The 58,289-nt window shown below is 48.3% G+C and overlaps 2 protein-coding genes and 1 non-coding gene across 5 annotated transcripts; 2 read left to right on the top strand and 1 right to left on the bottom strand.

The window, feature by feature from the left end:
• The first annotated feature begins 12,939 nt into the window (after nucleotides 1-12,939).
• LOC123809052 lies at nucleotides 12,940-13,075 on the top strand. Its single transcript, XR_006783927.1, has one exon. It is a non-coding gene; the product is annotated as a small nucleolar RNA SNORA48 (small nucleolar RNA).
• A 7,570-nt stretch (nucleotides 13,076-20,645) lies between these two features.
• Nucleotides 20,646-48,180, bottom strand: CPSF2 (cleavage and polyadenylation specific factor 2). Its single transcript, XM_045822922.1, has 16 exons — nucleotides 48,106-48,180; nucleotides 45,739-45,820; nucleotides 40,449-40,627; nucleotides 39,188-39,347; nucleotides 39,001-39,106; nucleotides 37,862-37,991; nucleotides 37,089-37,204; nucleotides 36,401-36,588; nucleotides 35,463-35,753; nucleotides 29,402-29,502; nucleotides 28,862-29,062; nucleotides 28,148-28,300; nucleotides 26,459-26,684; nucleotides 24,993-25,292; nucleotides 23,675-23,809; nucleotides 20,646-23,306 (listed from the first exon to the last, which is right to left on the bottom strand). The coding sequence occupies exons 3-16, from the start codon at nucleotides 40,595-40,597 to the stop codon at nucleotides 23,214-23,216; spliced, it is 2,349 nt and encodes a 782-aa protein (XP_045678878.1). The 5' UTR covers nucleotides 40,598-40,627; nucleotides 45,739-45,820; nucleotides 48,106-48,180; the 3' UTR covers nucleotides 20,646-23,213.
• A 1,592-nt stretch (nucleotides 48,181-49,772) lies between these two features.
• Nucleotides 49,773-57,032, top strand: NDUFB1 (NADH:ubiquinone oxidoreductase subunit B1). 3 transcript variants are annotated; one of them, XM_045823967.1, is made up of 3 exons: nucleotides 49,773-49,925; nucleotides 55,764-55,969; nucleotides 56,923-57,032. In XM_045823967.1, exons 1-3 carry the CDS (start codon nucleotides 49,788-49,790, stop codon nucleotides 56,957-56,959), a joined length of 381 nt encoding a protein of 126 aa, XP_045679923.1. In that variant the 5' UTR covers nucleotides 49,773-49,787; the 3' UTR covers nucleotides 56,960-57,032. The 3 variants fall into 3 exon arrangements, with proteins under 3 accessions (XP_045679923.1, XP_045679924.1, XP_045679925.1); XM_045823968.1 differs by having other exon boundaries at nucleotides 49,817-49,925; nucleotides 55,825-55,969; XM_045823969.1 differs by lacking the exon at nucleotides 49,773-49,925 and adding an exon at nucleotides 51,971-52,126 and having other exon boundaries at nucleotides 55,825-55,969.
• The last annotated feature ends 1,257 nt before the right edge of the window (nucleotides 57,033-58,289 follow it).

The following is a 58,289-nucleotide window of genomic DNA, read 5'->3' as shown; positions in this document are numbered from 1 at the left end:
GACTCGGCTGTCTTAGTTCAGGTTGCTCCAGGAGCAGACCTCGACAAGAGGATTCTGGGAAAGTAATTCAATTGGAGGCACCCCACAAACACTGCGGGGTGAGAAAGCAAGACAAAGAAGAAGGAAGTCAGTAAAGGGGTCACTATCAAGCAAGTTACCACCATGGGCAACAGACCTCCATCCCGCTGGGGAGCTTGGAGACGGAGTCACCCAACGGCCAGCTAAGGAATGTGTTTCTCCCACTGGATCTGCTCGTCACGGTCAGGACTGCCTCTGGGATATTCGACTTGGGCACTGCTGGCTTGCCTTGTGCGTGGGCCAAGCAAGCCCCCAATGCCAGACCAAAGTCCTCCGATGGAGAGCATGGGTGTACTCAGTTGCTGTCGTGAGTGTGCAGAGGTGAGGGTGGAGGAGACACACCTAGGGCACTGCCAACAACTCCTACAAGCACCCACCCAAGTTGAGGAATCTATGCCTCTTAGTACAAATTCTCAAGGGAGAGCACCTGATTGGTCACTGTCCAGCCAATAAGCTGGCTGGCCCAAGGTCAGGTGGTAACCCTCCCTCCAGTCATCTGAGGTTGGGTGTTCAGAGTCCAGGACAGTGTCGTGACCTTCTCCTTCAGCAGAAGCATTGGCTGGGTAGGTAGTTATCACAGAAACGGGCAAAGGGTGGGGAAGGCCCTCAACGCCCATCCACATGTTCCGAAAGGTTTGTGTTTACATGCTTGTGTTTGCATCGGAAGCTAAAATCTGTCTCTTGACTCTGCCCCCTCTGGGTCCAGGCACCCCCAGACCAGGCCCAGTCAATCCCCAATGGGACCCCTTTCCCGCAGCTGAGGCTGCCTTCACGGGCCCTTGTGTCTCCTCCCTCCCAGGCTAGCCCAGAACCCCTGTGTCTTCGTGTCTCTCTGGGGCATGCGTGTATCTTCATCTGAGCAGAAGAACCCTCAGTCCCAAAAAGCAGGTGTACGTGAGGGAGGCAGGGGTGGGATGGGATGCTGGACCCTCATGCTTGGACTCGGTCCGCGAGTGCGTGGGCCGGCTGGCGAGGCCGGCTGGCGGGGAGCCGTGGGGCAGAAGGCCCAGCCTTGGTCTGGAATGTCCATCTCGTTCCAAATGTCCCAGAAGCCAGATGGTGCTGCTCCCTTCTGTCCCCAGGAGTAGCCCTCGGCGGGGAGGAGAGGGGCCTGCTCTGGGCCACCCACGCCCAGCCAGCTGTCCAGGAAACTGAAGTTAATCATCCTGCTGGTGGCTGAAAGGGACCACGCCACTGCCGACAGGACCCCTGAAGGCAGAGGAACTGTGTGAAGGGAACATGCCCCAACATGGACCTTCCTGTCAATGGGGACCTCTTCACTTAAAGAGGGGCAGTGCTCATCAGGGAGGCTGACTGGTACTGGACAAATGACAGAGTAGGATAAAGAGACCAAAGGACCTCTGGCTGGTGTAGCTCAGTGGACTGAGCACCGGCCTGTGAACCAAAAGGTCACTGGTTTGATTCCCAGTCAGGTCACGTGCCTGGGTTGTGGGCCAGGTCCCCAGTAAGGGGTGTGCGAGAGGCAACCAATTGATGTTTCTCTCCCTGTCTGTCTCTCTCCCTTCCCCTCTCTCTAAAAATAAAATAAATAAATAAAATCTTTAAAAAGAAAGAGAGCCCTCCCTGGCTGGTGTGGCTCAGTGGATTGAGTACCAGCCTGCAAATGAAAGGGTCACCAGTTTGATTCCCAGTCAGGGCACATGCCTGGGTTACAGGCCAGGTCAGGTCCCCAGTAGGGGGCGTCCAAGAGGCAACCACACCTTGATGTCTCCCTGTCTTTCTCCCTCCCTTCCCCTCCATCTAAAATAAATAAATAAAATCTTAAAAAAAAAAAGAAAAGAAAAAGGAAGAGAGATCAAAGGCACACAAACAGCCAGGCTTGGCTAGTAACACTTTCTGTCTGAGTTCCCTTTTGGGGTTCAGGAGCTCTAACTCTCCCTGGCCCTTCTCAGACCTGAGCCCTCCTGAGTTCAGCCAATGACTCGATGCTCTCAATGACTCAATGACCCAGAAGCTTTCTTTAGTCGCTAGTGGCTTCTGTCACCATCAGGACTGACTTTTCCTTTAGTGGAAGCTACCGACTCTGTTGGGTTTCCTGAGGCTGCCGTGACCAATTACCTGCTTAAAACAACAGGAGCTCATTCCCTCCCAGTGCGGGAGGCCAGCAGCCCAAAACCAAGGGGCTGGCAGGGCCACGGTCCCTCCAGCAGCTCCAGGGAGCATCTGTCCCTTGCTCCTCTAGTCTTGGGTGATGTCAGCATTCCTTGGCGTCACTGGCTCGTGGCCACATCTTTCTGATCGCTGCCACCACCTCCACGTCACCTTCTCTCCCCTGTGTTTATTGCTTCTCCCCTCCTGTCTCTCACGAGGACACTTGACATTGGATGGAGAGGCCACTCGCTGAGTCCAGGATGATGTCACGTCAAGATCCTTAACGTAACTACATCTACCAAGACCCTCTTCCCACATAAGGTCACAGTCACAGCCTCCCAGGATTCATATGGGGACAGATTTTTTCAGAAGCCACCATTCAACCCACTATGGCAACTAATTGAAAAGTTCGCTTGGGAAGTGTATATTGGCTACCAACTCTATGCCCAGCTTGGTGGGGCCGGGTCTCCTTGGCAACGGCCCTTGCCTGAGGCCTAGTGGGGGGTTCAGGGAATTGCTACCCTGTGTTCATCTCGGTCAGTACCCGGCCGGCCAGCCACTGACCGTGGCTGTCCCCAGCAAGCCAGGGAGGGCCAGGGCTTGCCAAGCAGGGACTCACTTTTTCCTGGTCCGTCTGGGTATGAAATTGTCATGGGCACCCAGGAAAAGGACCTCCATCAGGAGGCCAGCACAACGTAGCCTGCCCAGCCCAGCAGCCTGGAGATGCCAACTTGGGCATCTGGCCTGGGAGGGCGATGGCATTCGTCTGCCAGGGCTGCTGTCCCCACGTGCCACAAACTGGACGACTCAGCAGATACGTTCCCTCACAGCTCCAGACTCTGGACGTCTGAAATTCAAGGTGCTCAGTAAGGCCCCGCTCTCGCTGAGATCCTGGGTAGAAGCCTTCCTTGTCTCTCCCTGGTTTCTGGGGGTGGCTGCCGGTCCCGGGCGCCCCTTGGCTCGCAGAAGCATCGCTCCAGGCTCTGCCTCTGTTATCTCGAGGCCTCCCCGTGCGTCTGTCTTCACATCATCTTCCTCTTCGTGCAAGGATGACAGTCAGACTCGGGGAAGGGCCACCCTACTCCGCCTTCCCTTGATCGCATCTTGCACAGTCTTACTCCAAACGAGGTTACTTTCTGAGGTGCCAGCGGTGGGGACTTCAGCGTGTATTCTGGATGGACTCATCCGTTAACAGTAAGCAAAGGGCGACACACAGTCCAACATGTTTATTTGGTGTGTTTCTTGTGTTCCCCTTGCCTCTGGAATGGACTCCACAGGGAATGTGTGAGTGTTGTCTGTTCGTGGATGTACCCCCAGTGCCCGGAACAACTCCTAGAACATGATTAGACCTTCATGCACTCATGCACTCATTCATTCATGCACTCATTCATTCATTCATTCAGTCATTCAGTCGGCCAGTTACTCAAGAAATATTTATTGCACGTCTGCGAGTGGCAGGCACACAAGCATTGTCTTCACCCTCATTCCTTGCCTTTATGTTCTTTCCCGTGCCTGGCCTCTGTCTCACTGCTGCCCACACCCTCTGTGGGCCCTGCAGGACCCGCCTCTGGATGGGATGTTGGGCCCTCGGGCTGCTGCTCCCCACGGCCGGGCTGGCAGGGGGAGCAGGCTGCCCCGGCAGCAGGCGGGTCCTGCTGCGTGGCAGGATCACGAATGAGGCTCTTCTGACTGCTTCCTGCCCCTGTTTGAGGCTGCACTGCCTGCCCGAGGCCAGAGTCCCCGGGTGGGCTCACTTTTAAACAGTGACACCGTTCATACATCCAGCACTTCTGCCCGGGGCCCTCAGAGAGCCAGCCTCCTCCCGCTCGGACGCGTCTGCGTCTCTGCCAGCCTCTCTCAGCTCAGCGGGCGCTGGGCAGAGTCCGACCTCGGACGCCGCTTCACCGAACAGGACGAGACCGAGTCTGCGGAGCTGCTGCGAGGGGGCGCCTCTGCGTTCTCTCCCAGGACCAGAGATGATCCGGTTCACCAGACGTCCTCTGGCAACGCTCCCTCGGCGCTCTGGAAGTGCAGCGAGATGGACGCCAAAAGGGAAACCCACGCGTGCACGACGACCTGGCTTCAGCAGGCGTGTGGCGTGTGGCGTGTGCCGCCCTGTGAAGGCGAGGGGGCTGCTGATGGAGACTGGCATTTGCACTCGCTGAGGCCCTGGAGCAGCCAAAGCTCCCAAAGGGGACTGGAGGGTGAGTCCTTGGACTCGTCTCCAGCGTCACCACAGTGATCGGGGGACCGACACAGCACAGGTGTCCATCAGGGTGGGGGGTGAGTGTTTCCGGTGCTTTCCACGGGTGGGGCGGGACCTCCAAGACCGGATTTCCTCAGGCTCCCCTGGTTCTGAGAGGCAGAGGGGAGAAGGCTAGCACAGAGGATTCTGGGGTTCCCGTTGGGCCCACTGCTAACAGACGGTGCTTCAGTTACCGCATGGAGTGTCTGTGTTCTCTCTGGTTGAGGTAAGAAGTCAAAAGAAAGGGAAAGATGGTGGAGGTGACGCCCCTGGGGGCACCCCTCGGCCAATGACTAGGACTCGGAGGATGAACAGCCCAGCCTTTTGCCCGCAGCGGGGGACAATTCCGATGCAGCTCTGCACTCTGCCCTAGAGGCCGCCAGCAGGATGGACCCCAGTGGGCCACGAGGGTGTCTGTCCATTAGTCTGTCCTGCCTCCTCCCCTTTCTCCTCACACATCCCCACCACCCCTTCCAGTGCTTCCCGAGGTCGCCTCCCAGTCCAGCCGCGTGCACTCCCGTCTCCTCTGGGCGCCCGCGTCCTGGGAAGCCCCACCTGCGACACTGCGCTGGGCAACTGAACCGCCCCAGCGGTCAGATCACGGAGCCTGCGCTGCGACAGCTCTTGGGAGGCCGGACAAAAAATGCTCTCCTAGAGCTTCTGCTGTCCCTGGAGTCCTTTCCTGCCTCCCACCGCCGCCTCCGCTGTCCCCGCTCAGATTTGCCCGAGGGCAGGAGCAGCTGCAGGCGGACGGTTCCTGTTTTACTGACTCGAGGGAGGCAGTGGGGCAGAGGCAAAGAGAACACCGGCTCCAGACTCCAGAGAGGACTCCTGATTTCCCCTCAAATCCCTTCCTCTCTCGTGACGCGTGACCATCTGCCCCGCTGCCCAAGCCCCGACCCCAGGGGTCAACCTGTATTCCTCCTGCTTCCCTTCCCTGCACACCCACCCCCCACCCGGCAAGTCCTGCTGCTGGAGCCTTGGGGACCTGCTTGCAGGATCCTCTTCCGGACATCCCCAATTCCAAGCCACTATTGCCTCCTCCCTAGGGCCACACCAACAGCATCCCACGGACTTGCTGTCCCCCTATTACTCCCTGCAACCCAATTTCCACACAGCATCTGGAGAGACCCCCACAGAACATGCAGCAGATGCCTCCCCGCTGCTTAGAACCTTTCAGTGACTCCTCACCTCAGAATACACCCAGACCCTTTCCCACGGCCTGCACGGCCCCAGGATCCGCGCCTGCCTTCCTCCAACCTCGCCCTCTCAGCGATCCCAACTGCCTACTGAGCGCCAGCCACCACGGGCTCCTCCCCCTCAGCTCCTCAAGTGTCCCTGCTCTCCCCCACCGCCTCCACCTGCAAGGCCCTTCCCTGGGTCTTCTTGTGGCGGCGGCGGCTCCTTCATGTCCATCAAGGCTTCGTTCCGATGTGACTCAGCCACCCCAGAGCCTCACCCAGTCGCCCCGTCTAAGATGTTCCCTCCCCTCTCCAGCACATCCCAGAAACCACAGCTGCCTCGCACCGGGCCGCCCCATGTGTTACCATGGTAGTGATGATCATGGACCGACAATGACCCCGCCTCGTGGGCTCCTAGCGCACTGCTGGCCTCCTCCCCTAGAGTGGGACCTCCACCAAGGCTGGGTTTGTCTGTCCCTTGGGCCTCGTCCCCCTGGCCCCTGAAGAGCGCCTAACCTGGAGTGAGCGCTCAGTAGCTTTTCTGACGTCACCCCAGCTTAGAATCTTACCCCGGCACTTCATAGGTGACCCTGTGCCATGGGCCTTGGTTTCCCCCTATGTAAAATGGGGATAACGTAGTCATTGCCCAGTAGCACTCCCAGCGCCGTCGCTCGTGCTGGGAAATTCGGCGAACGCCAGTCTGCCTGGATGCGGTCCGCTGCGAGGACCCAAACACCCACTGCCAGGGGCTTACACAACCAGGGGCGTCACTGTGTCACGTAGTTAGAGCACCTGCCCGGGGGTGGGTCTCGGCACTGTCATCGGGGACCCAGGCTCTTCCGTCTCTCTGCTCAGCTCTCCTCAGCATAAAAGCCTAGTCCTAGGCGTGTCCCTGTGGTCACGAGATGGCTGCCACCTCCCAAGCAGAGGTGACAACATCTGGCTGGAGAAGAAGGACATTTCTGCCCACGCATCTGCTGTTAGTAGGGAAGCATTGCTTACCCGGAAGACACCTCCTCCCGTCGGTCCCATGGCCAGGACCGGGGCACGCGCCCCTACTCCTGCCGAGGAGTTTGACGAGCTGCGTGCCTGGCCACGTTGGCCTCGGTGGGAGGAGAGGACTCGGGTGGAGCACGGTGGGCGGGTGTGTACGAGAGGTTCCCTGCACCTTCCTTCCCTTTCCCCTCTCTCTCCCGGCGCGGTTCCTGTTCCCAAGGTGCCCTCCCAGGCTCTGCTGGTTTTGAGTGAGGGAATCCGGGCCTTTCTCTCAGCCGTGACATTCCCTGTTTGCACGGGAGGCCCGCAGGTGTTGCGGGGCGGCTGTGTGGGTGTTTCCAGGCCGGGTTGCAGGGGCTTAGTAAGAATGAGATGGAAAAAGATGCAGATGTTGCTGGAGGTGGGTGGAACCCCGAGTGGGGAGGCTCAGCGGAGGCCTAGGCAGAAGCAGGGGAGTGCCTGCGCTGCCTGGGGCCGGACCTGCCCCGGGGACAGGGACGGGACCAGTGGGCCACGGGGAGGAAAGGGCTTTCCTTTCAGCACCGCAGCTGGACCTCTGCTCTTCCTGCTCAGCCCACCGTCACGCCCCTCCTCCTGCCTGTCGCCTCTAGACCCCGATGCTGCTCAAAGCTCCAGCCTCCCGGGGCCCGGGGTCGGGGGAGCCCCTCCTGCTCCTCCTCCTCCTGCTGTTCTCCGGGCACGTGCTGCTGCTCCCTAGCCAGACAGGGACATTCCCGACTGCAGACACACTCGGCGCCCGAGGGCCCAGATGGGATCTCGGCGTGGGCAGGGCAGGAGGAGCGTCTGAGGCCCCGGGGAGGCCCGGAGCTCGCCACTCTCTCGGTGGAGATCACGCGTGTGCATGTGGAGATGGCTGTGGTTGTGGGAGTGGCCGTGGGGGGGGCGGGGGGGGCCACAGTCCCTAACCCACTCCAGCCTGAGTGGTTCTGGATCCTGCGAGCAGCGTCCGGGCACCGCCTCCAGGCCTGCTGTGGAGTGGTCCAAGGGCTGAACCCTGGTTTCGAAGGGTCGGAAACCCAGCTTTCGTATTTCAACAGCTAGAATGGACCTTTGCCTTTTTTCAGCTTCTGGCACTGAACCCCTTTATTTTGGGGTGAGCCTGCCTCTGACCATAGAAGTTGAAAATGCCAGGAGTTCCCAGTCCCTGCCTCCCTTGCTGCTGCTGCGGAAGGCCCAGGCCCCACACAGCCGTCCGTTCAGCCCGTGGGCTGACTCCGCTCTGCCTGAAACTCTGGGGTGCTCTCTCTTTTCCACACTCATGGACACTCGCCGACGCAGGCCGCATCCAGGGTCCAGCACGACTCTGACCGTTTTTCACAGCCACGCGTCTGTAAACCAGGTTCTAGGGTCCCCCTACCAGCGCCCCTCCCCTTCTTCAGGGGTATTTGGGTGTTTCCTCCAGCTTTATTGAGGTGTGATGGACACAAATCGTGGTGTAAGGTTAAGGGATACGATGCAATGGTTTGATACGTGTCTATTTGGGGAAATGTTTACCTCAATAAGGTTCATTAACACATCCCTCACTGCACATAATTACCATTTGGTTGTTGTTATGGTGACAACGTTGAAGCTCTGGCCTGATTGCCTCTTTCGAGTACACAACACGGTATCGGTGACTATGGCCACCACGCTGGACCTTGTGCATCCGGTAACTGCAAGCTCGGAGCCCGGGACAAAATCCCCCCATGTCCTCCACCGCCCAGGCCCCTGGAAACCACCCTTCTCCTTCCTGCTTCTACGAGTTCGATATTTTTAAGATTCCAAATATAAGTGAGGTCACGTGGTGCCGTCTTTCTCTGTCTGACTTATGTCACTCAGCACAAGGCTCTCAAGCCCCAGCCGTGCTGTCACAGATGACAGGCTCTCAATTTTTTATGGCTGAATGATACGCCCGCGGGTATGTGCGTGGGGGCGGGGGGTGTCTCTGCGGGTGGGATTTTCCGCATCCACATTCATCGGTGGGCATTCAGGTGGTTTCTGTGTCTTGGCTACTGTGATGTGATGCTACGGTGAATGGGGGCGGCGGAGAACCTTCCAGCTCAGCATTTTTAAAACCCTTTTAAAACCCAACCCTTTTTCAAAATTGCCCAGGCCGAGTTAGGACCTTTGTTTCCTCCTATAAATATTAGAACCGGCTTGTCAGTTTCTCCACGGAGCCTGCCGGGATTTCCCCGGGGATTGTATTGCATCTGGAGATCAATTTTGGGACAATCGTTATCTTCACAATGCTCAGTCTTTTGACCCGGGAACACTGTATATCTCATTTATTTAAGTCTGTATTTTTGCAGTTTTTTAGCTTACAAACCTTACATATTATTTATCCCTAAGTATTTTATGTTTTTGGTGCTACTGTAGATGGTATCTTTTTTAAAAATTTTTCTGTTTCTGCATTGTTAGCATATAAAGATTTAAATAGGTAAATAAATAAAATGTAGTATATTGACCTTTTATCCTGCATTCTAGGTAAACTCATTGGCTAGATCCGGTAGCATCTTGGTTTTGGATGTTTCTAAGAAGGCAATCCTATTGCCCACAGTTTTTTTTTTCTTCCTGATCCTTACACCTTGCATTTCTCTCTCCGGCCTCATGACACTGACCAGGATGTCGAGCAGAAGCGGTGAGAGCCGACGTCCTTGCCTTCTCCACAGTCTTTGGGGGGAAGTGGCTGGTCTCTCGCCAAGAAATGTAAGGTGAGCTGCAGATCTGTGTAGCTGCGCTTTGTTAAGGTGAGAAAGTTCGCACTTATTTCTGGTTCGCTGAGGGTTGTTTTTTTTTTATCATGAATAGATACCCAATGACCTTGTAATACATTTCTTTTCTGCTCCAACCAGCCAGAGTTGGGTTCTGTTGCAAACAGGAGCCCCGATGGATACACTAGCTGTACAATGTTGGGCAAATTCTTTAACAGACTAGAACAGCCCGAGTGTTGGGTTGAAGTCTGTTGGTGAAAACGTAAGTCCTTTGAATTCTTCCACCTCACGAAACTAGCCATGATAACCTTCAAGGCTATCGCCTGTGCGTGGGAAAACCTTGTGCTCAATTTACTATTTCTCTCCCGCTCCCCCCTCCAATACCCTCGCTTGTCAATGTGTGTAATTGTATAGATAATGCATACTCGCGGTAAAGACCCTGAGCAGAGGCGAGAAGACCAAGGTCTTGCTCCGATTGGAACTTACTTTCCAGCTCGAGTACACGGACAACAGACAAGCAAATAAGTAAAGCTAAACAGAAGAAAAAAGGAATTAATTCAATACATTAAATGCGAGCCCTCTTCCTCCAAGGTCCTGGGAGCTGTAGCAGAACTCGGTGTCTGTCACTGTCACCTCTGAGCCCCACACTCCGGGGGCGATGTCCCAGCTGGCACCCTCCGGGGGAGAAGCCGCACTCGTCCCTAAGGGCTGCCTGTGGAGCGACGTTCAGCAGCGACCGTGCAGAACACGAGAGCCGTGGCACCAGCCGGTGTGTGTTGCTGTGAGGACTAACATGGGTGAGCCTCTTGCAGCAGTGGCTGGCACACAGTAGGTGCTTTGCCAGTGTCTGTTGAATGGACGGCCATCTCCTCAAGCCTCTGACGAACGGAGTCAGCCCTTCTGCTGCACGTGACCCAGCCACCCCGTGGAGACTTCTGGCCGCCACCCACCGTCCCCAGGCGAGACTGTGCGTGTGCATGCTCACTTGGGCCCCCGTTGTGCTTGTTCACAAATAGTCCTTCAGTGACGGTGACGAGCAAGCCTGCTCCAACTGTCCTATAGGGAAAACCGCCTAGACGTCCCCCTCAGGGGCTGCAGCCCGGAGGGCGGTCACTCGCTCGCTAGCACAGCCCTAGCAAGGCGACGAGCTGGCCTCACCCCGGAGGCCTAATAGCCCCACCGTCCGGCTTCCCGGTGCAGCGTCAGAATCCCAACCCCACGGCTGTGTGGCCCGGGACTTCTGACCTGGGAGAGGACCAGCAGCCGCCCTCGCAGCTGGCTGCGCTGGTGCCACGCTGTGGCTCTGGAGCCGGGCCACTCTGTTAAGCCAGCTGGCTTACCTCATGTGCCTTCCAGCCCCGGGTAAGTAGGCTAAGGCCGGCCTGGGAAGATTATTTGCAGGGAATTAGAGCAGGGGAGAGCAGGATTAGGGCAACTCCCAACCAGTGGCTCTTCTGTAGCTGCCATCTGCAAGGAACGGGGGTGCCCCCTTTCACTGGGGGGGCAGGGTGCTGGCAGGAGGGAGTCGGTCATAAGCTGGAGGACCCTCTCTGGGGAGGCACCTATTCCCGCCACCCCCTCCTGGCACCTCTGATGGCTGCACCGGCTTTGTAGAGGACAGGTGGGTGGCGGGGGGAAATGAGGGGGTCTGAGTGGGTCCCGGCCCTGTGTGACCTGGGCCAGTCACCTTCCCTGTCTAGGCCTCCGTCCCCTTACCTGGAAGATGGGAGTGCTGGGCCACCTAGCTGTTGAGACACCACTCAAAGTGGAAGGGAGGAGGCTGAGAAGGGCTGGGGATCCCTAGTGGGTTTGAAGGCGACAACAGCAGAGACAGAGATCGCATCGTCACCCACATAGAGACGGAAGGTGACGCACAAATAAGCGAGGAGTGACAGAACGAACAAATGGAAGGGCCAGTAGGTGTGGGTGGTACGTGGGGCAAGTAAAGGGCCGCAGGGTTTCCTCCCGAGGATGGGGAGTCGGTATCGCTAAGTACACTCGTGAGGGTAAATTACGTGATCCACATAAAATCGGTTATTCGGGAAATTTAAATAACACGGACAGTAGCATTGATGGAGTACTAATCACCAGACATTGTTCTTTGTGTGTTACAACTGCGACCTCCTTTAATCCTCACAATAATACAACGTAGATACTGGTACGATCCAAATGTACGCACGGGGAAACTGAGGCACAGAACTATTCAGGAGAACCTCTAGTTTCGCTTCCGAGGTCCCGGACCAACATTTCCTGCAGTAGCCCGAGTGGCCCTGAGGCCAGAGCAGGCCTTGGCCACAATGGCACCGAGGTGGGGACCGCTGACCCTGTCCAAGGGTAAGCGCCCTTGACACCGAGTGGGGCAGGAGAAGGTCTGAGCTTCAGACTCCCTGGCTCGTCCAGTTAGAAACCCTTGGGGCCCCGTGTCCTGTGCTGGCTCGTCCAAGCGCCAGGCTCACGACTCAACTGCTCGCTGCTGGGACCCCAGCCGGCCAGAGCGCTCCCTCCCCAGGCCCCAGCGGCCGGGGGTGTGGGGCAGGAGCGCCCGCCTCAGCCCTTCCTGCGCCCAGGCCACACCCCAGCGGTGCCTCTCTCCAGGGTGGGCGAACACAGGGGCTGGGGGCTGGGCCCCCTACAGGGGGACAGCAGGGGCCGAAAGAGCCCCCATCCTGCACAGTGGCACAGGGGCTTAGATGTTTGGGGACCAGCATGCGGTGAGCACGGGTCCTCACGCTGGTGCCAAGGCTTAAAACATTAAGATGTTTATAAACACGAAAACGTTTTCTCTAAAGACACAATGAGAAATTGTGTACCTATCAATTTTACACAATCATTTCACTGAAAAAAGATGGAAATAGGACAAAGTGATAAAAGTACTACATTTAGTACAGGGCTCTTTCCTATTTGTTTTTCTATACCCTCTATGTTTCCTAGAACGTGTATTACTGATGAAAGTTTATTTTATTTTTTAAAAGATTTTTATTTATTTATTTTAGAGAGGGGAAGGGAGAGAAATATCAATGTGTGGTTGCCTCTAGGGCGCCCCCTACCAGGGACCTGGCCCATAACCCAGGCATGCATCCTGACTGGGAATCCAACCTGTGACCCTTTGATTCGCAGGCCGGCACTCAGTCCACTGAGCCGCACCAGCCAGGGCAGTATTAAACAGTTTTTATAAAACATGTGGCAGGTGCTGAGGGGGCGTGTTTACTGAATGAAGGGCTCTAGGTGCGGTTTACCAGAAGAATGAGAACAGGACCGTCACCATCTTTATTAGAAGCGGTCCATTCGTAATTAGAGTCCATTAGTCTATTAGCAATGTGGCCTGCAGTCGCTGCCTTTTTTGGCAGTCGTCTTTATAGTCCCGTAAAATGCTTTTATTGTAAACCTAGAATTCCAGGATTTTCCTCTCCGCTAGATGTTTGGGTCACTGGGTTACAAAGACAGGTGACATTTCATTTTCTTCAGTTTTGCCCATGGTCCCAACTTGTCATGATCCCCGCAGGCTCTGACTCTGTCTTCCTGTACAGGAGCTACTTCTAGTGGCAGGTCATTTGCACATTTTCTTAACCTGCCACCAATACCCTCAACCAGGAAATTTATTAAAATGTCAAGCAGGTGTCCCTGGTCTGGGCAGAGTTGCACCTGGCGTGGTGGTGCTTGTCTCAGATCAGCCAGGGACAAAGCAACTCCTCGTTTATCCCAGGTTGGCTTTCGGCCTGTGCCCATGCCTGGTTCATGCCTTGGACACACGGGGGGGGGGGGGGGTGGGTAGTGAAGTAAGCAAAATGAGGACAGGGCCTGCCGATTCTTCATAACACAGGGCCACTAGGGGGCGCCCTTTGGGAAACAGCTTTGGAGGGGTTAGAAACCCGCTCGACCGAATCCTAACCTAACCTGCATCTCTGCTTCTTACCCTTAAAGACCTCAGGGGAAAGGGCTGGATGGCTTTTTGGGATCAGTGTATAAGCATTCTTGGGTGAGTATGGTCCAAGATTCTCATGCAGCCTGTGGATTTTCTCGTTTCCCACCATGGGATGCCTGTTGTCTGTAATTCTGTGAGAAGAGCGTAAAATCAGCTGTGTAAAGACAAGAAAAGATTCAGTATCTCTAGATGAACGATATCGCTTTGACCAGACCGGAAAGTTTCCTGCATTTAAACTGTCCTAGGAAATGTCTTAGGATAAAAGATGTCTTAGGTCTACTTTCAGGTCATGTGGTGTAAGCCCCGCCATTCGAAGAAATCACGAGTAACACGTCGGAAATGACCGTGAAGGGTTCTCATCCGGAGGCCGAAAGGGCAGGTATCAAAGCCCCCGAGTGTGGATCAAGTGGCCGTGGCGAGTGCCCCGGCTGCGTTACTGACCAGCTGCGGGACTTGGAATGCGCCACTCAGGCCTCCCGGGGCCGGTTCCTCTGTTTGCAGAAGCAGAGGCGGCGCCGAGCCCTGAGGACTGTAATCGAGAGTGCGTGGGACGACGAGCGTGCAGGTGCTCGCTCTGTGCCCGCCGACACCCCGAGCCTTTTGCATGGCTCACGTCATTTAAAGCTCCCGGGACCCTTGTACGTGTACACGCGTGTGTGTGCAAAGTGCTGATGTGAGTGGTCCAACCCACAGAGCGGTGGCCGTGGCGTGGGGAGCCCTGGACTCCAGAGCCTGCGCTCCTCACTGCAAGCCCCATCGAGCAGGGTTTTGCTGCCTCTGCCTCCCAGCGCCCATCCTCCTGCCTTGCGGCGAGAGCCCCTCAGATTTCTTGCCAGTGGGCACTGACGGCCACGGTGCCCGTCTCTCTGGCCAGGCTCAGCCTGGAACCAACGCCGGGCCAGCGCCGGGCTCCCCTCGAGACCATGTACGGCGAGGGGCCCGAACGGCAGGGGGCTCATCCCCTCGGTGCTGCCTGGGATGGACCGCTGGGCCTGCCGCCCGGATCCCCTGGGGTCAGCATCTCAGCCCACTCCCCTTCTCCCTAAGGCAGCCAGAGGTGGTTTCTTTCATTCAAAACTAAAGAACTCGGACAACACAGCCAGACCAGTGTACCCTGCAGTGCCCAGTGCGAGCGAGAACTGGGGGGCGGACAGGCCGGAAGCTCCTGCTTCCTCCTCAGTCAAACGGGGTGACCTCGGGGCCCACCGCCCACGGTCATCGCGATTCAAGGAGACGGGGCATGTCGAGTGCTTGGCACGGGATCTCACGCACAGAACATACTCCGTGCCAGCTGCTCTTGCTAGCACTCAGATACTTTTCAGTAAAAAAATAAAATCAAATAAAAAAGCACTGGAGCAATTATTCCCCTGAGGTGAACCAAATCTCTAAAACGCAAGTAATTACGGCCGTGCACTCCACGTCCCCACGGGCGGGAGCGAGTTCTAGGAACGACACGGTCCCCGCATCTGTTCCATAACGGCGCCCCACGCGGAGCGCCCCCGGGAGCCATTTGTCCAGGGGCAGAGGGCGCTGTTCCGCCCACTGCAGGCCGCGGGGACGGAAGGACGCCCGACTGTTCGATGAAAGAACGCCTCAGCACTCCGTGCCGTGAACTTGGTCCTGACCCTCCTGCAGCAGCAGGCTGCCGGGGGTGGACGAGCCTGATGACGATGCATCGAGAGGCCAAGTTTCCTCAAGGACAGTTATACAAGAACACTCGCAGAGCCTGAGGGTTTTTAGCTGCGAATGTGTTTCCGCTTCGAGGTGATCGCCACCTGTGTGGCGTCCACCCCCCGTCCGCCCCCACTCCCCCTCCTTCCTCTGTACACTCCTCTCCGCGAGCCCCCCCCCCCCCGCCCACGGCCATCACTGCTTTGTCTGGCTTACCCGCAGAGCAGAAAGTACCGAGGAAAACATGGTAACGAGATAACCGAGACAAATACCCGAAGACGATGCAGTCCCATTCGAAGCAGATGCCTTCGGGTCCGTGGTGGCTCCACTACTGCCAGCCACCACGGACACTGGGACCAACACCCACCAAGGCACTGCCATCGGAGCCACGGCGCCTCCTCTCAGACACCCGCTCCGGGGTTCGGCTGGCAGGTGCTGCCATGGATGGAGGAATGGGGGCGGGGAGTCAGTCCTTGCGGCAGCCACGGGCGGGGGCTGGGAGCAAAGCAGCCAGCCCCACGGTCGGGGATCGGTTAGCCACAGGGAGGGAACGAGTAAGTGAACGTACTGAGGACTATGGGAGCCCCGTTTTTCACGATAAAGGAAGCGCAAATGAGGAAAGGGGTGAGACTAGAATAGAATAGCCTTGTGGGGTAGAAGCAGAATTGAAGATTAGTGTGAACTGTGGCTTTTAATGTGTACAGATGGGTGGATGAGGAGACAGGCTCAGATATAGGTATTTCCTAACTGTCCTACCAGCAATGACAGCTCAGCGGCAGCCAGCACAACCCAGCGCCCAGAGCTGGGTTCCAAAGACTGCTCTCACTAACGTGATCCAGGACTCTTTGGCAAGATGGCTGACCCCAGGGCTAGTGGGGAAAAACAAGGTGCCTGGAACATTCTGGGGTACCTAAAAGTAAGAAAGCGCTCTAGGAACCATGGGGATGTGAAGTCGTTACGGAAACCAGCTGGACGTTCTTTGAAAATTAAAAACAGAACTGCCACAGGACTCAGAGGTCCCGCTGGTATGTATCCAAAAGAACTGAAAGCAGGATCTCAAAGAGGAGTTTGCACACCCATGCTCATGGCAGCACGATTCACAACGGCCAAGGGGTGGGAGCAACCCAAATGCACACCAGTAAATGAATGGTCAAGAAAATGTGCTATCTATCCCCACAATGGAATATTATGCAGCCTTGAAAAAGGAAATCCTGACACTTGCTATAACGTGGATGGACCTCGAGGATATACACTACGCCAGTGGAAATGAGCCGGTTGCAAAAGGACCAGTACTGCGTAATTTCACTCGTGAAGTAACCAAAACTGTCAAAACCCTAGAAACAGGAAGTAGAAAGGCGATCACCAAGGGCTGGGGGAGACGGGAAGGGAAATTCACGTTCAGTGGGTACAGAGTTTCAGTTTTGCAAGATGAAAAGTTTTGCAAGCTCTGTTGCACAACAACGTAAATACACTTAGCACTAGTGGGCTGGATACACTTAAAGATCATTATGATGGTAAATTTAACGTGTGGTTTTTACCACAAGTAAAAACAAAAACAAAAAGCAACCTCAGAACAGGTCAAAAGAACACAGAAGCCAGCTTGCAGTGCCCCCACTAGCCAAATCCAGGCCAAGCGGAGCATCAACATAAATCACAATCGTCTGTAAATTATAAAACAGAATCCATGTTCCACACTAAAATAAACAATGAATAAATAAGCAGCGAAAAGAGAGAGTGCCTACACTCAAATGCCAATTAGATGTAGAAGCAACAGCGTGATCAGAGACTCACCCTTTGGCAATGACCATTTCAGGTAAGAATCGTGAACAGATGCTAAATCTAAAGGGTAACGATGTACAAGGCACAGGATGTTGATACAGTCTCAGTGCAGCTCCCCACAAAGTACTCATTCCTCATCAATTAGCAAGCGCAGTACACTGACTTCGCGGTGGAGAACCCTTGCAGACGGAACCTGCTGTTACGAAGGGCCTTGCCAGAACCGGGAAGAACGGGTCCGTGTGCCTCCTGAGACATTGGAGCGGACACAGCGTCACTCCCCTGGGGCTTGTCAAAGACTCATGGCCTGAATCTACGAATGAGAACACATCGGACAAACCCACAGTAAGGGTCGCTCTGCAAAGGGACTGGCCAGCACTCTTGGAAAATGTCGATCATAAAAGATACAAACACAATAAATGCCCGAGGAAGCGCTCCGGGGCCAAGGAGGACTGACGGGAAAACGTTACCTGAACGCACAGACACCGTCCTGGGCTGGGTCTCGGGACAAAAAGAAGAGACGGTAAGTACATTTTTCTGAGGACTGGTAACATTCGAATGTTGTTTGTGGATTAAATGGCAGAATTTTGTCTGTTGGTTTCCTGATTTTGATGGATGAACTAGGTATACAGGAGAGGCCATTTAAAAAAATACACACCAATGTGTTTAGGGTTGATGGGACATCTTAACTGCAACTTAGTATCAAATAGTTAAAAAATATGTATATGTATAGTTTATCATTCTATCTAGAATGATAAAGTAAACAGGGCAAAATGTTAACAACAGAACTGGGAAAAAGGATATACAGGCTCTTATTAAAGGTAAGATACATATAAGTGGTCTTCCAGCTATCAGGAATGTATTACACCAGTTTTTATACTACTAGAGAAATCTGCTTAATCGTTTCATCATCTCAGGCTAAACTATTCAAAAGAATAGTTGAGATAAAATATGAAAACTTTTCTTAGTGGGCAATAATGTAGATGTAAAAATAAGTTAAAAATGCACAAAGTTCTTAATTTTCATTGAAGATACTTCTTCCTGCAATAATTTGTCTCCTCAAAAAAATCACTACATAAGATAGTGAAAAACCTTACAAATTTGAATCCTGTTAATTTAGGGTAAGTACATTTTTTTTCTTATAAACTGAGAAAGGATTTATACAATTTCATTAGAGACTGATATATCCTTTGATATTTAAATATGAAATGTTAACCTGAACCTATGGGTGATGTTGGAAACTAGAGTAAATATTTCAAATCCTCACCCAAGGGCATGTTTACTGATTTTAGAGAGGGAGGAAGGGAGAAACATCGGGACATCGCCCAGCTGCCTCCCGCCCACACCCGGCCAGGGGCGAACCTCGACCCTTTGGTGTGTGGGACAACGCTCCAGCCAGCTGAGCCACCGGCCAGGGCCGAAACCCTTCTTAATGCTATAAATCTCCTATGGTGGAAAGTGTCTGTAGAAAAGGGGGTTTTGACCATTTTTTTTTTGTCATTTAGAGTCAACTGGTCCTGTCCTGTTGGACCAGGACCACACAGTCTTTCGGAAGAATCACTGCTGTCCCTCCTACGCTTGGTAAGCGGATGTGAAAGGGAGCGCAACAAGGCCCAGGGCCGGCAGCGGCGCCCAAGGAATACAGACGGCTTCCCGCAGGGCTCGTGCGCAGGACTTCACTAGCTTCGCACGCCCAGTTTAGCAGTACCTTTCTCAAAAGGGTGATGATGGTGTCAGGGGGAGAAAGGAAATGCGCACAAGAAATGGGGTATTGAACATGAAAATCAACACTCCTCAGGAAGTGCTGTAAGAAGTCCTTGTGGGTCCTTGGTGCATTCTCCCCGAGAGATGCTGACTCGGAGTGTGAGCGGGGTCCACGGAATACACTAACAATGGCACAAAAGAAACACACTTTCGGTTCTCTTCAACTGCGATGGAGAGAGACGTAAAACTCCACACACTTCTGTTTTATGCCTTGAAATCACATTCTGACTTCGAGAACTAAAGCGTGGAGCGCTGGGTGCGTGTACAATGGTGGGGAGGAGGAGAACAGGAGAGAAGCAAGGATACCCCTGCTTCCAGGAAAGTTCTGGGTTTTTAACTTACTTTAGTAATTGTTGGTGCTTTCTCCCAAACACGACTGAAGTGGTAAAGGCGAGAGAAAACCCCCCAAAGGGGAGAGAAGCCCTTCCCTTGATTCCTGCCCAGGAAGGCGGATGCCCGAGTTCCTTCTCTCGTCACTGACGGTTGGATGAAAAGGAGCTTTGGGGGTGCACGGGAACCACCCCAACCCCAACAACAAGCCAACAAATCACCAACCTCTCAATCACTGACTTACTAACTAACCACCATTACACCCTTTGATGTAAGTGGTGATCAGTTCGGTCTTTAGATAACCTTATGAGATAGCATCTACCCTTTCTCCCTCCCCTCACTTACTGACCGTCACGTATATTAACAGAATGGACATCAATCTCTCTCTCTCAGCATGCTCTTGTCCCAAGTACTGGTGAACTGGGTAGACTTATTCCTGAGCAAAGTGAACGCAAAAAAAGCAGTGCAGAAAAACGTAGTTGGAATTCACAGCTTAAACTCTCCGAAAGTGAATGGCTCAGCGGCGCTGCGGAACTCATCTAGTCCAGCACACGGACTTCAGTACTGAGTGACTGGACTGTGTAGGGATTCTAGATTCATTCCCCTAGTACCGAACGAATGGACTCTGTAAGGCTGGGCTCCAATTCCAGCTCCGTCTCTAACCAGCTCCGTCTCTAACCAGCTCTCTGGCAAATCCTTCCTTCCATAGGCCCATTAATGCAATACTAAAACAAGGGTGCCAAACTACAAGACTTCCATAGTCCCTCTCAGCCGTTAACACTCTTAAGATGTGGAGCTCTAAATTTCAACCACCTTCCCCCCCATGGCTGTTATTGCTAAGGTTCATAAGCTGATCTAAAATTCATACGGAAATGCAAGAGACAAGAATAGCCAAAACAATCTTGAAAGAGAACAAAGTCGTAGGACTCACACTTGCCAATTTCAACACTTAATAGAAAGCTACAGTAATCAAGACATTGTGATAGTGGTGTAAGGACAGATGTATAAAATGGAACTGAGAGCTCAGGAACAAATGCGTACATTTACGGGCAACTGATTTGCAAGGAGGGTGGCAAGAAAACTGGATGAAGAAACTGTCTCCTCAGCGACAGCACTGGGACAACCCAGTGTTGTCCCAGTGAGGGGGCGGGGCACCCTCACGCGCGGGCCCCACCTCACACCTAACACACAAGTACACTCACAACGGGTCCGAGACTCAAACACGAGAGCTGAAACCGGAAAACTTTCAGGAAAAAAAAACTGTAATAAATCTTTGGACTTTGGATGAAGTAATGGCTTGTGAGATACGACACCGATAGCGGATGGAACCAAGGGGGGGAAAAAAGACGAATCAGACAATCCGAATCGAAGACGTTTATGCTTCAGGCGACACCAGGAAAGGGAACACACAGGGCGTGGGGGCAAACATTTGCCAATCGTACGTCTGACACAGGGTTAGTGCCCAGACTACACAAACAACTCTTATAATCCAACAGTAAAGAGATAAAAACCCAATTTAAAAAAAAAAAAAACAGGCAAAGGATCTGAACAGACATTTCTCCAAAAAAGATACACAAATGGCCAGTAAGTACAAAAAACATGCTCAACATCATTAGTCGTTAGGGAGACGCAAATCAAAACCGTAACGAGACACCTGCGTGCACACAGGACCGCAAGGATAAAAAAGACGGTGGGCGACCAGCGCGGCGGAGGCCTGCGGGGACTGGAGCTCCCATCCACTGCCGGCGGGAGTGCCGAACGGCGCAGCCGCTCCGGGACCCAGTCCGGCGGTGCCTCCAGAGGTGCGGCCACAGGACCCAGCCCCTCGACTCTTAGACAGAGGGATCGGCAGAAGTAGGTTTTGAGTTGTGAGGATGCGAAACACACTTTATTCTTGTATTATCATTTACTAGTCATTGTATTATTTTCCATATGAGCAACTGCGAACCTACTTTTGCCCCATCCTGTGTATACATACCCAAGAAAACTTAACACACATACCCACACAAAAACTTGTACATTGAGTGTTCACAGAAGCATTATTGGTCACAGCCACAAAGTAGAAACAGCCCCAATGTCCATCAGCTGACAGAGAAACAAAACTCGGTCTGTCCACATCACAGAAGATTGTTCAGCCATAAAAAGTAACTGATACATCAATGAATCTTGAGAATATTACACCAAGTGAAAGCAGACAGACACAAAAGGCCACACATTTTATGATTCCATTTTTCTGAACCATCCAGAACAGGCAAACCCAAAGGAGACAGAGAACAAATTAATGGTTGCCTGAGGCTGGGGAAAAGGGAGCCTGGGAACCGACAGCTGATGGGGACGAGGTTCCTTCTGGGGGATGATGAGAATGTTCTGGAATGAGAGAGTGGTAATGGTCGCACAAGGCTGTAAATACACTACAAATCCATGAACTGTACGCTTTAAAGAGAGAATTTTATGGTATGTGAATCACAGCTCAATTTTTTTAAAAAAGGCAAATGGCTCTTAGAAAACTGGTCCCTCCTTCTGCTGGAGAGCACCCGCTGGCTCACCGAAACGCTCAATAGTCAGCACTGGCATCCGACATGGATAATCCCACCGCCGCAAATGCAACGAAAAATCTTTTTAAGCTATTTCTAGATACCAGCTGATGGTCTGGTTGTGTTTGTTCTGCTTCTGACGAGTAAAGATCTAAAAATTCCTGAGTTCACGATTTATCTCAGAGTCCTTTTTACAATTCGTATTTTTCTTCAGTAACTGAAGCTAAACAAATGTCTTCATTTTTGAAATGTTGGTAACAGTGTCATCCAGAAACAGGTGAAAAGATTGCTCCTACAATGACATTAGTTAGCACAGCCATCTTCAGGCAGGACTTTAAAATTTAATTCTTGTTCACAGGTCAGGCAAAAATCAAATTTTCAATATCAGGATTTCAATGTAATATGTATAACCAAATCCTTTAATCCATGAAACAAATGCAGACTTTGCTTCATCTGGAAAATAAATAGAATTTTAGGCTTACTCTAGTCAGTAATAAGAGTTTAAGTGAATTTTTTCCAAAGCTCTGCAAAGAAAACATACTCTTTATCTTCATCTTCGGTAACATTGTTTTGTGTATCTGGTTGTCAGTATCAAGAAGCCTGTAAACTCTGCATTAGCACTATAATCCACAAGAAAAGCTTTGTAAGCATTTGAAATAGAATGAAATTAACTGCAGTCTGATAGCACTGGGTTGTACTGTACAGAGTTCCATGCAAGCGAAAGAAGGCTGATCCTTCTAAAAGTGCTAATTGTCAAGAGGAGGGCTTAGCTACTCAGGAAATAAGCCTCGAGGCCGTGATTAAGCCATAAGCTAAAAAAGCACTGAGAGTACAACAGGGCGAAATGATTTCATTGTGAAGTTCAATGGAAATTGCATATACTCAGTTTTTATTCTTAAATACAAGCGGTGGGCACCGTGTCAGCACTGCCAGCCCCAAGCAAGGTGCAGATGCGGAAAAGCCGGCCGTGCCCACCTTCAGCGCTGCTTCTGCGGTGATGTGTATAAAATCCAGCCACTGCGTGGGCACCCTTGGGAGAAAGCAAGCCTAGGAGAGGGAAACATTTACACCTTGTGATTCAATTACACTGCTACCTCATAAAAACAGGAGGTTCAAACTTGTTTCTTGAAAACAGAGCACAAAACAGTTTCTAATGGTAACCTAGATGACAGCTGAGATGCGCCTGAAGTGTATGCAGAACCCTTAAGACTGGAACACACCGAGGAGCTCTTTTGAATTATGTGTGTTCAAATGACGGCATTACAATTCATACGGAACAACAACAGAATCCTGGTAAAACAAGAAACGGGAGAAATGAAAATTGATCACTTCCAGCTTCGCCCTAGAGTGAGCCTGGGAGATACGGGCGTGGAACAGACACGCTGCACGGGAGGACAACTGTGGATCACAACTCAGAAGCGTGGCAGCCCGTGCTCTTTGCTTTTTGGTTTTTAACTAAGGAGGACTCAAAAAACTGTTGTCAGTTTTCTTTTTTCTAATAGCTCATCTTTTCTAAATAATTCTCACTTTGCATTCCAGAAAATGTAAGAAACAGTTTGCAAGAGTTCATGCAAATACGTTTCTCTAAGGCCATGAACTGGTTTGCTAAGTTGCATTGTTTTATTCAAGTAAAAAGCCCTTCTAGAATAAGGGGTCGGCAAAGGAAAGCCGTCAGCTTCACCTCTCAGGCCTGCACACGGGTTGGGGTCTCTCCCGCTCACACTAAAGGGGAGAATGCTCAGTTGAGCATTAGCAAAAAATCTAATGCATGTTAAGTTTTTCTGGCAGATTCTTCTTGTACATTACCAAAAAAAAAAAAAAGCGCAAAAGCTTAGAATAAGAATCCCTTTTTTCTTATAAAGGTCAAACAGATACTTCTTGACATGATGTCCTTTACACAATGGCATACTGTTCATATAAAAGGTCTCTTATCCTATAAAAATCTTGACAAAGGCAGCCTTCTAGTCCAATGCGTCCAGTTTCCGTCTAGAAACCAATTAAAAAAAAAAAAAGCTCTTTAGTACGTTTTTCTACCATTAACATGCAGACATAACAACCAAAGTTACTTTATGACTAGTGAGGAAATGGGTGGCTCTGAGTCACAGAACGTGGCTGTATCACTCAAATCATGAGTTTCACAGACATGTAAATGTCAGAGAATACAAATAAAAGTTTACAATGAAATGAAATTATCCAGTCTTTGAGAGTCACTTTTTAAGGCCTTCAAGGTCATCATTATGAATATAAATTACTGGTGTCCAATTTTGTGAAACCACCAATTAAAAATTCCAGAATTCTAAGTGACAATGCATCAGAAGCATTCGTCCAGTTCAACCCCTTTCAAACACACTTACTCTGCGGACAGCTACTTGATTGTTGCAAACGAGGACACCGCCTACAAATTCAGCTTGAATCCCCTCCCGTAGAAGAACTTGTTTGAAGTCTGACAGCCTTGGTTCGTTCATAAAAACCGACTGATGTCCAGGAACCTCGGATAAGGTTAAAGGGGAAAGAGAAACTTCAACTAGAATACCAGACACGTAGCTGTGCTGAAGAAAGTAAAATAACCTATGATCTTTTAAGACATTTTCTATTATTCCCTCAAGTCCTTTGACAGATCATTTCAAGACTGTAAATCACATTCCAAGTTGTTATTCTGAATCGTACCTCATTATTTAACATTACAAAGCCTTTCGCACTTTCTGAACGTTTCACGATCAATGTTATTAGTCATGCCTCACAATACCAGAGACACATTTGGTAACGTTATGCTTTCTCTCACCCACTCGCCTAACGGGGTCACCGAGAGTGCCAGCAGGCTCGCTGAGCCACAGATCCTTTCTGACTCGGGCCCTCGTCCCGAGGGCTTGGTTCAGGAGATAATTTCCTCCTGACCGGGGTCCCACCTCCCCTCCTCCCTCAGGGCAGATGCAGTGGATGCTACAGGTGTTAGAATCGGAAAGGCAAGTGGTTCGACCTGATGCTGCTACTCTGAAACTGCTACGACGAGTGCTAGCGCTAGCACGGAGAGACAAACAACTCCGACTTCTCCCAATGTCAAGAGCAGTGCCGGGGAGGAGTCCAGCGACAGAGGCTGTCTCTCTATCCTCACCGCCTGGAAGGGCTAAACATGTCACCTCACACGCACGTACGCGTCACCGTTTTTGGTGCTGTTGTCAGCTAATTCCATGACACCTTTGCTAATGAGGCAGGTATCTCTTGCGGACATGTCAATACCAGACTAGAATTCTACCTATGCTAAGTAAAAGCTTTCGAACTATATCAAAACCAAAAGTGATGTGAGTTGAATTGACAGCAAAACTGGAGTGCGGGCGTATGGCATTCTTAGAAAACCACACATCTCCCGATGAGAAGCAGGCAGATGACTCGCACAGTCATCGGCCTTCGTACTTTAAAACCCTTACTGAAAAACTACAGCAAATCATGAAACAATTATGTGTCTCATAAGAAGACCTGCTGCAGGTTTCCTTTAAGTTATTATTACTCCTGAGCCATACAGGGGACACACACACACAAACATACCGTGAGGAATCTTCTCTGAAAACTCCAAAATCAGTCTACATATGGCCCATTTGAAATGGCTAGAAGCCTAAAGGAAAATTCAAAGGATGACCAATCAAGGAAAAGAGAGAAGCAGCACCGCCCACTCACCTCATTAGGTGGCAGGGGCTCCAAAGTCGGGATAATCTCACTTTCTTCGCCTGTTTCTTTCTCGTCGTCTCCGAACAGACTTTTCATGGCCTTCTGCTGTGCGATGACGCTGGCATCTGAGGGCGCGTCCACTTGCATTTCCGAGTCCTCCCCGTCATCCTTCAGTTCCCCTTCTTCTAAGATCACTCCCGTGTCCACTTTGGAGACCCGCATGTCTAAGACACCGTCTATCCAGGCTAGCTCGGCATCTTTCGCCTTACAAAACTGCAGGGAGCTAACGAGCGAGTCTTTCAATCTCACCTAGATGTGCAAAGGGGAGGAAGAGAAATAAAACCCACAGAGTATAAATGAACAGCTAAATATAACCTATTATTTACTATTACCATGTCCTAAGTCTCGTAATGTGCATTAAAATTTCAAAGCCTCTCACTCACCTGACCTTCACCATGACTGGTGATGACCTAATGGCCTGTGAGGTCTCTGGGCCCCTGTCCACTTTCCAAACAAAGGCTCTCGACCCTGGCTGCACACTGAAGCCACACGGCAATTTTCTAAGTTTATCAGTGCTGGGCCCCACCCGCAGCGATTCTAACGGAACTAGTGCGGCTAAGACCAGAGCATTGAGACCCTCGATCACCCCAAAGCTCCCCAGAGGACCTTCCTGGACAGCCGAGGGTGCAGGCCACTAACACCTGTCACTCCCTAACACCTGACGGTACTGGAGGAGTACGGATTTGCTAATAGTGTTCCAAACCACCACGCGGTTTCACACCTCCGCGTTCTTGGGATGCTGCTTCCTCTGGCGTTGCCCACAGTGACGGTTTTGCCTCCTGAATTCCGATCCATTTTTTCCCAACAAATACATATCACTTCTGCCTTACCTGACACCATCTCCCACTCCCAAGTACGAGTTAATCCACCTCTCCTCTACTCCTATTTTCTGTGCCTGTCTCCATTTCTTTCTATTAATAGAACCCTGACATCCATGAATTTTTATAAAACTTTTGAATTCTTGAACCCTCACCATTCCCTTCATCTGCATATTTTTGCTAATGCTGTTCCCTCTGGAACACTCTCTCCTCCCTCTCTTTCCCATTCTACATACACCCCCACTGAGGACCCGTCCATAGGGATCGGCTCAGTTATCCCTTTCTCCGGGAAATCTTTTCTAATCTCTAAACTTGGGCCAGGGTCTCCTTCTGTACATTCTCATAACATCCTCTGCTCTCTCTATCAAAGGTGCAACTGTCTCCTTCTGTACGTTCTCATAACATCCTCTGTGCTCTCTATCAAAGGTGCAACTGCATAACCAATCCTGTTTCCTTGGTAAAAGCCCCCGAGACTAGGACCTGCTGGGGTGGGGGACAGTCTCCCTCTGTCCTACTCCGCGCTGCGCCCTGGCGTGTCCGTCCGCCCCAGTCGGCAGCACAGTGTCCTCTGGCGCGGCTCACGCGCAGCTCATTCACCTGGTAGATGTGAGTCTCGCTGGTGGCGTCGACCGTCTCGTGCAGCTTGGGCATGTACACTTTAATGTCCTTCCCGCCGAAGGCCCGGCAGCACTCTGCGAGATCCTGGCTGGCCTCTGGGGGGCCGTGGACGATGATCAGCTGGCGCGGCTTCATCTGGTTAATGATCTTTTTAATGGAATCCCCGTCAGAGCGCCCTTCATAGTCTATGTAGGTGACCCTGGCTCTGCAATTACACGGGGTTATTCAAACATGCTCTTCTGGCAAGTTCACTCAAATACTAGGTGTTTAATGGCTTTTGTTATCAGGAAAGAAACATGTACAGTACATAAGTTTTTTAAAAAACTAAAAAAAGAAAAGTGTCTACAGTATTAAAATGAGGATTTGAGGAAAACACACATATCCTATTCTTACGCATTTTGGGGGATTGTGGATTCTTTAATAAGTGTTGTTAGAAAAAAAGGCCCACTATATAAAGAAAAATAAAGCTGGATCCTGCCCTAATCCCACATAAAATCGCAGGTGAGTTGAAGCCATTACAAAAAAGAAAAGGTGAAGCTTTAGATTACAGAATAAAATGTAAGAATTATCTTTATGACCAAGGACAGGGAAGGGCTTTTTAAAAAATACAATGGGAAATACTTTACTATTTCCTTACATCAAGATTAGAAATGTTTTTAAACAAAGTGGACCATGGAAAACTCTCGAAAGCAAGTGAACAGAATGGCAGATGGTTTTTATTGGTATTGTCTAAAACCAACCACCAACGACATCCAGGATACACAATGAACTCCTGCAAATCAACTACAAAAAGACAGCAACCTCTAGAGAAAAATGCACAACGGGAATAAATATGGACTTTATAGAAACAGAAACAGCAGCAAGCATCTGAAGAGATCATCAAACTTAACAATAATCATGGTAAAATGAATTTTAACAGTACTGACGCACTCCTTCCCATCAGGCCAGAAAGCATGACGGAGTCAGACGAGGCCCGGTGCTGGCAGTGGGCAGCCCCTCGCTGAAGGAAGCCCCCGCTCTGCTGTGAACACACTCACACACACACACACACACACACACACACACACACACACGGGTGCGGCCGCCGTGGGGGGGCGTCCTGCGGCCCCGTTCGCACGTGTTACCAAGCCCTCGGGACACCCAAGGGTGTACGCTAAATGGTGTCACTGCACGGATAAGCCACTTGGCTCTCTCAGGAGCTTTTCCGAATTCCAAAACGACAATTTTCTAGTGTTATTAACTATACCAAAAGGAAAAAAATATCTTAACTACTTCAGGTCACTGTAGTCTCTTTAAGACATTAGGGCACTGGAGATGTTTAAGTCAAGGAGTATATTTAACGAAATAAGCACTTGGGGAAGTCAAACCTATGAATTGTATCCCTCACCTGCTGCTGAACATAATAAAAATGCTGAAAGACTGCTTCTTTATGTAAGTGTACAATTTAATGTTTACCCCCCCACCCCAATTCAATTACTTTGGCGTTCAGATATAATTAACAAAGAGAAAATATCTCCATACTTCACAAGTCTCTACATGAAAAAAGAAATTAAATTTTAAAAGTGTAAACTTACTATAGGACATTCAGAAATTTCACCTTGGAAGCAATGCAAATTATAATTCAAGTGTTTAAAATTTGTATTTCCAAAACGCAACGAAAGCACTTACTTTATTTCAATAGACTCTGTCATGGAAATGCACTTGGTAGGAACATCAGATAAATCCTGATCCATGGGTTCATCTCCATTTGTCAAGCCAGATTCTAGTTTGCTTTTTTCTTCCTCAGTAGCTTGAAGTTCTGGCACCAAGAAATCCTCTGGTCTAAATAATAAGTCTCTAATTAGAAGCTATAACGACTAAGCTAATATTATGTTACATATAACTAACTAGTCAATTGCCTAATTTTTAGACTCCTTGCACATCTCAAGATTTAAATACACATTTGATTTGAAGCCATTGCGACCTCATGGTGTCGATTATTAGGTGACTGTACACATTATGTCCCCTGTGACCGCTAGGGAGTGCCCTTCACACCTCACCCTGTGGGCCGGGGAGAGGCCCCGGACAGATCCCTGGGCGAGCTCAGGGGTCAGCAGACGCACCATGACGACCCAGCCCTGCATCTGTCTCTCAGCTTCTGTGGTTTCCCTGCCACCTCCCAGTTCTTATAAATCTCAGGCCTCCTTTAATTTCCGTAAGGCCCCAGTCCGCCCACCCCTGATCAAAGAAGGCCGGTAACTCTCCATTTGCGTATTAACAAGAAAGCTTCATCTTTATTTCAACAAACTGATAACCAGAAAAACCAAATTTACTGAGCTCAAATGATAACACACTTGATTCCTACCATCAGTAAGAGAGAAAGGCATATTTTTGTTCACATACTTGATAATCTCTCCATATTCATCCCATTTAATTCTCTCCTCTGGGGCGGGAAACATGGGGTAAGACTTCTTGGCCTGTTTGAAGAAACTGCCCTTGCGACTCCCCTCGCCCTTCATCATCAGGTCGTGCTTGGCCTTGTGGGCCGTCGGCTGGTCGGCGTCCTCCTCTACGTCGCTCTCGTCGCTGGAGTCGATGTCTGCCCTGGGAGGGTCGGAACAGGTGACGGTCGTCAGGTCCCCGAGGGCTCTGATGGGTGCTCGTAAGCTTATTACTGAACACCGACCATGAACCGGACGGCCATTCAATGACCATCAGTATTGCTGGGTTGATACTGTGTGAAACACAGCATTAACTACCAGTTAATGAACACGTATTGAATGTTAGCAATGAAAGAATTTGGGATTCTAGCACCATCTGAAAGATGAAACACGAGTAATAAGGCCAAAACAAAAGTTAAATATTTTCTATTGAACTTTTTTTGTCTTAGAAAGAAGTTCTTCTTAAATTACGCACATAAACTTGCGTCTAAAAATAACTCACTCTTTGGACTGCTCAAGTTTTTTGGCAGCTTCTTTCTTTAGTTTCTCCTTTTCCAAGTACTCTTCCAGTTCTTTCCCTTCGAGCTTTACGCGTTTCCTCAACTAAAGGAAAACAGAAAACGAAAGGAAACACCAACATCAGGGGTTAGGGCAGTGGGGTATGAGAACCATCACGTCTCTAAATTGATTCATCATCTTTAAATTAAAAGTTCCTCTAAAATTATTCGAGTGTCCGTTACACGTACTTACAGATCCTAGTTAGATGAGTACGAAAATCGAGCTTTCACATTTCTAGGATGGGTTTCATTTAAATCAAACTAGTTCAAAAGCACCAACCAGGAAAAGAAAATACAGCTAAGTAATTTCATAATTTGGTGTAGGTAAGGCCTATGTATACATAAAACCCAAAAAGCCCCAAAGGAAAATATAAATTAATAGGGCAACATGAAAAATAAAATTGCTTTAACATTTTAAGTCTCATGAAATTAAAAGAAACTGAAAAAATTACTTGCAGCATGGTATGACTAGCAGAAGCTGTTTTTCCCCAAGACCCCTTCCAAATCAGTTAAGAAAAAGATGATCCACACATTAGAAAAGAACAAAATAGACATACAGGCAGTTTCTAAAATGAGAAAAACCAGTAACTGATAGCCATGAAAACATGCCTAATTTCACTAATGACTATTTTTTAAATGCAAAATATTTGAAATGTAATACCATTTTTTAATCTGTGAGGGCGACAACACTAAGTACAATAGCATATGGGAACGGGCGCCTTCGTCTGTTACAGTATCTGTGGGGAAACTGACGCAGCCCTGTTAGAAGGCAATGTGCGGCACTTCAAACAAAAAACCTGCTTGTCATTTAACACAGCATTTCCACTAGTGGAAAGGTAGCCTACTAAAAAAGTCACACAAATGCAGCAATGTTGGTAGTAGTAAAAAACTGGACACAATTTTAAATCTATCAATACAAAGTGATCTAATCAGTAGTTCTCAAACTTTTTGATCTCAGAATTCCTAAGACTTCGAGAGCTGCGAACCAAAGCATCGCAGGTTCGATTCCCAGTCAGGGCACAGGCCTGGGTTGCAGGCCACAGCCCCCAGCAACTGCACATTGATGTTTCTTCTCTCTCTCTCCCTCCCTCCCTTCCCTCTCTAAAAATAAATAAATAAAATCTTAAAAAAAAAAAAAAAAAAGAATTCCTAAAACTTAAATTACTGGGGATACTAAAGATCTCTTGTTTTTAATACTGTTTTTTAAATTAAAGTCTAATTGACATGAAACATTGCATTAGTTTAGGTATACAGGGCTTCTGTTTTTTTGGTTATATTTATCAATATTTACCATATCAAAAATTGAAACTGAGAAATTAAACATTTATTTATTCATTAAAAATAACGCTATCACATGCTAACATTAACCTCATATTTTTACAAAAGAGAATTATATTTTCCAAAGAGAAAAAATTAGTGGAAAATACAGTGTTATTTTACATTTTTTTGCAAGACTCTTTGAATGTCCAGCTCAACAGCAGACAGCTGCATTCCCACGTCTGCCTCTGCATTCACCCTCTGGCAATATTTTGCTTCTGTGGAAGTCCATGAAGAAAATCCCACCTCATACAAATGTACCGTTGGAAAGGGGGAAAATATTCAAACAGGGGTGTTCTTATGAAGAATCAATCTTTTTATGACTATTCTTCTTGATACTACATTAAAACTCAAAAGGTGCGTTGTGCTGAGGAATCCGCAGTCATACCAGTGCGTATTTGTGCTGTTCCATGGAAATGCACCGGCTGATCTTGCACTTGGAGTGGGCCTTTCATTTGTGCATTTCTTCCTAACGTCATGCACAGGGTTATTTGGAAAATACTGGTTCACCGGGTTATACAGATCTTACAAATGTTGACAAATATTTGTCAACAAATATTTGAAAAATCACATTTGCAAATATCACCCCTAATCTCACTGGAAAATCTTTTTTAAGTTCAGCAGTTAATTTGACAGAGATGGGTATTTAGGTTTTATAAAATTCTAATTTTCATTTGAAAGTTTGAACTTTATCAGATTTAAACAACAAATACTATCAATTATTTTCCTTAAAGTGAGTGGCTCAATTTATTCATTTTTGGGAAACTATCTGCCAAACATCAGCCTAAATTAGCCATGTCATTATTTCAAGTAAAAATAGTGTTTCAAGAAAAAAGTGGCTAGCCCAGCTGGTGCGGCTCAGTGGACTGACTGAGTACTGGCCTGTGAACCAAAGGGTCACTGGTTCGATTCCCAGTCAGGGCACATGCCTGGGTTGTGGGCCAGGTCCTCAGTAAGGGGCGTGCGAGAGGCAACCACACATTGATGTTTCTCTCCCTTTTTCTCCCTCCCCCTCTAAAAATAAATAAAATCTTTAAGAAAAGAAGAAAGTGCTAGTCTAACCCACAACTCGCACATTGATACAAGTGGTTTTCTTAGAGACAACTGCAGTACTTCAGTATACAACACAAGTGCTTTAGGCAAACTTCCCACCTAGTCACCCAGATTAAAAAAATATTTTACTGAAAAATTTAGTAACGTTAATAACGTGTACCACTCTGACAAGGACACCCGTAAGTGAGCCGCACTTGTCTAACGGGCGTGCGGCGACGACAAACGCAGGGACTGCCGGTGCCGCTGGGAGCCGCTGCCTGGGTCTACACTGGGGCTCCGGCAGCCTCCTGCCATCGCTTCTGCCCATCAGCATAAACACGGGGACAGGGAGGAGGAGACCACACCTTAATACATTATGGAAAATCCTTTTGACCTTGTGGACTTCCTGAGCGGGTGTCGGGGACACCCCAGGGCTCTGCACCCCGCAGTTTTGAGAACCACCGTTATCAGATACTCTTCTGAGTGCCAGGGATGAAAAAAACAAAATCCCTTTTCTCATGGCACCTGTACTCCAGTTGGCAGTGGGCAGAAGACGACAACAAGGAAAATAACAGTGATGAGCGCCAGAAAAAGTTAGGCGATGGGTTGGCAACTGAGTAATCATTGTCAACTGGTAGAGAAGGCCTCTCTGAGGAGGTGACCTTTGAATTACGACTTGAATGACAAGGAACCGGTCAAGTACAAGGCTGAGAAAAAGCACTACCAGCAGAAGAAATGCCGTGCAGCAGCGCAGGGCACTGAGCACGTGGAGTGAGACAAGGTCAGAAAGGTGCGTACAGAGGCAGGTCACGTGGGATCTTGAAGGTCTGGGTGAGAAGTCTGGATTTCATCCAAATAGCAGAAGGAAGCTGTTGGAGGGTTTCAGGAAGGGCGTGGCGTGAAATGGTGAAAGTTGACAAAACGCTCTGGGAGTTGTCTGATGGGTGCAAGTTTCGGTTGTGCAAGATGAGAAGTTCTAGAATCTGCTGCAGAATGCTGTTCCTATAGCTAATATAACTGTGCTGAACCCTTAACAGTGGTTCAGACAGTCAGTGCTGTCATGCGGTTTGTACCACAATAAAAAGAGAGGCCCAGAGAGAAAGACATACCTCGTCTGGTGCTATGAGAAGACAGACTGAGAGCATACAAGGATGAAAAGAGAGGAACCGGTAGGAAAGGCCAGGGAGGCCCACTCAGCACGGGCCGGGCTGGCGGCAGTGGAGCTGCAGAGAGCAGACAGGTTCGGGCACGTCTGCAGGCCACGCCCGCAGGACTCGTCGCCAGACTGACTGTGGGTGTTGGAAGAGAAGTAAGGAATTGAAGATAAGTTTTAACAGTCTGCGCACTAGGAGTCAGGACAGTGGTCCCCCTTGGAAGAGGTGGGGAAGACAAGAAGGGGGTGTCCGGGGTATTGGTAACTTTCTATTTCTTGATTTGAATTACAGCCTGGACACATGTGTTCAGTTTGTGAAAATTCATCACCCTATATGCTTTTACTATGCACACTTTTCAGTATATAGTCTACTCACATTCTTTAAAATTTCTGGGGTTTTGGCTTGCATAAACACGTGGAAAGTGCTTTTCCCTGAGCTGAAGACGGCTCAGAGGAGAGGAGACACGGTGGACATGGTTTTGGATGTGACCAAGCAGAGGGGTACGTGAGGAAGCACAGACAGGAAAGGGGTAACTGCAGAAGAAAAAAACCCCGAGAATAAGTACTACCTATGAAAAAAAAGATGTAACATTTCGAGTTTGAGCTCCAAATAGCATTTTCTATTTTTTCAAACTTAAACCACATTTAATATTCTTTTATGAATTCCTCAAATGGCCTATCTACCTTAATTGAATTTCTAGTAATTAATATTTTCAAATACTGCATTTCATATCTGATGAAACTGGGTCAAGTATTTCTGAGTTCCTTTAATTTTGCATTTCTAAGCTATTAAATAACCCAAGAGCCAGCATTTCACTTTGGTGTGCTTGCTTTGGATCTTTCCTCAGTGATTCTGCGTTTATAATGAACGTGTACCCGAGTTTAGTTACCGTTATTATGCTTTTCTCAAGCGGAGTTAATAAGATACCCTTCCTTCTCAGCTTTTAACAAACTGTGCATTCCTTTAAGCAGCTTCTGTGAGGACGAGATGAAAAGCGGCCACCTGAAAATCCGTAAAACCCTGGCCGCTATTCCCCTATTCACTGCCAACTGCTGCAGACTCTGAGCGAGTGACACTAGTTTCAGAAAACTAATAGGTTTGGCGGGTTGGTCATTAGTACAATCACCGTTGGGCGTAACGCCCACCTGACGAGCCGTCTCGCTGCTGTGACGGGAGACAAGGCGGCAAGCGCGGGTGCAGGACAGGTGAGGCGTTTCTGCGGCGGGAAGAAGAGGGACCTCCTGCCTGACTTCTGCTTCGCAGGCAGGTGTGAGCCAAGATCACGTGCTGTGGGCGGGGCCTGAGATGCAGGCGCAGGGCTTTGAGAAGAAAGAAGGAATGAAGTTGTCTCACCGGAGAGAGCAGGAAGCAATGGCCCACAAAGTGCTGAGTGCCAGTAGTGGGTGCCCCTCTGAGACACAAGGTCACGCGTGCAAGGGAGAGCCCGTCCACACAGTAGTGTGTAATGCCAGCGAACACAACGTTGCTCGGGCACAGGCACCAAGCAAACAGACAGTTTAACGGGAGTCAAGGCGTGGCCAGGTGAGTGCAACAGCAGAAGGAAGGGTGAGAGAGTTAAAGGTGTTTGCAAAAGGATGATGGACCCCTAGCTCAAAGCCTGAGGGGTGGCGGAGGGTAAAAGTGGTGGGGTTCATGAACTTCAAGACCCGAGGGGACCAAAGGACTATGGCACAGCAGTGACAGAGAAAGCCACCTCTCAGATCGGAGTGCAGGCCCGCGGCAGTAGAGGTGCGGAGGTTGTTCAACCCTAACGAGGCTAATTCGGGGCGTGACCACGGAGTAGAGGGCACAACGGGTGGGACGGCTGGCTGAGGTGGGGTGGAGGAAAAGACCAATGAGAAAGAAGAGGTCGAGAACCTGGGAGCCAAGGAACTGGGTGGATGGGATGCTGAAGGCCTCAAGAAGGAAGTCCTGGGTACGAGCGGACAGGAAGGCGAGCAACCGGAGCCCAGCGTCACTGATGGAGGACAGAGAATGACAGAGAATGACCGGGCGATCGGTAAATGTCAGGACCAAGGAGGGGCTAGCGCACCGTCAAGCCTGACACTCGGACTACAGAGGGGAGGGAAATGGCTTTGAAGCCGCAACACGGAACAGGAATCTCTACCCCACCCAAAGTGCATGGAACATGAGAGAGGGGAAAAGGGCATCCACGTGAAAGGGCCGCAGGAAAACGAGTATCATTGGAAAGAGCCCGATCCCGATTACGGGAAGGACGAGAGCAGCTTTCGAGAGACACTGAGAACACACAGGGTGTGTGCACCCCGTCTGGGTGTGGCTCCAGAGGGCACCACGGAAGGGTTCCAGAGCGAGAATCTCCAACGAAGTAGCCCTGAAATGTGTGCCGTTGAAGGCTCTCTGCTGTGATTCTGACAGAACTCCGGAAACAACTTTGCGCTGTGTTTTTGGTCACTGATTTTTACCCATCATGCCTAATGCATTCAAAACCGTGTTAAGATGAAATTCACATACACGCACTCACCTCTATTTCTGTAATTTTTTCGGAGGGATTGTCAATTAAGAAGCGCGCTAGGGTCCCAGGAGTGGTTCTGTAAGTTAGAATGATTGAGTTTTTAGGGTCCTCGCACCACTGGATGAAGAGGTCTCTTGAAAACCCACACTCCAGGTCGGGCTGGCTGGCGAGCACCACTTTAGGGCTGGGGACCCGAGCCAAGTCAGAGAGACCGTGACACAAGGAGAGATGCCGAAACTGAAACGGATTGTTTCTTTTGTCTTCAAAACACCTCATCAGTTTGTCGCTCATCCACTCTACCTGCCACGGGAGGAGAGATGACAACAGTGAGGCAAGGCTGCGTCATGACCTCAGCGTATTCTTCAACAGGCAAGGGGTTCAAGTTCTACCTCAAGTCTTCCCCTCTCCCCCCGCCGGCTGCTCAAATTGGGGCTTCTTAGACAATTATTTTCTGCTTCTATTCCCCGTTAGATCCTGCCGCCCCAGTGCTCATCCCTAGAACTCCAGTTTTGCATTACGTTGCACTTCTGAATTCCTTTACATCCATTGAGAAGGTTATGTGTAAGTTCTAAATGAGTATCTTATGCCAGCAATGGCTATTTCAAGGATAAGGGCTTCATTCTGACATTCATAGCCTGTGAGGTGGGTTGAGTTTTCGTCCCCGTAACACACAGACTGGGACACTCAGTGTTAGAGGAGCGGCAACTTGCTCAGTCTGTGAAATGGGGGAAACAGAGCCGACTGCACCGAGTCTAGACGGGTTAAATGAAACTATACAAGTAAAGCAGAAAGAACAGGAAGTGGTTAATTTTTAGCCTTTATTGTCGCTGTCACCATCAACCTCTTCAACAGAAAGACAAACCCCGAAGGGCCCTGTTCCCCCTAAGCCCACTCGGCAGCACACCCCACCACCCAAGGTGGGCGGGGAGGGGGCGGGGGAGGCGCACCTGGGACTTGGAGAACTCCACCACGTTGTAGCTGACGTTGTTCAGCAGGGCCAGCGAGTAGACACCCAAGCCCGCGTCCTTCGTCCTCCAGATCTGGTCGAGCAGCTGCGCGAGCTCCAGCACCCTGCCCGCGGTGTCCACGGCGATCAGCACGTTGCCGTCACCGCGCAGCGTCTCCAGGACGTTTGCTGGAGGACGAGAACGGAAAATCCTTACAGGACACAACAGCGCCTGGCCGCCAAATCAGAGATAACTTTATCTCAACGTTTTTACTATAAAAACTGCAATTTATAAATAAACCATCACTAGGCCAGCTACAAAATAAAAGAATTTCATTCAGGCCACTGCAAATACTTTCTATTCTGTGAATATATCCTTCTAGGAATGAAAAACAATGCCATTGTCTCTCAGTGTTTTTCACTGACAAATTATAAACCATTGGTTTCCAAACCAAATCACCCACAGTACACACAAAGATACTTTCACAGTATCTTTTGTGCAGAAAGATACTTCTGTACAAAAGTATCTTTCTGCACAAAAGATTATTATGGTCATGTAGTAGTTTTTCAAAAAATACTAGTTAGCCAGTCTCTTAGAGGAGAGGAGTGTTAACCAGAGCCGAGTAAGCAGCAATTCCCACTGCCGTGCACCCCGCAGCTCTCCATAGAGGACACCGTGCAATACGTACTCAGCAGCTGCTCATCCCTCTGTTTTCTCCTGGGCTGCACGTACGTGGCGTTGAAGGAATCTGTGATGAGCAGGGACGGTCTGCTGAGCATTTCCAGGGAACATCCATTTAAGTGGCTGTAGCAAACGTGAAGAGAAACATTTTCTATCACTTCAAATACACAGCAGTTTATCTTACCCAAAATTAAGCAACTTCTTTTATAAGGTTTTTTCCTCTTCTAACTATAAAAGTACACATACAAGCTCACTGGTAAGAAAATCTGGTAAGTTCAAAGAAAAAAGGGAAAACCAAGATGTTCCAGAGTACCATCATTCAGATATAATTGATATAACGTGCTCTGAATACAAAATGAGTATTTAAAATTAAACTCTTGTATGTTCTTTAAAGGGAGTCTGACTTTACATATGGTTATATTAGATGGAAATTATTACTGACTCTGACAAAAAGAAAACCAACAAGTTCCTTTAAATAACAGGTCAGGAACATATAAGGTACAGTTTGATATACAAAAATTAATCTCCTTTGCAAATCTCCAGGGAGAAATCTGTTTTACAGAATGGATACTAACATGTAAATTTCAAATACATCTTTTATCATTTTCATCACAATTTTCCCTTACAATGCAATTAATTAATTCTGAAAACATTCACTAGTTAGTACTTTTAAATTGCTTTAGATTTCTGATTAAAAAATAACTTTGTTCCTAATCTTTCCTCCAAAGTACAAAATAATACCAACTGTGTTTCTATCAGCTTTTTCCTTGATATACCTACATCTCCCTCTTGTGGTTGAAGTCAACTGCATAAACAATTTCTTCTTCGCCATCTTTGACTATTTTCCATATTGTTCCACCTATCATGTGACCGGCGGGCAAAGGTGTGATGGACAGGCCATGTCCTTTACCTGTATCAGCAAGATAACGGCAATGCTCAGATCCCTTTCAATCCCCAAAGAAAGGCTATTTATTTGTAAACTACTTTTTAATAGGTAACACACACAATGATGCAAAATTCAAAAGTAAAAAGACACAGAGTGAAATGTGAGTGTCATCTGTTGCCCCAGACCACTCCGTTCCCTCGGGGAGGCAAACGCTGTCGCCCCTTTACTAATAAGCATCCTTGCAGGCAGGCATCCTGTGCCTACAAACGAGAGGCTAGAGCCTGGACTCCAGGTCACTACTACCAGTATATTAATTAGGAGGAACTAATACGTTTGAAGAGGTGCACTGCACGCACAATCATCAGGTGTTCCCGTTTCTGCTGACCTCGAACCGATCGTCCCTCTCTCGTTGCCATAAAGGATCTGTCCTACAGGAGAACTCGGGGCACACACGACTGCTGAGAGCCCTGTGACTCCCTGGCCAGCTCCCCCGCTCCCACGGCCGCCCGGTTTCCTCAGGGATAGGGTCCGCCCCTGAGAGTCTTCACTGCTATTCCCTCTGCAGATGACACACGCATGCTTAACATGTGACTTCCTGACCTAGTGACAGAATGAACTTTTTAGCGTCCGATTCTAGAATTCAGTCATTCTGTCCTCTGTGCTGCCGTCCGACTCCGTTTCCTTCAGTCGCAACACTCAGTCCCCTGAGCGACCTCACGCCCCGGTGCTACGTGGGAGCCCCGGGAGGGAGAGTCTGGGCACGGCAGCTCTGCGCACTGTGCAGGGCAGACAACGGACGTCTCCCCCGAGTTACAAGTGCAAAGGCCTGAGCTGTTCGCATTTTGTTAGTGTTTCACCTGGAATATTTCTCCATCTGAACGACCTGGGGGAGGTTCAGAGTTCTCATTAAAAAATGCTAATTTTCTGTCCCTCGGACCAGAACGCCTACAATTTTTACTACAAATTTCCCCTGTACTTTTCAGCACGTTAAACCCCATTAATCCAATTATTTACTGCTGGAAATACTTTTTACCTTTCAAGTTCACAATCTGCGAGAACTTCAACTGCTGGATTTTATCGAAGGCTGCGTCCACATCGTCCAGCGTGAAGAGCGTGAAGTCTTCCGTGTTGTGTCGAGACTGGAAGAGCCACACACACACACAAAGGTCAGAAACGATCAGGGCGGAAGGGCTAAGCATTTCTGTAGCCGCTGAAGTTACCTGGTAAAGGTCATACATGAACATCTGCCCCATCTTGTAAACGGGGATGGTCGCGTAGATGGCGCAGTTCAGGCCCAGCTTGCCGACGGCGTAGGGGAGCGCCCCGAGGTGCAGCGGGTCGGGGTGCGACAGCAGCACCGCGTCGATCTGGTGCACGTGCCTGGGGGGACACACGGAATGACCTTGGCGCAAAGCGTGTTTTAAGGGTGAAGGCGGGAGAGTCAGAACTGTCTCACCAATTCTGATTCCTCTCGGTGTTCTGAACTGAAGACTGTGCTGGAGTGAAAACGCTGACAGTATGATGCCTACAAATTTCAATTGTTACTACCCGTCAAAATTATTGCATGTCACACGTAAATATATAGCGTCTAGGCACATTTAAAAAAGAAAAGGAAAAGAAACAGTAGACACCACATGTAAGCTGGTTTTAAATGGCTATCTTATATGCTACTAATTTAAGTTCAAGAACTCAGCTTGGAATTTCAGAAATTAAGAAGATATTTAGCCCTGGCTGGTGTGGCTCCATGGACTGAGTGCCAGCCTGTGAACCAAAGGGTTACCGGTTCGATTCCCAGTCAGGAGAAGATATTTTAAATGGTCAGATATTTATTATGGATTTTTGGCCCAGCTTTTTATAGCATGGTAACTGACAGGCATATTCATTATAGTAAATTCATTAATTGATTCAATTAATCAATGAAGCATGTTCTCATTGACAAAAGAAAAAAATTTTGCTACAAGCCTTATGTTTTTTAAATGTTTAAGTCCTCTTTCCTTCCATCATTAGTACAATACTGCAAACATAACTGAATTTTTCTCTGATGGGTCAATATCGCTTTGTGTCTCACGGTCACTATTCTGAGCACCGAGTCTCAATGTCCAGCATCAAAAGATGAAAAAGTAAATGAATGTGGTCCAACCGCAGAACTTTCACATGGAAAGTGTTTCTGTTCTTCAAATTCTTATAAACTTAACCTTGCTCTTTTCTAAAACTCAGGTGCAATAACCTCTACTGAGATCCATTAGTTCCATAACAATTAATTTAAGGTTATTCTGAATTTCAAATAACACAGTTTGTAAGTCAAGAAAACTTTACAAGTGAAAATAGTCCCTCTTTGGCTCTTCGGCATAAAGAAAACTAACTCACTACAAACTAAATCACAGCAAAAAAGAAACACTGTGTAACATGAAAATAGCACTACAGTGTAGGAAAGAAGAGTTGGTTAACTAATCGTCTGGAAACACTCCACATAAAACTTACTTCCTCAGCGAATCGATAATGTCCAGAGAGAAGTGCTCGTCCCAGCCGCAGTCCAGCAAGAACCGGAACTCGTCCACCTGGAGCAGGTAGCAGAGAGCAGACTCCTCCTGAACCCCAGACAGGGTCGTCAGTTTGATGATAGATGTCATTTTTGGTCCAATAACAACAGTCCAAAGGTCCTTTCAAAAGAAATAAAAATATAATTAAGCATAAAAGTACAGTCTGGCATACGTAGTGACAAATTAATTTCTAAGTGGGAAGAAATTCCATAACCATGGAAAGCAAACATTTTAAAGACCCATTTCCACCATGCTGAGTTGGAAAGCACAAACATCTGACACACTCCTGTTTGCACGAGTCCCTCGGTGGCTCCCCAGGGTGATTTGTTGACGTGTAGTGAACTTGGGAATCAGACAGACTCAGATTTAAATCTACTCCCGTGTGGTTCTGGGCAGGCTGATTAACCCTTCTTCACCCATGTATCCCAGGCGATCACACATGAATACTAGTGCATACGTAAAAAGGATGTTACAGTGTCTGTTGGGATGCCTACTACATATGTTCAAGAAGACATACCATGAACACTGCTGCTGTAAAACTAGAATTGTGGGCTATTAAACAGATGTAAAAATATCCCTTAAGAAAATAGAGCTTTGCCTGGCTCGTGTGGCTCAGTGGATTGAACGCCAACCCGCAGACCAAAAGACTGTCGGTTCAATTCCCAGTCAGGGCACATGCTGCACTGCAGGCCACATCCCCAATTGCGGTGTGCGAGAAGCAACCAATCAATGTTTCTCTCCTTCTCTTTCTCCCTCCTTTCCCCTCTCTCTAAAAATGAATAAAATATTTTTTTAAAAGAAAACACAACCCTACGGAAACATTCCAGATCTTAGCTCCTTAAAATAAATCAGACTTTCCTGGCTACCTATGCAGGTAGGAGAGGTCACTGCATACCTGAAAACACGTCACCACCTATCTGCCCACGGTCGTACTGACAAACCAGGATACACTGACTGCCCACCTTTCGTAACAGGCTGTCAGGGGCTAATCCCACCACACCTGCCATCTGGTTCTCCTGGGCAGGAGCCAGAACTCCAGAGTCCCCCTCGCTCATCGTCACCGATGTGCATGCATCCTGGTGGGTCCCACCCCCTCCCTCCCAGCCCGCCTCTGGAACGACGATTATATTCGCCTGGTGCTTCAACCTCTTCTTCGAAGGTTCTCTCCTCCTGCTTATCATCAGAGAGCTGACTTGGTGCTCTCCATTGTCAACTTGCTGTTTCTTAACTTCCTCACTTTGCCCATTCCCTTCTCCCCGCTAGCCCCGACACTAGAATACGGACTCCGTGGAAGTAGAGACCATGCCTACTGTGATCACAGTTATAGTCCGATGCCCCGCCGAGCCTCACGTACAGCTGCGGTCAATAAATGCTTCTTGGACGGGCGAGGCACGGCTAGTACTAAAGGAGCTTCACGCCCTTACCGCACCATTAACAGTCACCGATTTACGTGCGTTTCCTCTTGCTTGGGAGATGTCTCTGGGCGCCGGGCGGCTAGGCTTGCTCTACTGTCGCATCCTTACTATAGTAGCACATGACTTAATCACAGTGGATTTTCAGTAACAGTTGTTGAAACAAGTTAAAATTAAAAATATATTGACTTAGCGTGTTTCTATTTGTAAGGTATGAGAAATACAAAGACACTAATGCCCTGCTTGATAGAAAATGTGCACAAATACAACTTTGGAAGGGAGCTAAGAGAGTCTCCCTGCCAGAAAGCTTCTCGAACCCCAACGGTCCCCGCAGGGGCGCTGCATCTCCTAGGCCGTCGGTGGCTGCGACGCCTGGGACTCGAGCACGTGCGGGGGGGACCCACACGCTGCACAGCGGAAGCCAATGGTGACCCGCCGCTGCACTTCCTGTTCTTTTCTCATGTCTATTGTTTTACCTAAAAAGCCCTGCAGTGAGATGGTCCAAAATGAAATACGAGACAGCGCTCAAAGATGAGACTCCCGGGTCGTCACTGGGGAAAAGCAGAGAACAAGTACAAGTAGCACTGTTGCTAAGGACGCAACTTGACCAAAGCCGGAAGGACTTCCAGCAGCTGATGTGCACAAAGGCAAGCACGATGCTGCCCAGTGCATGTAACTGGACGTGGAACCTGAGAAGCATGAGCCAAGGTCAACTGGAAACTGTAAAGAAACGGAACATCTAAACACCGCAGTGCTTGGTGTCAGCAAATGAAATGTGCCGGAATGGGGCAAGTGCTAGCGTTCTACTCCGGACACGACAAACTCAGGAGAGACAGAGCGGCTTTAATCCAGAGGCAACACGCAGCCCAGGCAGCGAGGGCCTAAGGCGAACAGTATCTATCCGACCTGTAGGGAAAACCTGTTCACAAAGCCATCATTCAGGTCTATGCTCCAACTACAGAGGCTGAAGAAGATGAAATCGAAAGCTTTTAGGCAAGCAGCCAAGAGGAACTTCATCACACATCAAAAGGAGACACACTGATAATTACAGGTGAGGGAACACGAAAGTAGCAAATAAAGTAGAATCAAATGTCGTGGGAATATTTGGACTGGGGGTCAGCAACGAAGCAGGACATTGGCTTCTGGAATCTGTGAAGCCACCAGCTGGTCCACCACAAACCCATGCTTCTAACAACCGAGGCCTGTGTACAGGGACATCGCCAGATGGCCAATACAGAAATCAATAGATGATGTAATTAAAAACAGGAGATGGAAACATTGTACTCTCTCTGCCAAAATAAGACCAGGAGCAGATTGTGGTTCTGACCACGAACTGTTAATATCAAACACTAGAGGAAAGCGGAAGCACACAAAAGACTCATAGCACCAAAATAAAGTGTAAATAACATCCTGATAGATTAAAAGTCCACATAAAAAACTGTTTAACTTAATTGACTGAGAACCAGAAAACCTGTGGACTAAAACTAGGAAATCAGAGAATGGGAAAAGACAAAGGAAGAAGTAAAAAAGAAAGAAAAATTGAGACAGATGACAGAAGAAACACTAAAAGTACTTAGACAGGCAAGGGGCAGAATGAAAAGGTGACAGACAAATGCAAGTTAGAATCCTGAACAGTTTTTCAAAGACTACCACAAAGATATAAGGAGAATTATAGGAGTTAATGAAAGAGCTAGAAGAGAAAGGCAAAAAAGGAAAAATAAGAAATCTCTACCAGGAGATTCAAGAAATACAGAGGAAACTTAAACTTAGATTAGGAGTGCAAAATGACCAAGAAGGAAGCACAGTATCTGACCAGGAGCAAAGAAGGGGAAGGCGGAAACAACACTGGAAATCTACACGGAAGAGACGAGAGGAGGACAGGCACCCTGAGAAGGTTCCTCTGAGGAAGAAGGTGTAATTCTAGAAGGTCCAGGGAAAGCTCCCCTGAAAGTACTGGGAGGAAACAAATCACCAGGGGTAGCTGGGATACCAACAGATTTAATCCAACCCATAAAGACCGAATCTGTTAAAACCCTAACAAGAACTTGTCAACAAGTAGGAAACATTCAACATACATCCAAATCTTCACGCAAGGAGACGCTACGGAGGGCGGCAGCCGTCGGACCACCGCTCTACTCTCCCACACAGGGAACGTGATGCTCCAGGTGACAGGACGAGTCTTCGGCCTCACACGGAGCCCGGCGTGCTGGGTGCTCAGCTGGGTTCGGAAAAGGAAGAGGCACTGGAGGTCTCACTGCAAGCGTTCGTCAGATGTATACTGAAGTGCTTGAAGACTTTCAGAAAGTGGGTCTACATTTTACAGACACAGGAAAGCCTCTGACTGTGTGGATCATGAAAAGCTGAATCTTTCTGGAAGAAATGGGCGTGCCTCGGCCCTGGCTGAGTAGCTCAGTTGCTTAGGGCCGCGTCCCAATACATCAGGGTTGCAGGCTTGATACCCAGTCTGGGCATGGGCAAGAACCAACCAATGAAGACATGAATAAGTGAGACAATAAATTGATATTTCTCTCTCAAATCAATAAACTAAAAATTTTTTTAAAAAACGGTGTGCCTCAGCATTTGATTGTCCTAATGCATAACCTGTACTATGGACAGGAAGCCACCGTAAGGACAAAATGTGGGGGAACAGAAAGGTTTCCTCTCAGCAAAGGTGTTTAGACAGGGCGCTTTCTCTCTCCCTATTTGTTTAATCTGCACACAGAACACGCCGTGTGAAAAACTGGGCTGGACTCGGTGAGTTTTCACTCCTCCTTCTTCTGAGTCTGGAGGAAGAAACATCAGTAACTTAAGATATGTAGATGACACCATCTTACTGGCAGAAAGCAGCCATGATTTGGAACGACTTCTGACAAAAGCAAGAGAAGAAAGCGCCAAAGCAGGACTGCATCTGAACATCAAGAAGACAAATACCTTGGCTAAAGAAGAAATATAGGACTTTAACACAGACAATGAAGGCATTAATATGGTTAAATGTTGTGCTTATCTCAGTGTAGTCATCAGTTCAAATAGAGACTGTAGTTAAGAAATCAAGAGGAGGCTGAGACTCGGAAGAGCAGCAGTGGAAGAATTAAGAAAAATCACCAAGAGCAAAGGTGTGTTATTAGAGACCTAGGCTAAGACCACCCACACCCTGGCATTCCTAACCACTGTGCACAGATGGGGAAGTTGGACAGTGAAGAGGGCTGATAGGAAACAATCGATTCATTTGAAATAATGGTGTCGGAACAGAACGTGACTAATACCTTGAATGGCCAGAAGATGAACACGCAGGTCCTAGAACAAAGTAAGCCTGAAACACCACTAGAGGCAAAAAAACAACAAAACGAAAGCCGTTCTACTCCGCGCTCACTGTGAGAAGGCAAGGCTCCTTGGAGATGGCAATAACGCTGGGAAAGCCAGAAAGCGGCAGGAAAGGCGGAAGACCAAATGAGAGACGGGCTGACCCCACACAGGGAGCCACAGGCAGGTCCACCGGAGCCGAGCAGGGCTGCCGAGGCCAGGACCTGTGGACATCACCCACTCACGGAGCTGCCAGGAGCGGGAGCCAATGAAACGGCACGGAGCATACACACCACGATGATATTTAATGGCCTAAGAGAAACTGTTCTTCTCAAATCTACCTTACCTCCCGCTTTATCTACATCATGAAGTGAAGACACCAGCTACCTTGCGGACAGAATGAGTTCATGATAAAATATTCTTGCAGACAGACCCGGATTTCAACACATGAGAAGTATTTTTATTACAACTGCTCAGAATATAACGAAGCTATTTCTTTATTAGACATGCATTACTTACTGATCTCTCAGCTGTATACAGGATGAAACACGATGAACTCTTGAGAGGAAGAGCTCCTTGAAAGGAAGAGTTCTTTATAAACCTAAAAAATAAAGCAACAAGAGCTCCATGAGTCCTGGCCGGGAAGCTCAATTGGTTAGACTCTTTTCCCTATACACTACGTCTGCAGGTTGCCCTCCCAGTCAGGGCACGTGCAAGAATCGACCGATGAATGTATAAGTGGAACAGCAAAGCGATATTTCTCTCTCCCTCTTCCTTTCTCTCTCTCTCTCAAATCAATAAAAACAAATTTTTAAAAAAGATAAAAAGAGTTTCATGATTGTGGCATAATGATTTACTTCGATTTTAATTATGCTGTTTAATTGCTATGTCTTTGACACTGTGAGTAGCAAAAGATAATATACTACATGATATTTTTTAAAGAAGAAACTTGTCATAATTTTAGAAGGCTTAAGCTTACGTAAAATAAACAGGAATAGGATAACAAAAAGATATAATAATAAAAGACAAAAGTAGTAATACACCAAAGTAATAATCAGGGGTTGAAATATGCAGTTTATCAACTTCCGGCCAAGATGGAGGCTTAAATAGATACACTCTGCTTCCTCACACAACCAAGAGGAGGACAACAACAAATTTAAAAGCAAAAAACGACCAGAACTGCCAGAAAACCCAACTGTATGGAAGTCTGACAACCAAGAAGTCAAAGAAGAAATCTTCATTCAGACCCGTAGGAAGGGTGGGGAGGACCCGCAGCAAGGCAGCGGGCTGGAGGACCAGGATGGCGGGCGGGGGGCCACATTCATGTGCAAATGAAGCAGGGGGAGCAACTGAGGAGTGAGAGGGTTCCAGAGCAGAGAAATAAAGCCTCAAAACCTCTGGCTGTAAAAACTGTGGGGGCTGCGGCGGCAGTGGGAGAAACTTCCAGCCTCACAGGAGTTTGTTGGAGAGATCCACAGGGTCCTAGAACATACACAAGCCCACTCACCCGGGAATCAGCACCAGAAGGGCCCGACTTGCTTGTGGGGGCGGGGGGAAGTGACTGAAAGCCAGCCGAGAGTGGAGCAAGAGGCGTTGTTTGTTCTTGGACTCCACCCCCACAGAGAGCACCACAACAAAGCCAGGAGGGTTGTCCCAACACGGTGAATACCTAAGGCTCCGCCCCTTACAACATAACAGGTGCACCGAGACAAAGAAATATGGGTCCAATGAAAGTACAGAAAAAAATAAAAAAAACTCCAGAAAAAGCCCTGGCTGGTGTGGCTCAGTGGATTGAGTGCAGGACTGTGAACCAAGGCGTTGCTGATTGATTCCCAGTCTAGGGCACATGCGTGGGTTGCAGGCCAGGTCCCCAGTAGGGAGCACTCGAGATGCAACTACACACTGATGTTTCTCTCCTTCTCTCTTTCTTCCTCCCTTCCCCTTTCCAAAAATAAATAAATAAAATCTTAAAGAAAAAAAAAAAGCCTCCAGAAAAAGAACTAAAGGAGGAGGAGATAGCCAACCTATAAGATGCAGAGTTCAAAACACTGGCAATCAGGATACTCACAGAAATTATTGAGTACAGATGCAAAATAGAGGAAGTGAAAGCTATGCAAAGTGAAATAAAGAAAAATATATGGGGAACCAACGGTGAAGGGAAGGAAACCAGGACTCAAATCAACGATTTGGAACGGAAGGAAGAAATAAACATTCAACCAATACAGAATGAAGAAACGAGGATTCAAAAAAAACAAGGAGAGGCCTAGGAACCTCTGGGACAACTTTAAACATTCCAACATCCAAATCATAGGATATGATTGCCAGAAGGAGAAGATGAGCAAGAAATTGAAATCTTATTTGAGATGCAAGCCACAAATGTATTTTAAAATGTCTTCACAGCCATGCTGAAATTTTACAGGTGAGGTTAATTTTAATATACTTTTGTTTAACCCAATATATCCAAAATATCATCTTCACATGTAATCGTTATTAAATTATTCATGAGATATTTTACAGTTTTTTGTACTGCATCTTTGAAATCCAGTGTGTATTTCCCATGGACATCACATCTCAATTTGATCTAACAACAATTTCAAGTGCTCAAGAGCTACATGTAGCTCCTGACTACTGAAACTGCGCAGGTCCGGACGCGGAAATCAACGCTTCAGAGTGCAGGGCGGAGTGTTCCGCCACTCCCACAGGGCTACTGCGCACCCCTCTATTTTTACATACATGTCTTAGGCTTGATTTTAATGGTATCACCAACCATTTAGTCTCCCAGGCTAAAAATTCTGGAGTCGCCCTCTTACCACCCAACTGGCTGCCGCAAGTTGAATCCTATTTGACATTTCAGAAATGTCTTTCTGACATCCTTTACTATCATACCTCAGTTGAATGAGTGCAATTTCCTCTCATCTAGTTTTCCTGTTCCAAGTTGATCCTCCATACAGCTGCTGTCCTAAAAAAAGAAAATAATAATAACCCAAAAAACAAATATACTCATCCCCCTTCCTCAGGCAAAGTATTCACTGGCTTCCTACTAACTACGGAATGAAATCTTCTCAAAACTCCTCAAATCTTTGCATCCCTGTTCTCCCTCCAGGAATAACCTTCTCTTGAGTTTAGTAAATTCTGTTTGACCCTTCGTGACCCAGCTCCATTTTTTACTACATAATATAGCTTTTTTGGTGTCCTTGGGCAGTACTTTATTCTCACCCAGCACAAACTGGGCACAAAGAACACTGGTTGAATGGGTGTTGAATGCACAGGTGAAGAATAAATGGGAGCTCACCTTTGCATCGTCAATACCGAGCCCAGCACCCAAAGCAACATACGTGTGTGCTGGGGGAAGGAATGAACGTTAACCGTATCCTAAGTTCCTTCTGAGCAGTGACCCTGACCCATACTACAATTCTCCATCACAATTATCTATCATAGTTACTTGTTCTCTCATTAATGACCCTGAATGTCGATGACAATTAAGGGAAATTCTGCAAAATGCCAGGGAAAAGGAAGGGGTCTTGGGTTGGCCTCTGAGCTCGGAGAGCCGTGTCTCTTCCGGGTCAGTTCCGCAAAGGCAGTGATTTTCTTAACATGATCGAAGGGGTTGCAAAACAAAACAAAACAAAAACAAAAAAACTATGAGATGGGCAATTGATAATGCAGGTTCACCGGGCCATGGGAGACCAGACTTGCCGGGCTTATGGCTAGTCTGACCTCTTGTTTACTGGAGTCTGAAATAGGTTGGCGGTGGCTGGGGAGCGGGAGATGGGGAGGGCCAAGACCATTTTAAGTAAAAGAGACGCCTACTTTCTTCCCAATACCTTCCTGGTCTCTCCACCCGAGACGACGGATAAACCTGGAGGGAGGAGGCTAGAACAGTCTAGCCACGAGACTAAGGAGCCAGAGCTGGCGTAGGGTTAACCCCTCCGGCACCGCGAGCCCGGAAGGGCAGAGGGAAGCAGCAAAAAGGGAGGGAAAGAGAGCAAGAGAGTGAATCGTATGGACGGCCACACAAGACCGGGAGCTTGAGACCCACGGGGAAGTCACTTTTTCCGTCGCTGAGCACTTTTGCCAAGAAGGACCTGGGCAGTCGCAACCGAAACCCCGAGAGCACGTCCCAGCGGCGTCTGGGTGGGAGCTGGGGCCAGGCAGTCCCGGAGAGCCGAGGACGCCCCCTCCCCCAGCCAAAGGCTCGCTTCTTTCTTCCGCCCTCACTTGCCTCGTCAGTCCTCCCCCAACGCCGTCCACTGCCCTTCCCAACCCCTAGTCGAATCCAGGTTCAAGAGCGAGGAAAGCTGGCGCTCGCTCAGCAGCTGCCGCGATTATCAGCCAACAGAAGGTCCGCAATGGCGGCCGCCATTTTGAAACCGGAGACTGACCGCCGAGGCGGGGGGAACTCGGGGCGGCACCACCTCTGGGGGGGGATGGGATCGAATTTTTAGGAAGGAGACGGCCCTTACACCAAGTCTCATCAATGGAACCTAACTTTTATTTTTAAATAGCTTGTAATATTTTAAATATAACATAACTATGAGAATAGTCGAATACTAAAAGGGAAAAGAGGCATGGTGTTGAGGTGTCACCCCTGTCTTGGAGCGGGCGCGGCGAATGGTCGGTCCCAGGGCCCTGGCTTCCGCCGGAGCCGGAGGCTGGGCTCGCTGCTGTCCTTGGTCGTGGGGTCGTTTCTGGGACCGGGACCGCAGGTAGGTGTGGGGGTGCAAGGTGTTCGAGGCGCTGCGGGCCACTGCTCTGCAGGCGAGGACTGTGCACCCCTAGGAAAGCCCTGGACGTTGGAGTGTGTGTTGAGGGGGTGGTGTGGGCCTCCCCGGGCTGCAGAGCGAAGGAGACGGGAAAAGGACAGTGAAGTGGGGTTTTTTTTTCCCCCTGGTGGACCGCTCGACTCTGGTTCCCAATGTGGTGGTTGTTCGAAAGCGTACCCCGAGGCTGTCATAACTGGGTCAGGTATGAGAGATCCCGCGGTGACCGCCCCCGGCCGGCCCGGAAAGGAAAGCGGCAGGGACACCGTGCTGGGCTGCAGCTGCCAGGGAGCGTTTGAGATGCGACCCCGTGCCAGCGTCTGTCTTCCTCGTTCCGCACCACTGGAAGCTGACCTCGCCCTCGCTTCCAGACCTCAGACCCTCCTGAGCCCACCTTTCCACAAAATGGGCACTCTTTAAAAACGTTTCTTGGGTGTATGTGTCGTTAAGACAGGTGACTTCAGGAGTTCCGTTTCTCCGTGCATCCAGCACCGCTTTCCATGGGTTAGGTCGACACTTTTGAGTAATACGTATAAAATGCTCTGGGGGCAAATTGGAAAGTAGGAATACGTGTATATAAATGTCCAATCATCTTTATTTTTCCAACGTGAGTTCGGAGTGACTTGCAAGTAAACAGACAAGATAGTTTTCTTTTTAGAAGTTGAGCGAGAAAAACTGGGTTGGAGAAAAACTAGTATGTACTAGGAAACATAAGATAAAGTGAAGAGTGATATTGATCATAAATATTTACCGCTGTACTTAACGTAAGAGACCGTGAAGCACTAATAAAGAGTTTGGATCAGGGAGCCAGCCTGCCTGTTAATCCCGGCTCTGCCACTTACTGCATCTGTGACCTAAGGCAAGTTGATTGTCCCTGGATTCCCTCACCTGAAAAAGAGGTCTACTGCATTATTAATGGGTACTTGTATGGAACTGAGGATCCCATGAGTTGGTGATTACGGAAAGCATTAAGAGTGGTGCCTTACACAGAGTGCGTAAGAGCCGCCTCTTTCTAGAATCAGGCAAAGAAGCTTTTGTGAGTTTTACGGTTCCTTGAGTCCATAAGATATAAACTAACTAGTTATTTGGGGTTTTTTTTCCCCCTTCCAGGAATACCATAGCTACTCCCAATTCTAAAGTATTTAGGAGCAAAATTTTTCTTAAGAGTCTTCATAGAAAGAAGTCATTAGTAGAGAGTGGACAAAGTAGGTTTACAGTCGTTCATATGTAAAATAATACAGTAAAAATAACAATGCCAGAATAAACTGTTTCGCAGATTCACAACTGTGACCGTACTTGTGCCCACCCCCGTATATACAGTGGCCTGGTGGGCACCCATGTGGATGGATGTCACTCGTCATCCCAAGCCACGGCTCGGCCCATCAGAGCCTGTCCTGAGTCCCGGCTGCCCGTCCCCACCCCTTACGGCCTTGGGCCCACGACCAGGAGCCTGAAAGCCCGCCTGTGCGCCCTCTCCTCTCCCTCCTGCAGGGAGTCATGCCAGCGCAGCTTGTATGTCCGTGAACCTTTGTCTTCCTTGGTCATCCACTCAGTGAAATTAACAGGAAAAATTATGTTTAGTGCTACTGTTCCCAAAGTTCATTAAATTTTACAATTGTAGATTTTACCATTGTAATATGAAATTACTCTGGGACTAAGATTTGTCATTTCCTTCTTAGGGATGGAATCGGGCCTCCTTCATGGTGGTTGAGTCCACCATGGCTTTGAGTCCACTTACTTAAAAATGGCTTTGAGTTGAGAGCCCCCAAGCACATTTTTGCCATTGGTTAATACAAACAGTATGTCACAGTTACGCTGAGGGTTCGAACTGACACCTGGTCAGAAATTTAAGGAACTTAATGAAGACATGTGGCAGATAGATGATGACTGGACTTCTGCAGAGACCTACATTGTCTTGTATGTTTGCAGTTTAGTGCTTTCAAAGTCACATTTTCCTGTTTGACTTGGGCGTGCATGGTTGTTCCAGCGCTTGACCGGCTCCGGTGTATGTAGAACAAGTGGCTAGCTTGGCGGGCGTTGGGCAGAAACCTAAAAAAGGATCGAAGTGATCTAAGTGTTCGTCAAGAAGCACTTCAGGATCTAAATGCCAGTAACGCCGATAGAAGCACCGTCTGCTGGGAAATAAGGTGAGATCAGTCACCTGCACGTTCACGTGCCCAAGAACTATCTCAGCAAATCGGCTGGAGAGTGACAGATTTTTCCAGCCCACCGCAGAGGGACGGCCAAGGAGGCCCTGTTTGGAAAAGGGTTCCCGTGGGGGTGATACTGACAGGCAGTCGGCTGGAGGATTCCAGCAGTAGACAATAGACTAAACCTTACAACTAGTTGATGGCTACATTGTAAATTATTTATGTGAAACATCTTATTGCACCGTAATTTCCCAGATCAGTGACAGTCAGACTGGAACCTTCAGTAATGTTACACTCTGAAAGGCAGCGTGTAGTGGAGCCGTGCTGCGTTGACCGCGCTCTGCTGCATCGTGCTTCCCTGGTGCTGCGTTTTGTACAAATTGAAGGCTAGTGCCTCCACCAGCGGAGGGGTTGACTCACTTTATTGGGACACTTGCTCTGTTGTGTGGTCTGGAACCAACCCTGCAATGTCACCAAGGTACTCCTGTAGTTCCGGAATTTTTAACTTCGTGGCCATTTCCTAACCCAGTGCCTTTACATAGACATGGGCAATTAAAGTTTGAGAAATAAAAAATCAGAATGTGTGAGTGTGAGCACCAGTGTCTTGGAAGGAGAGGCAGGAATCCAGTCTGCGTGGTTCCAGCGCAGTTTAGGGCTAAGCACTTTCGGTGGCAGTGGTGCACAGTCCTGCACCGTGCCACGGCGTCTCAGCCCGCAGCAGACCGCGTGAGCGGGCTGTTCTCGTGGGACTACAACAGCTGAATGTCCTGGGAGAAATGGAAGCCTGTGTGGTTCAGGGGGAATCTCTTCCTCTGGTGGCATGGGTATCTGTGGGACTTGGCCACAGGTTCCCTGTCACTCACAGCAGCTCAGCTTTGAGTGCACGGTGCCGTCCCAGTCCGTCGGCACAGCAGAGCCTGTGCCCCCAGCACGACACCTTCCGAGGGCGCTGCAGCCCTCCCAGGTCGGGCTCGGTGGTCTCCAGAGAACACTGCTGTAAATGCTGCGTTGGGGGCCTTCGACCCTGTGCAAGGACACAGGCCCACAGGAGCAACATTAACAAGTACTCAGTGCCACCGTCACTTTAGTAAAAGCTTTCCGTGGTAGCAGAGAGCCAGCCGGTTTGTGTGCTTTGGAAATACTTCCAGGTCGTACTGATGTGAAGCAAAGTTGAGTTATGTCCCCCGTCAGCTCAGGGCCAGCACGGGCCCTTTGTGCCAGACGGGGTCAGAGGAACCAGAAACAAACTTCCAGGGTCAGACTGTTGTGTCCTGTGTGCTAGCCCCTGTCCATATTAAGTGCCTTTTCTATGAATACCACGGAGTTCCTCGGTCTGACCACTGCTCCAACGAGCATTAGGAAACCATGTTGCCATGGCATCCCCCAGGTTCCTTCATCTCTCTATCTGGATTCCTCATTCCTGCTGATCCTCCAGCTGCCTTTCGCTGGTCACTCTTAAGGCGACCCACACCCACCCAGCCAGCTTCTCCCGGTTCTTCCCGTCCGTCCAGCCCGCCTCCCCGCTCGGGGAGCGGCGCTGACAGCTGCGGAGTTCTGCTCCCGGCCCCGCGGTCAGAAGGGAGCGCGAGGGCGGTGGGGCCGGGTCTGGACAGTCTGCGGTCGCGTCCAGGGACGTCCTGGCCCTTCGCACCCACTCCCACCAGCTCCCCGACTCACGCAGGGCAGCGTCCAGTCCTGCGGGCTCCGTCCGTGGTCAGTGCCCTGGACGGGTGCACCTTTTTTATCTTTTATGTCATGTTTTTACTGCACCTTTTCTAGGTTTAGATACACAGTTACTTCCCTTTGTGTTACAGTTGCCTGCAGTTTTCAGTGCAGTAGCGTGCGGTGCGGGGGTGTGGGGGGCGGGCAGGGGGGTGGACCACACACCCCGAGTGGGTGGGGGGAGGTGGGCCGTGCCGTCCAGCTTTGTGTCAGTGCACTCCGTGACGTCTGCACGATGACAGAATCCCCTCGGGATGCGTCTCAGAATGTCTCCCTGTCACGTGGCTGAATTCTCCTTCTAGGGTGTCATCAAAGTCTTCTGAGCCATTCTGTATGATTTGTTCATTTTTTTATTGATTGTTTTTAGAGGAGGGAGAGACAAACATCAGTTTGTTGTTCATCTTCATGCATTCAGTGGTTGATTCTTGTATGTGCCCTGACCAGGGATCAAACCCACAACCTCGGTGTATTGGGACCACATTCTAACCAGCTGAGCTACACAGCCGGGGCCCGATTCATTCACTTTAGATTCATGCACATAGGATGTATTTTGTTCTTTGGTTCATTTGTTTGTTTCAAAGATTTTATTTATTTCTTTTTTAGAGAGAGGGGAAGGGAGGGCAAAAGAGAGGGAGAGAATCATCGACGTGAGAGAGAAACATAAATCAGTTGCCTCGCACTCGCCTGACCAGGACCTGTCCTGGTGACCTTCTGCTTTGGGGGACGACACCCAACCTTCTGAGCCTCACCAGTCAGGGCCAAGGAAGTATTTTTGATTTCATCTTTAGGGGCAAATTTTTACAGGAAATTGACAATTCAACTGTTTTTATTAGTACAAATTTATTTTCCGTATGATGACTTCTAGTTCTCATATTCCTCCTCCTTTGCCTTTGGAAACTTTTCAAACCTAAGCTCTTAAGTACCATAAATATCAGTTGGGGGAGGAGCCTCTTCAAGAGGTATCGTGATATAATCGAAGGTATCCAGAGCTTCAGAGCAAACCCGAGTTTGATTTCTGGCTCTGTACTTAATACTCATTTGGGTTAAGCTGCTCTCTTATTTACAATGAGGATAATAATAGTTACTTCATGCTATATAGAGAGCTATACTGTGATGTCTCTGGTAGCTAATAGTCATTTTATAAAAGTTCCCGTCTCTCCATCTCTGCTCGTAGAGTCATTTAATTGACATTTAGATCTCCAGTGACATTATTGAATGTGGTGGTTTTTGAAAATTTCTCTCGGATCTTTTCATTTCCTTTCAAAAATTAGTTCGCAGCTTTGCACTGTGGCAGTATGATTAGCCCATGAGGTTTATTCAAGACAAGATTATCACTAATTGAAAAATCAATATTCAGTAATTTATAGCTTTATGTGAAGAGTTCTGCTTCCGCCCTGGCCGGCGGGGCTCGGTTGGAGTGTTGTCTCCTGCACCAGAAGGTGGTGGGTTCAATCCCCACCTGGGCGTGTATGGGAGTCAGCCAATCGATGTTTGTCTCCAACATGGATGTTTCTCTTTTTTTTCCCCTCTCTCTCCCTCTCTAAAATCAATGAACATTTAAAAAAAGAATTCTGCTTCTGGCAAAATAGTGTTATTCTATATTTGTTTCAGCACTGTGAGAGATGCTAACAATATTTTTCACATTTAAAAGTTTTAGGTCAATTCTAGGTGGATACCAATACTCAGCTTTTGCTGGTAGAATTTGTTATACTCTTTCTCTGCACTGTATCATCAGATCACTGATGGACCTAGGAAAAAGTTAATAAACTGACTTAGTGCATTGTAATGTTTACATTAATCATTTAATCTTGTCACCTATATAATCGTCAAGTGGATTTTAAGTAGTACTATGTTCTGAGGCCAAGCAAATTTAAAGAGACTTTTAACATCTGTTCTTATCTTCCTGTTTCAGATGCAACTTAAAAGATATTTCAAAGGCAGTTATATTTCCGACAACTTTTTTTTTTTCATAGCATTTAGGATGAATTTAATTCAGCTTGTGCGTGACCACTGGGTACATGTGCTTGTCCCTATGGGCTTTGCTGTTGGATGGTACCTAGACAGAAGGAATGAAGAAAAGCTAACTGCCTTCCGGAACAAGAGTTTGTTATTTAAAAGGTTGGTTTGGGCATTTTTAAATCAACAATTAATTAGCCAGCTTTTGGAAGTATTCTTATTATCATATATGCCAAAAATAAACAGAAGGGGTAATCCCCTATCCCAAGGACTTAGATTTAAGTGATGTTATTTTGTAGTTTTGTTGTTTAATGCTTGAATAAAACTGTGATTACATTCGGAATGTAAACAGGTCCTCACTTTGTGAGGCTATTCAGATCTTTGGAAAATCCCTCTCTTTTTTTGCCGAGGGTGGGGGGGGTCAATTCAGGATGCATTTTTAACATGGAAACAATGTTTCAAATTAAACCAGCTTATCAGAGCCTACTTTGTATACAGCTTTCACAAGCATTATTGTAGTCTGTTTTACTTAAGCCATTATGTAGCTGAAATGCATGGTAGTGGTTACAGGTTAGAGCTCTGTTCTCAGCAGCACTGCTTGAGAGCTTTAGACGTGGTGGCTGCGTGACCGAATGGCAGCTGCTGGTCCCCTGGTTCTGTTGGGTCCCTGGAGGTGGCTCCTCGGGCAGCAGAGAGCGTTAACAAGCCAGGGTGTCTGCCACTGGGTGTGCGCTGGGTAGGAGGAAGCCCGGGGGGGAGGAGAGCTGAGCAGCGGTCACAGTCGCTGCAGGGGAGGTTCACGGTCAGGGGCTTCAAGAGAGATGAGGTGAACTGCAAAGGGTCTAGAAACACTAAGCCAACTCCTCGAGCTTTCATATGAAGATAGACTGAGAAATTGCAGCTCTTTAATCTGGGAAAACAAAATGGAAAAGACAGTAAAAGTTTAAAATCACGAGAGAATAGAATGAATATGTTGAATCAACATAAAAAAAAATTTAATGGGTCGATATAGAATATAAAACGTTGAATTCATGTTAATCTGACTCTCCCTGTGATCGCCTCATAAAAGGTTTATTCACACTTTTTCCTTCCCTTCCTTCCTTCTTCCCACACAGGGAGCTGAGACCGAATGAAGAAGTCACCTGGAAGTAAAGGCTGGGCCTGAATTACAGAATGCTCACATTTTTTAAATTATGAGAAAAATAAAAACATTTAATTTAAACAATTTGGAATGTGATTCTTTAATGCCGAAGTGGTCTTCCACATTTTAAGTAAAAGGCACACTAGCTTTAAAAATACTGAGTGCCTGATTGTGTACATTGATGTTAACTTTACAATTAGCATTTAATTTGCTGTTACTTATTTTGAATCACAATAGTGTTAACTCGTGTAGCCAGTTTTTTAAAAATATATTTTATTGATTATACTAATACAGTTGTCCCATTACCCCCCTTCACGCCCCTCCACCCTGCACACACCCTCCCACCCACATTCCCCCCCTTTAGTTCATGTCCATGTGTCATAAGTTCTTTAGCTTCCACATTTCTCATACTATTCTTACCCTCCCCCTGTCTATTTTCTACTTACCGTCTATGCCACTTATTCTCTGTACCTTTTCCCCTCTCTCCTCCTCCCACTCCCCTGTTGCTAACCCTCCATGTGATCTCCATTTCTGTGGTTCTGTTCCTGTTCTAGTTTGCTTACTTTGTTTTTGGTTTTGTTTTAGGTGTGGTTGTTAATAATTGTGAGTTTGCTGTCATTTTACTATACATATTTTTTATCTTCTTTTTCTTAGATAAGTCCCTTTAACATTTCATAAAATAAGGGCTTGGTGATGATGAACTCCTTTAACTTGACCTTACCTGAGAAGCACTTTATCTGCCCTTCCATTCTAAATGAAAGCTTTGCTGGATAGAGCAATCTGGGATGTAGGTCCTTGCCTTTCATGACTTGGAATACTTCTTTCCAGCCCCTTCTTGCCTGTAAGGTCTCTTTTGAGAAGTCAGCTGACAGTCCAATGGGAACTCCTTTTTAGGTGACTGTCTCCTTATCTCTTGCTGCTTCTAGGATTCTCCTGCATTTTTACTTTGGCTAATGTAATTACGATGTGCCTTGGTATGTTCCTCCTTGGGTCCAACTTCTTTGGGACTCTGGGCTTCCTGGACTTCCTGGAAGTCTATTTCCTTTGCCAGATTGGGGAAGTTCTCTTTCATTATTTGTTCAAGTAAGTTTTCCACTTGTTGCTCTTCCCCTTCGCTTTCTGGTACCCCTATAATTCAGACGTTGGAACGTTTAAAGATGTCCTGGAGGTTCCTAAGCCTCTCCCTATTTTTTTGAATTCTTGTTTCTTCATTCTTTTCTGTTTGGTTGTTTCTTTCTTCCTTCTGGTGCACTCCATTGATTTGAGTGCCAGTTTTCCTCCCATCACTGTTGGTTCCCTGTGCATTTTCCTTCATTTCATTTAGTGTAGCCTTCGTTTTTT

This window comes from Phyllostomus hastatus, unplaced genomic scaffold (assembly GCF_019186645.2).
Source record: "Phyllostomus hastatus isolate PE091 unplaced genomic scaffold, TTU_PhHast_1.1 phas_scaffold_501, whole genome shotgun sequence".
In the NCBI taxonomy this organism is placed as follows: Eukaryota; Metazoa; Chordata; class Mammalia; order Chiroptera; family Phyllostomidae; genus Phyllostomus; species Phyllostomus hastatus.
This window is presented reverse-complemented; position numbering and strand designations above follow the sequence as displayed.

Excerpts from the sequence above, each read along its gene's own strand:
- CPSF2 (XM_045822922.1), bottom strand. The coding sequence starts at position 40,597 with ATGACATCTATCATCAAACTGACGACCCTGTCTGGGGTTCAGGAGGAG. Across the intron at positions 37,205-37,861 it reads TTCAACCACAAGAGGGAGAT|CCACTTAAATGGATGTTCCC; the intron begins GTAGGTATATCA and ends CGTTTGCTACAG. Across the intron at positions 23,307-23,674 it reads ATCAAGTAGCTGTCCGCAGA|ACGGAAACTGGACGCATTGG; the intron begins GTAAGTGTGTTT and ends ATTGGTTTCTAG.
- NDUFB1 (XM_045823967.1), top strand. The coding sequence starts at position 49,788 with ATGGTGTTGAGGTGTCACCCCTGTCTTGGAGCGGGCGCGGCGAATGGT. Across the intron at positions 49,926-55,763 it reads TTCTGGGACCGGGACCGCAG|ATGCAACTTAAAAGATATTT; the intron begins GTAGGTGTGGGG and ends TTCCTGTTTCAG. Across the intron at positions 55,970-56,922 it reads AAGAGTTTGTTATTTAAAAG|GGAGCTGAGACCGAATGAAG; the intron begins GTTGGTTTGGGC and ends CTTCCCACACAG.